Source organism: Triturus cristatus, chromosome 1_2 (assembly GCF_964204655.1).
Source record: "Triturus cristatus chromosome 1_2, aTriCri1.1, whole genome shotgun sequence".
NCBI classification, from domain to species: domain Eukaryota; kingdom Metazoa; phylum Chordata; class Amphibia; order Caudata; family Salamandridae; genus Triturus; species Triturus cristatus.
Window position 1 is genome coordinate 806,098,945 of NC_140580.1, and position 72,089 is coordinate 806,171,033.

Here is a 72,089-nt window from a genome sequence, read left to right on the forward strand (position 1 = left end):
CATGATACAATTCCCATCTGTAATATATGCATGGTTTCAGTGCATGTGTACTGCACACTGTGGGACATATGTACAAGCCCTTACCGCAATAGGAACGTCACATGTATTGGTGCTCCTGTGGCAATAGGGTCTTTACCTTATTTCCAAGGCAGCGTTAGGCCACTTAGCATGGCTTAACGCTGCTTTGTAAATAAGGCCCCCTTTGATGCTATAATTAGCTTGAAAGGAGTTGGCAATGGGTGTTGCGGAGGGCGTTCCCCCGCAACACCTGTTGATTTTGACGCTGCCCCCTATTTACAAGGGTGGTGTTAATAGGAGGCAGTGCCAAAATTAAGACCAGGGAAAACCTGGCCTCAACAAGGCAAAACAAGGAGAACTGCTTTATTTCTCCTCATTGTGTATGTGCAGGAAAGTGTCCCTTCCTGCATATAAACGATCATTACAAAGATGATGATTTGCAACTTCTATGTGTGCTGCACAATGCAGCACAAATAGAAATTACAAATTGCCATTCTGGAGTGCACATAAACAATCATTCATGGCATTTTGCTGATTCTATATGTGCTGCACAATGCAGCACACATAGAAACAGCAAGCACTGGGTGAAATAAGCAAATCATTTCGCCATGCTGAGGCCAGGTTGAGACCAAACTTGAGCTATGATGCAAGGGTGCCGCATTGACACTAGGATGCTACGTTTTTTTCTGCTTTCACTAATTCATCAGCAATTCATATGTAAGAGTTGGTACCATTCTGTAAGTTGAGTTTAGTACATAATGTAGCAATTGACCTGCACACAATGATGGCATATGAAGCTTTGTCATGAGGCCTATGGACAACTGTTACTCTACATCACATTTGAGTAATGTATTGACCATTTTCCATACTTTAGACAGTGTAAATGGGGCTCAGTTGGTGATTTTACACACAACACAGGTTGTTTCCTACTGTTGCACTCTGTGTGAAAGTGATAGGGCAGATAGAGTTAGGATAGTTGTGTCACTATAGATTGCTGCTCCCCGGCTGCGCTGGAACACACACTGGTGCCTTGCATTACCGCAAACACCCTTGCATCATTGTGCAAGGGGGTCATTGTTGTTGGCAGGTTAATAATTGTGAATGCAGTCACACCTGCCTGGAAAATGTCCATCATCATTGCCATTGACTACATGCTAAGTCTGGCACATCATGCAGCTCACTTTGATCACCTACTTTCAAAGTTTTATCCCATATATCTCCCATTTCCACTTACCCAGGGAGATGTAGCATTGTTTCTGGTTCCATGTTCTAGCACACTCAACACATATTAAGCCTCTCAGGCGATGAACACATTTTCATAACCTATCCCAGTGTAGAATTTTTGACCATTTATCAGATGAGACAGGTCATCAACATGGAGCTCTTCCACTTCTTGGTTTCTGACATTCAAGGTATTGGATTTGCCTTGTGCATCCTTGTGCTGCATAGGTATGATACTAATTCATAAGCAATATGGGACTATTATTGTTACAACCATGCAGATTCATGTACTGTAGAATCCCTTCAATGTGAGCAATGAGGTTATCATTTTAGGATGATAAAGTTGTCATGTTCAATGAGCAACATATATATGGATGAGCAAAACAGTGTTATGACATCATATACCTCAAACATCCAATTTTTAGGTGATAAGTATTTGTGTGATTCAAAGCAGATTTGAACTGTGTATCAGTCAAGTGACAGCAGCTTGTTGTTACACTCTGACATTCAATTTGGACAAAACACATTACTCATCATACCCTTGTAGTGGTTGTACTTGGTGTAGGTGCTTATCCAAAAACAGCATGTGCAATAGACTTTAGCTCACTCTTCCTGAAATGCAAGCAAGTGGGTTAGGATTTTACACTTACAGAGTGGTATATGTAGTCCTTTCAGCCCAAAAAATACATTCTCATTATGGATTTCCAAAAACTGGCATTTCTGAGTAAATTATATTTCAGTTTGAAGTCTAATTGTAGATTTTTGGGCAACAACAACAGCTTTTGGAAGCCAATGATAAACAGAAAGTCTATTTAGAAGAAGTCATATGACATGTGGAGGTGAGTAGTATTTCAGTGAGGAGGTACAAATTGCCATTAGGGAAGGAAGGCTTGTTGGAAAGTCCACAAATGGATTAGATTAACAGGTGCACAAACAAAAAGTACATTACTGGATGACAAAGGAGGTGGCCTGATATTAAACACAGGACCACTAGGAAACTGGGCAGCAGGCACTGACAAATGTATCTGGCAGTTCATTGATGGAAACAGTTGAAGTCCATATCTTCCTACTCTAATGGGTGTTGTGCCTTTCCTGCGGTTTGTGGTTTTCTTATGGAAGGCATCTGACACACACACACACACAGACACATACACATACCAGAGGCAGAAGATGTTGCTCCCCTATCCCCACCACCTTTTGTCTGTGCCAGTAAGGCAGCCTGGAAATCTCTGGCAAGGGTCTAGTCGCTTGCCAACAAAGCAACAGCGCTGCTATTGAAGGCTCCCATTGTTGTCATGTAACAGTCCAACTTGCAGTCCAGAGATTCCATGATGTTACGGATGGCCCCCAGTGGCATGGTATCTCCACTGGTGTCAGATGTAGAGGCCTGTTGCTGGGCCCTTTGCATAATGACACCAGCGATGTCAGCTAGGGAGTCATCAATACCTTGGAGCCAAGAGTAGTTGTCTGTAACATCCTTTGTCACACCCTGATTAGGGTTCAGACACCTAAGGACTTCTTCTTCTAGGGTGCCCACTATGTTCTCCATCCCAACTTGGATGTCCTTGAAGCTGGGATTGTACAGATAGAGCATGTCCATTGGGTGATGTTTCCTTTGGAGACCCTGCAATGTTGACATCCCTTGGCAAGGCTGGAGGAGAAGATTCAAAAGAGTCTGCAGTGATTGGAAGGTGTCTTCATCCATGGGAAACAGGATGGCATAACCAACAGGTTGGTCATCAAGGACAGGCTGCTCTACAGGAGGTATTGTTTGTCAATCTGGAAAGAGATAGAAATATGTCACTAATGATCCACAACAGATAAAGACATAAGTGGTTTTGGTGATATTCAGACTGATTTTATATTCACATTCAAGTACACATGGATATGTGGAACGTATGTTACTACAAGTAAATGAGGCTATGTTATAATATTGTTGCCTTTCTCATGGCAATACATTTACATTGTTCACACAACCGCTGTAAAAACAAAGTGGCCTATTTGTGTAATGGCACACAGCATAACCCAGCTAGGCAGCTTGCTGACCTGCCCTTCCTAAAAGAGTGAGTGCAGGTAAGGGTCCCATTTGGCATATTATGTAGCTTTTCTGTTTTGTGCCTACACTGATGTTACATTAGCTTCTTGACACTACTGCTGAGACCATTGCACCATGTCACCAAGGTGACTGCATTCCTTCTAGCCATTAGTTTCACACAGTAGAACACACCAATATGTGTTGATATTGTGTGTTGCATGCAATGTCTCCAATAATGTGGCCAATGAAGAACCAGAACCTTTTGGACCTGGCGGCGCACGGTACGCCTTAATCTCCTGGGTTCTCCTGCTACAGCTAACAGAGACACGGGGACACTCTGTCGGCGTAAAAGATCAGATTTTATTAGCTGCAGCTAGTACAGTTGTCCTAAAAGTACACACAGTATGTTCTCAGGAGACTGCCACTTCACTCCGTGGCGCACAATCTTTTATAGTACATAGGTGACATATACATTAACCAAGAACACACCTAAGACATGCATGAAAAACCAATAAGAATAGTCTGGAAGTAAGTCAGAGCCAATAGAAAGGATTGGAAAACATAGGTATTGAGTAACCCGAAAAAGCCTCTCCTCCAATTGTGTTTGCCATCCCTCCCACAGGTTAATGTATTAACGTCCGCAACTGACTTGCAGGTGGCGAGATACGTTTGTATATTTTGGAGGACAGTTGTGAAACGAGAGAATACGAGCTGAGGACAGTGAAGGCCAGAAGATGAGATAAGGTCAGAAGAGAATAGTGTGAACCAACAGATAGTTAAGACAGGGATTAGAAAAACCAGACAGGGATTAGTGTACTCGGCCAGTCTCTAACACCAACTTTGTAAACAGAGGCACAAGGCTATTTTGACACAATATTGCAGGAAAAGCAGAAAAGACTTCGTTCGTCGTGCTGCCTGAGTGAGGGCAACACAAAATGGCGGCGGAGCACAAAATGGCGGCTCAATGTGATCGTGCTCGAAAATCGAATTTCCTCACCAAGGGATCATATTTGACACACATCCACACAACTCTCCACAGCAAATAAACGTGCTGCACTGCAGGAATAGGTAAGGGCATGTATTTATCATACTGTACTTATTTGTGTGGAATCCAGTACTTTTCTAGCACACACACAGTTATCTTTGGAGTCCACAACAGTAGACACTGAGAAGCATCTCTGGAGTGGATAGCCACTGTCACACTTGGAAAAAAGCAACAGCTCAAGTCACTGCATTTCCTCAGAACCAAAATGCTATTCTGCTGAGTCTCACTAATGTCTGAGATCAGCCCCACTTACTTGTACGTGTACATGACTACTCTGACAGTCATCATTCAGACTCAGGGACTCTACTTCATCTCACACACTGATGACATCCAGATAAAACATTAGCATTCAGGAGCCACCAACACCACCAATTTTTGTTACGTTATCAGGCACATGCATCATTGTTGGCTTTTGCGATTTCTTAATTGCGATTTTTAAGGAATCGTAATTAAGGAATCGCAAAAGCCTATGCATGTAGAAATAGCTTTGAAAATAGCAATTTCTAATCATTCCTTAATTGCAGCTCGCAAATTGAGAGTCGCAATTAAGGAATACCTCCCCATTTATTCCTAAAATTTAGATTTTTGCATTTGTGATGATGCATCCGAAATACAAAAATATCGGTCGCAAAGGGGCAGATTCTGAGAATCTGCCCCTTTGCGACCGGTTTTTCTTATGATGCATGTGCCTATATGTCAATTACCAACATACCTACCTGTATGTGAGAGTAATGGTTCATACTGAACCTCAAAAGAACATAGAGACTATTCAGCAACATGTACCTACCCTAGATGCCTACATGACTAGACCCAAAAACCTCACCCTCTAACCATTCCACCCTGAGACTTCACAATTCCCTGTTTCACCTGCACCTGCTTTCAGATATTTTGCATAGTACCACTTTTCTTCTTATGGCTCCCTTTTGACACCTGTGAGACCATCACCCAGTCCCTCATCACTTGTAGACTGTAGTACATTAGTGCCCTCTACCATGGCATCTCTGCACAGCTGCTACAGTAGTGGCAAACTATCAAATACAGCAGAGTCAGACCTTGTGGCACACACATCACACCTCACACCTCACCTCCATAACATATAATGGCTCTCATTCATACACACTGTCAGTTCAATATGCTCAGTCACACCAACAAGACACTACACTACCATGTGCCTACCTAGACTGCACACCTTCTATGCTTCTAACAAACAATCATGGACCTCGCTGTGCATCACTTGCATTCACCCTCACTCCCAAAATCCATTTGAGCAAGACAGAAGGTAGGGTGGCTACTAAACCTGTAAAAAACACCCGGCACATCAGGACAGCTGGGTGCAATAAGATTTAGTGCTTCTGACTGTACACCTGGATCTTCATGTGATCCAGCTTGTACAGCCTGCACAAACGCCTGGATACCCTCTCAGGTGAGAAGTTAATCCCACTGCAAACCACATTACTTTTGCCTGTCTAGCCCAAAGACAAGCACACTTGCTTCATGTTGCAAGAGGACCTGCATTAGCACTGACATAAATGCATAGTTTTTAAGGTCTATGCATAATGTGCTCCTCCAGACTAGGTTTTTTCTATGTAATGTGGGACTTGTAGACCTGGTCAATGATGTTGTAGATTATACTACGAGTTTCAGTGTTCAGAGTACATCCTGGAGTAGGGCAACACATCACACTTAGACCAGAGAAACTTGGCAGGGTTGAACAGAAATACATGTGACTGGGCAATAAAATTATCACTATGTGATGAAGGAGAATAAGTGAGACATTCGTTACCTTTCACTTGCACACAGAGCAGCACATTGCATCAAAGTGTCTTCCTGCGCTGCACTGCACTGCATGACAGTTTGAATCACAAGGTCCCTTGTTTTCACTTACCCTGTAGTTCTTCCTAGTCCTCACCCGCAGCACTGTCCTGTCCAGCAACTCATGGCATCAACTCTGTTGGCATGAGTGACACCACCTCCTCCTCCAAAAGGTCCACTCTCCTTCTGGAAACCAGGTCCTCCTCCAGTTTCCATGTCTACCCTAAGGTTTTCTGGACAGTTTCTCTTTGCCCCTGTGCCTCTAATCATGCCATCTCTTCTTGCACTCTAGCACTGTCATTTTTGTTTGGTCTACGCTGTTGATTTTATCCACTATGAGTTACCAAATGGCTTCCTTCTTCCCTAATGGGAATCTGGAGTTGACAAGTAGAAGGTGTTTATTCTTTGTCACCTAACCTATTAATATTTGTTTTCCCTCCTCATTGAAATTTGTCTTCTTCTTCCCCATGGCTGCTGTCTGGTCCACTTGGTTAAGGTTGGTGTTGTTGCCCTCCATTTGTTTTCCTGTCATTGGTGTTCAGAAGCGTTTTAGATTCATATGTGCCATTTTTTAAGCTGCCTGCTACGCATCTCACTCCTGCATGACACAAAGCTGATTTGCAACACGTAAAGGTGCTTTACGCCACGCAAATCAGCTTTGCGTCACATTGGTAGCGGTTGTGTTACATACTTTCCTAAACTTCTCACCGTTGCTTCAGTACTTGCGTCATAGTGCACCATACCATAAATATGGCGCATCCATGTCACAAGGAAGTGTTGCAACGCTGCCGCAATGCAGAGTTTCATCAGACTTCATAAATATGCCCCTTGGTCTTCTGTTCAAGCGCTTATCATGCTGTATACTGCTTTCTGACCCGTCTAGCAGTGTTGCCTGGGTGGGCATTTTTCCTCAAACAGAGAAACAGCAGAGCAGGAGTAACAGCTCACAAATCCGATTCTATGAAAGATAATCTATTAAAGATGAGTAGGTGGTGGTCATGAACTAGAATCCAAAGCCATTTCAGAAGAAGAGTAAAACTATCATCACCACTACTTTTATTGGTGGGAAAAGCCTCACATGCAAAAACAACAATTGAATTTGTGGACCAACTTAAATGAGCGGGGCTCTTTTAGGAATATCACCCGTTGAGCTCACAGGAAAATGTACAAATGCAACATGGGTAGAGCAGACACCATGCATGATTTCTGCTGCTAATTCACCCTGGTGGCCCTCTCCTCCCAATTGTTCTCCAAATTAAGCACAGCCTGAGGAGGACATATGTGCACAAATGTGCACTCTGTTGAGAGTGAATTGTAGCCATGGCACTGGCAGTTTATTACCATGTGATGTGGCTTTAGTCCCTGCACAATTCTTAGTGACACAGGATCAGAATTGCTGCTTTCCCTGACATACTTGCCATTCATCCTTAATGTTACCAGAATACTCTGTATCACCAATTACATTTTAGTTCATCTTAGCCATTTCATGTGAATATCATTGTTTTGTTGCATGTTAATTCAAACTAATAAACTAAAGTGAACCAGTGCCACAACTGTCCCAGCCTTTTGGAGGGGCTCACTGCTGCAACCTACCCCAGGAACTATCGGATGATTGTTTTGCTGGATATTGAGGGGAAGGCATACGCAAGCACCATTCTGCAGGAACTAGCGAACTAAGTGGACTCTGAAGGCCTTCTGCCAGTTTACCAGACCCGGTTCAGACCAGGGGCTTCCACTGTTGACAACATCACAGTCCTGTCATATCTAGCCCAACAAGGAGTTGCTCGTCATACTCCCCCATTATTTGCATGCTTCATTGATTACTCATCAGCTTTCCATGGGATTGACAGAAACATCCTTTGTTCGGAAATTGACAAGCTGGAACATCCACCCGAGTCTACTGCATGCTATTACATCCTTGTACTGGAAATCTTGAGTTTTGCAACAATACTATTCAACCTGTACACAGTGACCGGGGCCTCCTTCGCTACCCCAAAAATCTGGGACAAACAAATCCATCTAATGCAGCACACCGATGAGCTAGTCCTTTTGGACCACACAAGAACAGGCCTCCAAAATGCTCTCACCACCCTAGCTGAATACAAGACCAAAAATATGCTAACAGCTAATGCGAGTAAATCCAAAACCGTGATCTTTGGAAGCTACCCAAAGAAAATCCTGGACTGCGTGCAAAGTTACAACTACCTAGGCGCCTGGCTAAGTGAGACAGGCCGCTCTTCGATCCCTCCACATAAATTGTGGCTGAAAGGAAAGATGATCATGCACTCCCTCTGTAAGCTGCATGCCACGCTAGACAGCCCAACAACCATGGTCATCCGAAGGGTAATGCAGGACAAATTGCTACCATCACTTAACTATGCACGACAGGCATTTCCGGGAATGCTCGGGGAAGACCTGGAGAAACTTCAATGCACTGCGTACAAGAAAATATACTGTCTGCCCGCATCCACAAGAAACCCCTTGATCCATCTCGAGTGTGACCTCATCCAACAAAATTTAGAAGAACTGGCTACTTTAGCAAAACACCATCATCTGGCAACCATGGCCTCAGCTAATTCCATGATGGTTGCCATAAAAAACATTTTCTCAAAACTAAACAATCCATGGATGGATAAACTTTCAGCATCAAATGAGCTATTGCAGCTAGCCATTGAGAATTAGGACCTGAGTATAATTGACTATGCTGCCATCAAATTACCGATAAAAAAACCAGCTGGTTCCCTGCTCCCGCAAACAGGACATAGAATCCCTTGCTGCCAGGGACTTCCATGAAACTCTGTGCCTTCCACAAATTCAACAAACAACTAAGCACCATCTTATGCAGGCCATGAGGAGCCAGGCATTATATCATATCTTAGCTTCAAGACTACACCTGCTTCCCATAAAAGAACTATACCCAACCAGGAAAACGCTTACAGATATCACTGTGTGCCGATTGTGCAACTATAGAAGGGAGTCCCTAGCACATATACTCCTATGCTGTCCGGCACTGTGCAAAACCCGCTGAATCCATTTCAGGTCTATACTTCTCTCACTGGGCACACATCCCACAAAGGATGCCATTTGCCAGCTTTACACCTGGGACACAGTGAAGAACATGGCCAATGTCGGCCAATTCATCTGCCAAGCATGTTCACTCTTGAAAGAAAAAATGGCACATGGAGGGAATGACTAACAATTTGATGTAATTTGCCACAGCAAAACCACACTCCGCAAAGGATTACTTTTCTCATGGACTCAACGAATGAACTATGGTGATATTTTATCTTTACCTGTTAAACAAACAGTCAACACCAGGTGGGCATACACCCTCTCACTGCTATGATTTTAAAGTTTGATTACGTTTTATTTCATGACAAATGCTTTTAACTTTATATTTTAATGATTTTAAGTAATCACACAATACACTTATTAATTCATTCATTCATTACAACTGCAATGATTATCTTCTTAAACTAGATTCCAAAAGTGGAGCAATATAGCCTTGGAGAGATAGAGTAATTTGATAACCTTACCGCCTTAGTCTGTAAGTCCTCATAACATGCTGTATGAGGTCACTATACTTAATGCAATGGAAGAGGTAGAATTCTCCCGTCAAGGCCTCGTAGTTTTATGTGCTCACATCTGCTTCTGTGGGGACAGTCAACTTTGTGCATTGATTGTCATTACACATTCATTCTGAGTGGAAGAATCCCCCCAGTGCCAATACTGAGCCTTACATACACCTCTGTCAGTGTAATCCAAATGTAAGATTCTGCATCTTGGCCTATTTCAATGTAAATTCCCACACAAGATGCCTCTGACATAGCTTAAGTCACAGTTCAATTTCACCTCACTGACGTACAGTTTCTTCTAATTTACTAAGACTGTGTGTTTGGGTAACATCAGTGTCAGAACTAAGGGGAACTGAGTCCACTCATTCCATCAGGATATGTTGATCTAGTTCCTGAGAAGCTCACAGTGCGCCATCTGGACCTCTAAGCCTTACAAGTTACAAGACAGTGTCTGCAACCTCAGAACATGATGACCCTGATTCCACCAAGGAAGTTGTGGAAACAATTCTACCCTTTTGTTGTTAACTCAGGTATGCCCAAAGGGAGACACAAGAAATACACAAAGTGGCATTTTAAAGATTTATTAAAGAAATTGGATTCTTGTGAAAGTTATATGTTCTGCAATTATGAGTACAATAAAGCAGAGCATAGTAACCAGCATTTTGAGAATGGTGAAAAAGATAATCAATTCAACCATTGTGCATTTACATTGATGATATGAATACATATAATTTTACTCCCACTTAACACTACCTAGCCTAGAGAGCATAGAGTGGATGCTGTTTTGCCAGATACCTTAAACTGGTCTAACTCCCTATTTACCCTCATGCGTGGGTTATCAGGTAGCCAGTCTTGGTGTTGAGCAGGCCACCATCCCTCTCATGATAGTGATTGAATTTAGCTGGGCTACAACTGAGGCATGGGGCGACCCCAACAATCCATCGAAAAACTCCTCTGTCTAAGCAAAGGCTTGGTGCAGTTTATATCATAAAACTGAATCCAATCATACTGTCTGGGGAAGCTGGAAAGAACATTGTTTCTATTTGCTCCCAGAGCAATTAAACATTCAGGCAGTTTCGAAAACCATCACTACTCAGGTGGGCAATCTTTTTCAGCCAAGACAATGTCATAGCCAAATGCTAAGTTCTCCCAGAAGAGAACCTTAACAGTGTGGGGTACATCACCCTCAATTTTGAGCTGCAAATTGTAAATCTGCCTGTAGAACTAACTCCCTGATCTGGTGTTTCGACCCGAACAAACACATTAGTTGCTTTCACTACCAGTAACTCTTGATGATTCTGGAAAACTATTGTGACTTCTGCCACGCTGTCAATTAGAGTCAGAGCCCACTCATTGTACGGAAGCAGAGTCCTCAAAATGTGCGGCATATTTATGTGCGATACTAGCCACCTTTTTCTTCTTAAATTGAGGCTTTTGTTGGGGAAGTTTCTCTTCCCTTTTTATGGTGATTTCAGAAAGCGTTGTGAATCATTCTACAGTTTCATGTACTCCTCTGACCTGCACGCACTGTGATCGTTTCCTTCCTCATTTTTCGGATGACTCCTGAAATGAACGAAAAGGGGCATACCAGTATACTGGTGATTTATGTTTGTGCAGATTGTAGTGCTTTTCAGAGGACACCTGTGGAGGAGCTCCACCCTGTGTTTTAGCTTTTTCCTTAATTTTCTTACCATGCCATCTTTCTTCTGAATAGTTTGGGGCTTTTTTGAGTTATCCTTTTCAGAGTTACTCGTAAGTTGTGTTTTTTTGTCTGGCCATCATATTTTCATGACCTATTGATGTATATGTATTGGTAATGATTTGAAGTAGTTTGCATTCTTAATCTGCCAAAGGGACCAGCATGAGGAATTTGCATTTTTCAAACCCCTATAATGTAACTGATAATAATTGAGGATATCGCAGCATAATTGCCAATACGCTTCATCCCCAAATCCAGGACATGTACTGCCCCATATTCATTCTGAATTTGCTTGAGTACTTCTGGCAAAGTGGCTTTGGATGGTGTACCTTGAAGCAAATATTGTGCCCCATGTGGCACACTCATCTACCAGGGGAACCATCCATAAAGGTAGGTAACTTGTCCGAACTCCTTGTTTATCTTGAGGGCCAGTATGGAGAAACACTGCTTCAAGCTGATTTGTTTTTTGTGCAATCCAAAATGGATTCTCCTCCCGTCTGGTGGAAATCTTTCCCATAATTGAATTAATGGTTACTAGAATAATGGCTGGAATTGTCAAATGTGGTTGCACAGTTTGACCAGTCCTTGTAGGGTTTGGTATTGTTTGCATAATGAACTGTGTTCTGTGTCTTTAAATTCTAACTAGACCAGTGCAAAGTGAACACAGCTCAGCTTCTGTGAGTGCTTCTATTTGTGGATATAGTGTGTAGGCAGCTAAGACTGGCTATGTTGCCCCGTCATTGCTGTTAGTGGAATTTCTAAATCATCAAAAGCTTTGTGATTGTTTGATATGGCTGCTTCAGTGTATGTGTGAAAATGTGTTCTATTGGCATCTGCTGCCAGAAATATTACACATAAAGAGAATACCTCGGAAAGAAAACACCCTTATTGTTGCAACATTTGTGTTCCTGCATGCCTGCACTTTAGTTGTATAACCACTGTTATTGGGTTAGCCATTTTAATTAATCAAGATCAGAGAAGGTAAACTATAGTGGGGTGATCCTTTTAAAGGTTCAAGCTTAAACAACCTACAGACAGAAATAGGGGCTCTCTATTTTGCTAAGGATGTGTTTTCCCTGACACCAAACGCATCTCCATTAGGATGGTGACTAGGGGCTTTGGACACACATGAGAAAACTACTCAGGAGACCTATTAAATAAGTGCCTGACCTAGTACGTTGGTAGTGCCATGTCGCACGGTTCCTACAAATTCAGTAAGACAGTGCACTTGGGCAACATATGAATTAAAACTATGGGAAATTAGTCTACTTATACCATCAGAATATATTGATCTAGTTCTAGGCTAGCTCAGTGTGCCATCTGGACCTCTAAAACTTACAAGGTACCAGGTGGTGTCTGCAACCCCAGAACATGACAACCCTGATTCCCCCAAGGAAATTGTGTAAACGTATCTACCCTTTCTTTGTTAACTCAGGCATGCCCAAAGGGAGACACAAGAAATACACAAATTGGCATTTCATTCTCTAGCCTAGAGAGCATTGGTTGGATGCTATTGCTGCCAGATACGTTAGAGTGCTGTAACTCTCCATTTAACTGTGTGAGTAGGTCATCTGGTAGCCAGTCTTGGTGCAGATCAGGGTGCTGTCCCTCTCGGGGTAGTGATGGAATTTAGCTGGGTTATAATTCAGGCACCGGGTGACCACCCCAATCCATCAAAATGCTCCTTTGTCTAAATAAAGGCTTGGTGCAGTTTATATACTAAAACTGAACGCATTTGTTCTGTGCCTGTGTTCTGGTCCAGCTGTCATGTTGATTCAACACACCCAGAGCTGTCGCTGAACAGACAACAGCAAGCAAGGCAAGTGTGTGTAATATACCAGGTCCTTGATCAGAAAGTTATGATAATGTGCCTATGAGGAAATGCATTTGTAAGCAAATCTTTTCTGAGACCTGTAACTCATAAGGGCGCACGAGCAAATGTGTGCTAAAAGTCACCATTTAAAATGTTGTCAACTCTAAAGTCGTACATGTAAAATGTGCACAGGCCCTAATACCCTCATGACACTTTGTTTTGTCTAATGTGTGCTCAGAGCTTCATAGAAAGAAGCTTCACCCAGCCTATGAACCCCACAGTAAATTCCAGTTGTTGCAGCAGGTGGAAATGTTACGGCCATTCAAGAGTCAAATGCTTTTGCCACATCTAGAAAGACCTCTGCCGCTGCAAATAAATAGGGGTATAATTGATGTAATAGTGTGAATAATGTGTGATTTGATTACACAATGTCGACCTATTTGATATAAAGCCAGACTGGTCTTGCCGCACTAGATTAGGCAGCAGCAGTAGAATTCTATTAGCCAGGATTTGTACTAATATCTTGTTATCTGTATTGATTATGGATCATGGTAGTGGAGAAGTGTGGCTCAATGATTCGAGCGGCAGACCCTGATGCAGAGGTCTAGCCCGGGACCAGGGTTCAATTCCCCGCCTCTGTGGGTCTTGGGCTCAAAAATTCCACGGACCTCATAATTCTCGACTTGGTGCCATTCCAATCATGGAGTCCCACTCTGCAACTCTGGGCAATAGCTTGCTTAATCTCCACAACGGCCCCCACAACGCTAAGGATGCCTGGCCTCCACCTTGGGGGTGCCCAGGAGTGGACGCCTCACAGGGAAAGCCAGGATGGGTTCCACAGCGGTATTCGTACAAGCGCCTTGAGACCCTTGCGGGTGAGTAGTGTGCTATACAAGTATCAATTTACATTTACATTTACATGGTACGTAGGAATCACTTTTTTCAGGATGCTTATCAGGGTAATGTAGGATGATTACCATTGGTTTTCTAAGAGTTGGGTGATATTTTTTCTTTTGCTGGTTGGATTCTTCAAACTTATCAAGATGTTTTGTTGTCAGAATGTTTGTGTATTCTTTATAAAATCAGGCTGTCAGCCCACCTGCCTGCGGGCTCTGTCATCATCCAGGTTGTTGATTGTTTGTGCAAATTGCTTTAAGGTTATTGGTATCTCTAGGTATTGCCTATGTGGCGCCTGCAACCAAGGTAATTCGAATGTTGCTGCGTCTGTCCCCTCGACATATGTTATAAGTTCCGGCTTACCATCTAGATAATCAAATTCACTTTGTGCTTCTAAAGGTATTCATGAAACTCAAGCCATATTGTAACTAATGTTTCAGGGTCACCCCTCTCATAGCACTGCATATTAGGGTTTTCAGCTCACTTTCCAATTTCATTAGTCTAGACCTGCTATTCCATAGAACCCCTGCTTGTTAGCAACACATTACCTCCATATTACTACCTGGTATGCCTCCCAAAGAGTTGTCGGACTTGTTACAGAAGCCTCATTGATGGAGAAGAACTATTCAGTCTCATGCCTGATTTAATCTTCAAATATCGCATCAGGTATAGGTCCACCAAGAAGCCTCCAGGAGAATGCACTATGGGGCATTGCAATTGTAAGTATCACTAGGGAGTGATAAGAGAGGGTTATGGGAAGTTGTGCCATGCTGTTGGAAAAAGTGCATTAATCTTTCGTAAGTAGCTGGTAATCCAATCTAGACCAAGTATTGTGGGAGCTTGTAATGCATGGTCCTGCTCATATCTTGGGACGTTTTCCGCAACAGACATCTATCCTGCAGTTAACTGCTATGATCTGCTCTAGCTCTTTTGCAGTGAGTGGGTGAGAATGCCTTCTCTTCCTGGTTCTGTCTAAACATGGGTCTAGTATGATATTAAAGTCACCCCCCAAATAATTGATCTGGAATTGTACTGTGCTGCCTTGAACCATAAGGTCTGACAAAAGCACTGGTTGCCCACATTCAGATCTTATCCAGCTTTCGCTAGGAGGCACCATGTTTAATTACGATAGATATGCCAAGGGCTTATGCTGAATAGAATGTGGTATATTTGCAGCCACCCATTTAGCTCAGAGTCTGGATTCTGTTTATCCTGCCAGGTGAGTCTCTTGCAGAGTGTCTATATCTATATCATGTAGGCAAGATAGCTCTTGTTGCATTTTCCTAGGATTAATTAGCTCTCCTATGTTACAGTTATAAGCCTAATCTAATGAATTGCATGTAAGCAGTTGCTGCATTGTTGTACGTATGTATTGTACTTGTGAGTTTTTTGCTATGATATGGCATCTCAGACTGTTTGCATTACAGCTGAGAGCTACATTTAGAAGCAGCATCTTTCTTTGTAAATGCGTGCAAGAACCACTCCCCACATTTAACTCACCCCACACCCACTGTAGCTACCTAAAAAGTCCAGAGAAAGCAACTTTACCCTCCCTCCGCCCTTTTAAACCCAATGTTAACTAGTCCTCATGAAGTAACAGATATAACAGGTCCAGTATCCTTTTGCAGTTTGTACTGTCTCATTCTAGGTTGGGCTTAAGTGTACATCTGATACGTAGCGGAAACACCTTCTTAGGGGAGATAAAAGCAGGATGAACACCCAACTCAGGGAGAGAGTTGGTGGACAGGAGAAGTGAATGTCAGACTGACTATTTTGACCTCATGACTCTTTACTTAATACTGGCACAGCTGTCCCCTGACAGGATCTATCATGAAGGGCTTCATTGACCATGTAGCAGGCACAAGGAAATTGTAGTGTGCTAGCATTTGTTACCCATTGTACACACATGGCACTCACAGATTTATTCAGTTTGTTGAGATGTTCATTGATCTGAAATAGTAGCAGCGTGTGAATGTCGTGTTTGAAACACCTTAGAGGTGCATCTCAGCATGATAGAGTGTTGTTATGGATGCACCAGATGGCCCCACAGGACAGTGCCATCAGATGCTTCGATCCATGTGTGAGATTCTAGCCCATGTCACTTGCCTGATCATTGTTGGTCCTCTGAGCTGTTGTGTTTTGTGCCAGCGGCTGCTGTAGATTCTGCTTCAGGAGCTTACTGGTTTGTGCAGGCTTCGGGAATACATGTAGGTTGCAGTTCATCGTTCTGAAAAACTTTGCCAGAAAGAAAAGAGACTATTGGATCCCTGCTTTCGATAAAGTGTATTTTACTGCCCTGTACTCTATGTGTGCTGATTGTACTGTCATTGTGAAGTCTGAGTAAACAGTGATTGAGTTGCCATCATATCGTGAGTCTTGGTATAGTGTTTCAATCTTTAAAATGTGTTTGATTTCAAATGATTAGGCAAGTGGCACTCCTCGAGGCGACCTATGTGCTTTCTCTACTGATAACTGTGGAGTGAGGGCAGCATCAGCAAAGATTTATTTGTTCATTTTTTCAATGTATTATTCCATCTTCCCCATAGATGTTGTTTCAAGTACACCTTGTATGCGTATGTTGTTGAGGTATAATCTCGCTTCTAGATCATTATTCTTGGCTCACATTTGAAGTAGCTTCTTGTTTTGTACCTTTGCAGTATCTTCATTGTCCAACGCGCATTGTTGCAACTGAGCAAGTTGGCCATCATGGCCTTGTACCTGCTCCTTTATTTGATCTAGGCTGTCTTTGAGTGTATCAATTTCAGAGTTTATAGTGCATCAATTTCTCTGATTTTATTTTTGGAGGCTGAATGTTAATTAGTGCAGTGGGACAGTGCCGGACGTCTCCTGGTGCAGCAGGCCTATGCCAACCCTCCTTGCTTGGGTGCAGCCCCATGGAGCCAAACAGAGGCCACTGCTTGAGGGCCCAAGTCACCAGCAGCAGCAGTACCCCGCTAGACTATGCCACATCTGGCAGCTTCACTTCTCCCCCATGCTGAAGCCACAGCCATGGTCTGGACCACTCATTTGCTGGCCATTAGTCCTGGGCCTCTCGTACACCTCTCCAAGACGCCTTCTCCCAGGCCAAAGGATCTGTCTTTTTGAGGAAATAAAAGAACCTCAGAGAGCTGCAGACCGGGTCATCCCTTGTTGCAGTGCCTTTCCCCACCACTCTTGTGCCTTCGTTGGCACTGGATGGCTGCCCAGCCTCAGATTATTAGCAGATCATTGTCCTGGCCGTCAGAGCCCCATTAAAGTGCAGGCATCTTTCTGCCAACCATATGTGCTGAAATGGACATACAGGAATCATATGGGTCACTCGTAATGAGGGCCTTGACGAACTGGCAAAATGGAAAACTGGACTAAAAGTTTATTTACCAAGAATAGTAAGGTCCCAGAATACAGACCTATGTGAGGTCACTAATAAGGAATCATCTACCCTTAGAAATTAGCTCCTATGGGTAATTGAAGCGAGTCCAAATGCAGATTGAAGCCCAGTTTGATTTACACTTCATTTCACCCCGGCCAAGGCTTTGATGTTTTGTGCCCCTGATAGGATACAAATGTTTTGTTGCATGGTACAAACTTTTTTCACCTTCATTTTTAGAAATAACATTCAGGTAGTTGGATGGGCAGCTTTAGGCAGTATCAAATGGGTCACCTTGTTGCATCAGTTTTCTTTAGGGGCCAAAGGTTGCCTAGATGGGGTTCGAGACATGGCAAATCTTTTGAAGTTTGTGAATTATATACAGAGGTGTTGGGGTGGATTGCCAAGTGCCTGCTAGAATCCAACCTTACAAAGCTGAGGGTTTTGGAGACTGCTAGCTGGCTTGTCCAGCGGCAAAGCATTGATTTCTTGCCATCAAGGCAGTTTTCTCGCTAGGAATTTTTTCAAGTCATTCACTCCCCAGTTAGTCGGACTAATGTTGTAGGTGTTACGTGTGGACTATACAATTATTAAAATTGTAGTTTAAAATATTTAAAAATTATGTAATTCATGGCAGCCGGTGGCTGGAGAGTGCGCCATGCCCCCATAATGTCACTACATTTGCACCTGCTCAGTTCTTAGGGGCATATTTATTAATTTTGTGGCACAGGGCTGCGCAGCAGGTCACCTTACTTTGCTGCCCTGTGTCAGAGGGAAAGGGCAGAAATGTGCCGTATTTATCCAATATAGCGCATTCCTGTACCTGTTCCTTGCCCCATGGGGCTAGGGTGACTATGTTATAGGCAGGATTGTTTTTGTGCAGGAAATGGCACTCCCTGCACAAAAGCAAACTTGAGAGATGTTTTCCTCTTTCTATGCAGCACACATAGACGGATTAAGTAACAAAGATAAATAAACATATTTCTCCTAATTTCGCCTCACCTGGGGAGGCATATCTTTTTGGTGCATTCCCAGGTTTGCGAGGCCTTGTAAATCTAGGAATGCATCCAAAACCATGGGAGTTGCATGAGAACACCCACGGAACACCAATGGAGTGTCTACCCAGGGCAGTGTCCTGCAATGCAGCGGTTTGCCCTGTGTTGCGTTACTCCAGATTTTTGGACTCACTCAGGACACGCAAAGTGGCTTTAAAAATCTTACTTAAGGTGTGTATTGTTCTTGCTCCAGGTTGCGTGATGCAAGAGCGCTGCAAACTGGGTCATAAACATGGCCCTTAATTTGTAAATAAGAAACATACCAAGCCCGACATTTTACTTGGGTGTCCATTGCGCCACTGCCAATTGTCAGGCTTGCTAAACATCAAAGCTGGCTAGTATTGATTTCACCGCATGCTTCTTTCTTCCGTCTCTCTGCATTTGCTATCGCTTCATCCATATCGTACAGGACTTTTATTCTCCCATTTCTCCCTTTTTCATTGTTTATCTCTATGTTATTTCTCCTTTTCTGCCCTTCTCTCTCTCTGAGTCAAAGTCTAATTGTGTAAAATAAACCCAGATTCTCAAAAATGAGAGCAGGTGCCCACTTCCTGCAACTAAAAGCACAAATTACCCTATACACCTACCAATCTATCACAGTTAGTGGTCCTATCAACATTTCCCTATTAGAGCCACACTTTTTCAAGCACTGAATACTATGGGGCAGATTTATGAGCCCCTTGCGCCACTTTTGCGTCACTTTTCCCATGTTAAAAGTGACGCAAAAGTGGCGCAAGGGGCTCATAAATCTGCCCCTATGTCTAAAGTGTTCTAGTCAAAGAGGGCTCGCTTCTGTTTTCAATTTTCAAGGGTTTCCTATGTTAAGGAGAATGCACAATAGAGCGAGAAAATAGAATTAGTAAATAAACGCATCTTTCAAACTCATTTATTTTACTCACATACACTTTGTATTCATTAATAACGTCAGTCATACATTCATCAGGGCAGGTATCTTTCTATAAAACCTTTAGGGGCAGATTTATGAGCCCCTTGCGCCACTTTTGCGTCACTTTTCCCATGTTAAAAGTGACGCAAAAGTGGCGCAAGGGGCTTGTAAATCTGCCCCTTGGAACATTGGTTTCCACCTGGGGGATAACGTTTTTCAGGGAGGTGTCTGTAGAATAAAGAAGGCTTTGATCTGTTGTCTTTTAATTTTATCTACCAGGCTCCGGCAGCACAGAAAACAACTCATTTGTTATCCACTTTTCAATAATTTTGTATTCTGTTTCAAGCAGAGGGATTCCGCCTTCCTTCTTTCTGCCAACACAATTTCTCCTTTCAGAAACGACTTCAGAAGTTAGAGATCCCCTTTGACCGTTATTACCTGAATTGCTCTTCCCAGAGTGCTCCTTTGTAGAACATTGAGCTATGAGATAAAAGCAATCATGTTTTAAGTTATTTTGGCAAGTACAACAGAACGGCAACCTGATTGCTCTCGCACACACCCGTTAATTAGAATTTTCCCTGGCACTGTCTACATTGCATTAAATTATCATTAAAGTTATTAGAACTGAACTGAAAAGTTTAAGATCATCTTTTTTATATTATGTTTTGGCCTCATCAAAATATAATGAAGGAAGTCATCACAGATAATTGGGCTGTATTTAATGTCTTTGGGGTCTAAACATTATTGCAGGAACTGGTCAGATCTCGTTATACACATAAATTTGGAGCTACCCATAGTTTGCAAACAACAGTGGCCCAATGACAAACCCAGGGGCATATGAGTGGGGATTTGTTGCCGGGCAGCACAGAAGTCCCCTTGCTGCGCTGAAACTGCGTCAAAGTGAAAGGGGAGGAATGCAACGTTTATATGACATATGGCGCATTCCTGTTCTTCGCCCTGCGCTAGCGCAGTTTTGCCAGCATATCGCCAATGCAGGCACCCCCTGTCTTGCATGATGGATTGTCTTTGTGCAGGATGAGGCGCCTTCCGGCACAAAAACTATCCTGGGAGGCTCTTTCCTCTTTCTATGAGTGCTGCAGAAATGCAGTACACATAGAGGAAAAAGCGATGAAAAATAAAGTTATTTCTCCTCGTTGCGCCTACCCTGGGAAGGGATATGGTTTTGCGCATCCCCAGCTTTGCATGGTTTTGTAGATATGAGGATGTGTTGCATGGGAACATCCACCACAATGCCTGTGGAACGTCTCCCTAGTGCAGAGTAAGAAAATGCAGCAGATTGCGCTGATTTGCCTTATGCCATATCTATGAGATTTTGATGGTTTGTGCCACCGTTACATCACAAAAGGTGATGCTACGGTGGCGCAAGGGGCTCATAAATATACCCTCCAATATTTAAAGAGCCTAATGCTTTGGTTCCAACCGCAGTGGGTAGTGTACAAGGCCCCCTTCAATTCAGACCATGTTTATATGATTGCCATTCATTCTTAGAAGCCACATATTTAAGTTATTTACCACGAGCTAAAATCTCTCCCAAAAATAAGTTCAAGTGAACAAAGGGGCATATTTACAATAACTGGCGCATCCCTGCATATCAGCAGGGATGCACCAGTTATTGTGCACCACAGCTCCGCCGCCATGGATGCGCCGCATTTACAATGCGGCGCACCATGTGGCAAAAACGGCACAGATGGGTGACGCATCTGTGCCGTAAAAGTGGCTCATTGCTGGAGTTGCGTCGCAAGCGCGACGCAGCTCCAGCAATGCCCTGGGGGGTCCTATCTTGTTAATGCTGCGTCAATCCTTACGCCTGCTTCAGGCAGGCGCAGGGTTTTGACGCAGCATGGGCCTACAAGTGACTGAGTGAAATCTTGTAGATTTCACTCAGCCACTTTTAGGAGGCGTTCCTGCGCTGGAACACCCCCCCTGCGCAGGAATGCCTACATGTGGCGCAGGGCTTTACAACGTGACGCATCTCCCAGATGCGTCACATTGTTGTAGTATCTTCATGTAAGGTTAATACTGTTCTCCTGTATCTTCTAACTAGCTGCTCAGCCAGTGTGAGAGTTCCATGTGGAATGCTGACGTGACTGGAAGGTTGGAGGTTGGTGTGGTGTGAGACAGTTGAGAGGATGGGCTGAGCAGCTAGCAGGCGGCTCCTGGTGGGGCTATTCTATGGACTTTACTAACTTAATAAATACGCTTAAGATCTATCCTGGCTACGTCTGCTGTGTCACATCAACTTATGGAACCAGGTCACTTCATTTGGCGACGAGGATGGGATTTTGGTGTTAGTGAGTGAGTTTAATGTTTTCTTTTCTGTCTTATAATAAGAGGAGGATGGTGATAGTTTATTCTCATCTTCTCATCCTTTTTCTTATCCTTTTTCTGCCGTTTTATAGTCTGGGTCCCTTTCGTGGTATAGTTTATTCATCTTACCCTTGGGTTTTGGACTATTTATCTCTTGTTTATATATTGTGGGGCAGATTTATGACGACTGGCGCATCCCTGCATATCAGCAGGGATGCGCCAGTTATTATGCGCCACAGCTGCGCCACCATGGATGCGCCGCATTTATAATGCGGCGCACCATGGGGCAAAAACGGCACAGATGCGTGACGCATCTGTGCCGAAAAGTGGCGCATTGCTGGAGTTGCGTCGCAAGCGCGACGCAGCTCCAGCAATGATCTGGGGGGCCCTATCTTTACAATGCTGCGTCAATCCTTACGCCTGCTTCAAGCAGGCGCAGGGTTTTGACAAAGCATGGGCCTAAAAGTGACTGAGTGAAATCTTGTAGATTTCACTCAGCCACTTTTAGGAGGCGTTCCTGCGTCGGAACGCCCCCACCTGCCCTGGAACGCCTACATGTGGCGCAGGGCTTTACAACATGACGCATCTCCCAGATGCGTCACGTTGTAAATACCCCGCACCATGGCGCAGGATTTGCGTCGCTGCTGCGTCACAAAAGTAACGCAACGGCGGCGCAAAAGTGGCGCAAGTGCAACATAAATCTGCCCCACTGTATAGTTGCTTTCAACTTTTAGTATTGTTTGTTGTATTTTCAATTGTAAAGAAGGGAGATATTGTAGTATCTTCATGTAAGGTTAATACTGTTCTCCTGTATCTTCTAACTAGCTGCTCAGCCAGTGTGAGAGTTCCATGTGGAATGTTGACGTGACTGGAAGGTTGGAGGTTGGTGTGGTGTGAGACAGTTGAGAGGATGGGCTGAGCAGCTAGCAGGCTGCTCCTGGTGGGGCTATTCTATGGACTTTCTAACTTAATAAATACGCTTAAGATCTATCCTGGCTACGTCTGCTGTGTCACATCAACTTATGGAACCAGGTCACTTCAGTTGTAAGTACCCCACACCATGGCGCAGGATTTGCGCCACCGCTGCGTCACAAAAGTGATGCAACGGCGGCGTAAATGAGGCGCAAGGGGCTTGTAAACCTGCCCCAAAGTTCTTCGCTCACCGTGAATATTGAATGCAACGTTCGCTGCAATAAGGGAGTCTTGTCTTGTTTTCAACTCATACCTTTTTCTTATCCAGCCCCACTCTTTCCATCTCGATATCTTACTCCCGTTGGTTTCCTTTTATATGTGCTTTCTTCTTTGTTACTGTTTTCCTATAGTTGTCTTTCTCCTTATTTCTCTCCTTTCTCCCTTTATTAGTCTTGCTCTGTTTCTAGATCTGACACTGAAAAACAAGTCCCACATTCCGAAACTGAGTGCTGGTATGCACCATCAGTACAGCTAAGCACTGGCATCATGTATTCGTCTTTTCTTATCTTGTACCTTGAATTTGAGTTTGACAGTTGACTATCCTGCATCTTGCGTCCCAATATTTTGTAACATTTTACACAGGTGGGTCTTTAGCACTGTGTCTTAGTGGTGGGTGTGACACTGCATCTAAAAAACACGGACAAGTGAGGAAACAATGAAAAGGCAGTGATGCAAACTGCTTGAGCTTACAGATTCCCCTGCTGACTGACACCCACACACCTGGCGCTAAACATAGGCCAACGGTACACCCAGACCAAGAAGGCCCTGTTATATTCAGGTAGTCTGTGCAAATTTTTGATTCCCTTCAAATAGTTGTGTGAAGTTCCTGATTTGAACCATTTCATTATATTTTGAAGGTTTTCTGGCTTGTGCTCACTTGCACCAAAAGCAAATGGGTTATTTTATATGACAGCAAGTGCTTGCCTCCACCTAAAAATGGTGGATGCTCTGCCCTTCAGGCTTGTGGATCCCATAAATGGTGGTAAAACTTCTGGGCTTCCATAGACCCTCAATTGTCTTTATCTATGGAAACCCTTATTTTGGCAGTCTTTCATCCACTGGACACCAATAGCGGCTCGTGGAGGGAGTTCGGTGGGGCAGTGAGGCGGGGCGGGGGAGGGGCAGGATGGGGAAATGTAAACACCGGAATATGGATGAACGGAAGTAAGTACACATTTAAATTAATAAAACAAATTTTGTTGCGCTCGCTGCATCGCAAAATACATCCATATTCCGGTGTTTACATTTCCCCACCCTGCCCCTCCCCCGCCTCACTGCCCTACCGAACTCCCTCCACGAGCTGCTACTGCTGGACACGTAGAGCCAGATGTACAACAGGGGCATTTAGCGACTCGCAAATTGCGCTTAATTGCATGTAGCAAATTGCGAGTCGCTAAATGCTACGTACAACAGTGTCAGAGACGCTGTTTGCGAATCCCAATGGGGTCGCAATTGCATGCCTCTTGAATATTCATGAGGCACTCGCAATTTGTGACCCCATTAGGAATGGCTGGGCCTCCCAGAGATAGTGGCCTGCTGGGCTCAGCAGACCACCATGTATGGGACTGCTTTTAAATAAAGCAGTTTTTTTTAATACAGCCCGGTTTCCTTTGTCAGGTGGTCAATGAAGGACCCCCAAGGGCGAAAAAAACATTAATTTTTGTGTCGAAAAAGCGCGGGGTGCGCGCACCGTGCACGCACGGTACGCACAACGCACGGAGCGCGCACGGAGCGCGCACGGTGCGCGCACGGTGAAAAACCTGAAAAAAATAAATATTAATAAATACATAACTTAGCATTTAAAAAAACGTACAAATTCACTTAAAAAACCATAGGTTTCACACACGTTATAGTTAGGAATTAGCATTTAAAAAACCTTGCAAATTCACCTATAAAACCATAGGTTTCACACATGTTATAGTTAGCTGGACATTTCCCTCGTAAAAAACCAATGAAATTCCCCCGTGATAGTTAGTGCAGGCAACTATAACTCACGCGACCGCAATCCTCTGCTGATGACGTCAGATATTACATCACTGATTACATATGTGTCTTTCTGAAAAATAAATATTTGTAATATATGTATAGCTAAAGATTAATGGAAGAAGACATGGGTAAATAGGTGTCTAAATACAGTGATGTAATATCTGACGTCATCAGCAGAGGATTGCGGTCGCGTGAGTTATAGTTGCCTGCACTAACTATAACGGGGGAATTTCATTGTTTTTTTACAAGGGAAATGTCCAGCTAACTATAACATTTGCGAAACCTATGGTTTTTTAAGTGACTACATATATATATATATATATATATATATATATATATATACTTTTTTCTCAGCCCCCGCTACACGAATCATCCCGAGACTTTCAGGATAGGAGCAGACCGGAGCTGGCCAAAAGTTGTGAAAATTTCGCGAAGATTTGTCAACGGGCGCCAAAGTTATTCCAAATAGAATGTTGCGGATTTCCTATGGAAAATAGGTCCTAGCTATAACTACCTACTGGCGACCGCCAGTAGGTAATGTATATATATATTCACTAAAAAAACCATAGGTTTCACACATGTTATAGTTAGCTGGACATTTCACTCGTACAAAACCATTGAAATTCCCCCGTTATAGTTAGTTCAGCTAACTATAACTCGCGCGCCCGCAATCCACTGCTGATGAGGTCACATATTACATCACTCATGACATGGTCAGTGGCATCACTCATGACATCACTGATGACATCTCAAATGACATCACTGATGACATCACTGATGACATCATCCATTGAGTATGTGTTTCTGAATTTTTTTTATATGTTTAATATATAGGGAAAGGCCTGTTGAAGAATGAGTGGGTGTACAAGTGTGTAAATGGATGATTTTCTGTGGTGCGTAACATCATTCTATAAGTGAGCCATTAAATGTATCTTACTGCAGACTAGTGACTAAACTGTGTAAATGTTTGTATTTATCTGTATGTTGGTGTATAAGTGGCTGCATGGTTTTGTGAATAGCTATATGAGTATCTATATGAGTTATTGATTGCTTGTCTCAGTATCTGTATAGGTTCCTGAGTGTTTGTGTGGGTAGGGTGTGTGTGACTCTGTGCATTGATGTGTGAGTGGGTGATTCTATGGGTGCATGGTTTTAAGAGTGCATCTGTGATGGACAATATGGTTGAGTGAGTGTATGTATGGGTGTGTTAGGGGTTGAATCTATATCTCAGTGGTACATTTGTGAGAAACTACATATGTGAAAGGCAGTATATATGCGTGTAAGAGTATATAATTGGGTAGATGTGAGAGTGTGTGATTGTGAGAGTGACTGTATGGATGAGTGTGTGCTTGTATCAATGATTCTATAAGAGTGTAAGAATGCAATACTATTTTTATGAGTAAGTGAACTTGAGTGTGTATAACTGCATAGGTGAGTAAATGGGAGTGTGATTATTTGCATGACTGAGTAGGTGTAAGAGTAGCTCTATGGATACTTGTTAGTGTGTGAGTGTCTATATAAGTGTATAAATGTATATGATAGTTTTGTACGGAGTGACTGTAAGTATGAGTGACTGTACAGGTGAGTGAGTGGAGGTATATGAAGACCTAAGAGTTAATAAGTGGGTATGTAATGATTGGTAATGCAGTATATATGGTTTTGAGAATGGAACTCTTACATTTTTAGTCAGTGTATCAAAGGTTATATTAGGGTGTGAGAAGATGTGGTGATTTTTCACATGGATGATGTCATGAGTGATGTCATCAGTGATGTCATTTGAGATGTCATCAGTGATGTCATGAGTGATGTCACTGACCATGTCATGAGTGATGTAATATGTGACGTCATCAGCAGTGGATTGCGGGCGCGTGAGTTATAGTTAGCTGAACTAACTATAACAGGGGAATTTCAATGGTTTTGTACGAGTGAAATGTCCAGCTAACTGTAACATGTGTGAAACCTATGGTTTTTTCAGTGAATTTGCAAGGTTTTTTAAATGCTAATTCCTAACTATAACGCGTGTGAAACCTATGGTTTTCTAAGTGAATTTGTAAGGTTTTTTAAATCCTTTTTTTTTCTTTTTCTTTTTTCTTTTTCTTTTTTTTTTAAACAATATGCTACCTATGTATATAATCATTGATTTACTGTATCCTGCAATATAGAAAGGTTCACCTTTTTTAAAAAAATGGTTAGATATAGTTGAATAACATAGTTAATATCTTCTACAAACCTTTTTTTTAGAATTTTTTACCGTGCGCTTACGGTAAGCTTACGGTAAGCTTACCGTACGCGCACAGTACGTTTTATGTACGGTGCGCGTACGTAATGTTTATGCGCCATGTGCGCATGCGTACGCGATTTACGTACGCGTCCGTAATTTGCGTGCGACGCGTAAGCGCTTGCTCCCTACGCGCACGCCCGCGCGCATGTTACGCGGAACCGCCGTACGTGCGTGCGCGCGTGCTTCTAATGCGCATGCACGCGTGCGCGCGTCTTACGTACGCGCATGCGTACTTTTACCGTGCGCGTACGGTAAGCTTACAGAGTGTGCACGGTAGGTCATGTGATCCAGAAACAACACTTTTCATTGGTTTAAACTTGTTTCATTTCCAGAAACTTCCAACACCACACACATTCCCCTCATTACTGCTTGTGATTCCTTAGGAGAAGGAGCTGAATTGTCTTTGGGATACAATGGCAGAGCAGCAGTCCTCTTCTGAGAGTGAGCAGGGCAGCAGCATCATTAGACAGAGAAGGAGGAAACAGAAGAATTCTTTTGTTTGGGAGTATTTCACTTTTCCTGAGGGGCAGAAAAAGGTAAATGCTCCATTAGTCACCTGCTCACTTTGTGAGTGTGTCTTATCTAGAGGTAATCCAAGGAAGAAGTATTCCTTTGGTAATCACACTATGTTGAGACACATTAGGGATGTACAACCCAGGACTTTTGCTCGACATACTGAAGCAAACCCTTCAGTAAGTCACCCGAGCACATCCGCAAAAGCTCAGCCGAGTACATCTTCGGCAGCTCAGCCGAGCACTTCCTCTGCGGTGGGAGCATCACCCTCTTCTGCTCCTCTGGACATCTACCCTCGGTTTCAGAGGGTACAAATAAGGTGCATCACTTGTTACTCTCTTATTGCTGTGGGGGAATCTAGTATTCCTCTAATAGATAATAAGATTGAGCAGCACAAGTGCGTTTCCTTCTAATATTCCCATTCTTTCTTTCCTCTGTCCCTGTATTAACACAAAGGCTCTTTTAAGAGCCACCCTACCTCACAATTTTTTTTATTTATTTATTTAATCTGTTTTCTTTAAAAAAAAAATTACCGTACGCATACGGTACGCGCACCTTTTTAAAAAAAAAATATATATATTTATTACATCCTTCAATGTACTTCAGGGACCACAAGAGAAATGACAACAGCAGAGTGAGGAGAACTGAAAACAAGGAACTACGAAAGTAAATGTGGGATAAATACAGATATTTCAAACTTACCTGACCAACTTAATTTTCATTCAATGGTTTTTTTAAATTGCTAGAAAAAAAGGATTATTTTTCATAAAATTTCTTTCTCAATCTGTAACAAAAGAATATAAGTATTAATATTTAACAATACATTTTACAATACATTACACATATTTTCATATTTAACAAAGACATGTTTTGCCCTTTTTTAGCTGTTTTCCGAATATATTGAATCTCACTGCAAATTGTGAAACCAATTGCATTCATTACTTAACAGTGGGCAAAAAAATTAACAATCTGAAAGATTGTTTAAAAAAAGCCCTGAATCTCTTCTCAGTAAAACATACCTTGATAGAAATATAATATATATAATAAAAATATCATCTAGCAACAATAACTATTTGTAATAAATAACGTCTGTAAATCTTGTTGCTTAAGCTCATACACCCAAATAATATCTGTCAAAGAAGTCCACAAGAGATATTTTTACCTTTCCATGAGGCCAAATGGTAATTTTTAAATTCTTTTTTGACGAAATATCCAATGGTAATCCAATAAAATCGCAAAAAATGATTTGTTCAGATGTTGCAATTTGTATCTAAAATTTTGGTTTTAGAAAAAATAAATAGGAATTTGGTAATTCTGCAGGCAAACGTTGCTTGAAAATCAATTGAGAATCATTACACAGTGTCCAGCCTTTTTCACATTTAAGATAAACTGTGTAATGACCAGAAGTTATCGTAGGTCCATCATGGAAAATTATTGCAACTGCAACAAAAGTTTTTCCTGATATTGATAATTGTTTTCCTACAAACTTCTTTATAGAAGTGTCCAATTTTGTTCCATCAGCTCTACAACGTTGCATCATTAAAATTACATACTGTCCATATTTCTTTAAAAATAACGTTGAAAACATGTCTGATTTACATTTAGAACATTCCATGCTGTGATTGGCATCTTTAACTAATTTACTAAAAGTGACTGATCGACTCTCTGGTAATGTTAAATATATGAACCTTTCAGAATCAACATTATTATTATTATTATTATTAACGAATTTTGTACCGCGCACGGTTACCCAGAGGCATCCCAGCGCTTATAGAGAATCAGAGCAAGCTGCCTGAGTGAAGCAGAACAGATTTAGAATTATTCTGGAAATAGATAAGTTTTCAAATGTTTCCTGAACCTGAGCAGGTTTGGTTCAGAGCGTAGTGAGAGTGGGAGGGAGTTCCAGGCGTGTGCAGTATGGATGGAAAAGCTCCTGCCACCTGAACGGGCTCTCCTAATTCTCTTTATCTGAAGGAGGTGTTTATTATCGGAGCGTAAGGCTCTGGTGGGCTTATAGGGCCGAATCATGTCCTTCAGAATAGCAGGTCCTTTCCCCTGAATGCTCTTGTGAGCAATACAGAGGGCTTTGAAGGTCACTCTCTCTTTGACCGGGAGCCAATGGAGTGCCTTTAGAGCGGGCCTGGCTGATTGCCTGGCCGGAACGTTCCGCAGCAGCCTGGCTGCCGCGTTCTGCACTTGTTGCAGGATTTTGAACGTTGATTCCGGTGCTCCGAGAAAGAGTGCATTACTGTAGTCCAGGCGTGAGATGATTAGACCTTGGACTAACAGCTTCCGGGAGAGTTCCGGTAAGAGGGGGAGAACCTTACGGGCCGAGCGGAGCAGTCCATAACACACGCCAGCGATCTTCTTGGCGTGTGTCCTAAAGGACAGATCAGGCTCCAGCCAGACCCCCAGGCTCTTAATTTCCTTCTTTGGGTCAGGCGGAGTGCCCATACAGTTGGGCCAGCTGCTCGGCGAGAGGGCGAAGTTTGAGTGGCCCAAGATCATCAGCTCAGTTTTTGAGCCGTTCAATTTGAGCGATGACCTGGTCATCCAGTCAAACACCTCTCTTAAGCATGAATGGAGCGTTTCAGGCTGCTTCTCCAGCTGTGTCAGACCCACCACTAGCTGAGTGTCATCCGCATAGCTTATGGTCTTAAAGCCAAACGGAGACACCACACCCTCAAGGGGTGCCATATACACGTTAAATAACGTGGGGCTTAGGGATGAGCCCTGAGGCACCCCACAGTGAAGTGGAAAGGGAGGAGATTTTGCGTTGCCTTCCCAAACCTCGAAGGTACGCCCCTCCAGAAAAGAGGCCAGCCATTCCAGGGCCGCTCCTGTGACTCCTGTCTCTGCTAGGCGTTGTGTCAACACTCCATGGTTGACAGTATCGAAGGCCGCACTTAGGTCCAGGAGGATCACTGCCACTGACCCCCCTGTATCCAAAGTGCTTCTGGCCTCCTCTACAACTGCTAGCAGGGCCGTGTCGGTTCCATGACCCGGTCGGAATCCCGTCTGGGAGTCTCTCAACCGACCATTCTCCTCGAGAAAGTTGGACAGTTGGCGGTTAACCAGTTTCTCGGCAACCTTACTAATCCCTGGTAGCAAGGAGATGGGCCTGAAATTGGCTAAGTTCTGTGGATCTAAGCCAGGCTTCTTCAGAAGCGCTTTAACGACTGCGCTCTTCCAGTCTGGCGGTACCGTGCCATGAGCGAAGGAGAGATTGACCAAATCGGTCAAAGGCTCTCCTATCGATGGGGCAGCCTGCTTTAAATACCGCATTGGGACTGGGTCTTGAGGCGAGCCACTCTTCAAGCTCCCGAGGACCTTCAGTACTTCGCCTGAGGTTACGGGGCCAAAAGACGTCAATAAATTTTCCGACATGCTTAAGTCTTCAGACGAAGTCGGGGTTCCCATCACCGGAGGGAGAGAACTAATAATGGTGTCAATTTTATTTTTGAAGTAAGTGGCCAATTCCAGACATTTTTCCTGTGGTCTGTCGTGGACAAGAATGGGATCCTGTGGTTTAAGAAGCTCCTTCATCACTAGAAAGGCTTCCCTGGATGAGGACGCAGCATGACTCACTCTCTCCCCAAAAAAGGAGGCCTTTGCTGCGCGTATAGCAAGTTTATACGTCCTTAATTCCCTACGGTATTTTTCCCTGCTCTCTGTCTCTGGGTTCTTCCTCCATAGTCTCTCCACCCGTTTACAGTTCTTTCTCAGGGTTCTAAGCTCTGGGGAGTACCATGGGGCAGACCCCACTCTCTTATCCCTAATAAGCATCTTCTTGAGTGGAAGCACATGGTCCACTGCGTTGGTCAGCCAGTTCCTCATCATAGCGTCTGCAGTCACTGGATCCTGACCTTTCTCAGGCTGGGAGCCCTCCAACCGGGCATTCCAGGCCTCTACCGGGAGCCTTGACCATGCCCTGTCTATTCTAAATTTCCTGGACGGGAGGGTATCATCTTCCTTTACCTCCCAGTTTGCCATGATCAGTGAATGGTCAGACCAGGGAAGAACGAGAGGGGGCATAGCTAATAAACCCCTCATGTTCGTAAAAAAGGGGTCCAAAAGGTGCCCTTTAACATGTGTGGGCCCGGTGTTTATCAAATTCATCTCCAGGGCGGTCAGCTCGCTCATTAAATTAGTTGCCATTGGGTCAGTTGCCTCATCAAAATGGCAGTTGAGATCTCCCAACAGAATAAAGTTGGACGAAGCTGAGGCCAGGAGAGTGGTAGTTTCCATAAGCGAAGATGTAAACTCCCCCACACTCCCAGGTGGACGATAAACTAGGAGGCCTGTCAACGTGCAGGTAGGGGAGAATTTAAGGGAAAATTGGCAGCTCTCACAATCTTTCACCCCTGCCTCCCATGCTTTGCAGCCCAGTGATTCCCTATAGATAATGGCCAAGCCTCCCCCCCTCCCTGCGCCTCTGTCAAGATGGTAGATCAAATATCCCGGCGCTAGCGCTGTAACCACATCCGGACCCGAGGCGTCAGATAGCCAAGTCTCAGTGAGAAACAAGGCTTCAACCTTGTGGTCCAGGAGAAGGGAATTAATCTCCGTAGCGTGGCAGGGAAGGGATCTGCAATTCAGCAGGGCAAGACGACGCAGGGTAGTGGGGATAGTTACTCCTAAATCCGGTTGGCAGACTCTGCATCCCCTGAAACGTTTTCCCCCTTTAGCGGTATAGCAGCATGTGACATGCTTTGGTGTTCTATAAGATAAAAGCTCTTCCTTCGTGTATCTGACCGAAGAGGCTAGATGGGGGCTCGAGTCGGGCATAACCAATGGCCCTGGTCCCGTCTGGGCCCGGACGGGCACAGACGGGCTTGACTCTGGCGAAACTCCGGCGCAAGTCCGGCGCGCCCCCTGCGCGCGTCCGCTGCGCGGAGCCATAACGGGCTATTTTTATAGGGCAACTAGACCGGTCGTCCAATGTGACCCCACCTAAGATGGCCGCCAAAATGGGATCGAGCCCTGGACCTGGTCTAAACAAGCACCCAGGGATCAGGGACCAAGAGAAATGAATTCACAGCCCAAACGAGGGTAGGAGCGTTCAGTAGGATAATTCTAAAGATGATTTTAAAATAATTCCGTTTTTTTGAAGATTCCTAAAATGATTCTAAAAATGTGGTTCAGGTGCAGGGGGGGATCGGACACAAGGGAAAAATCAAATGCAGCTAAAATAAGCACTGAGCGCTCGACTAGCAGCCTCTCAAGAATGCTCTATCTCCGGTCTGGTAGCTAAGCCCTCCTTTTATAGGGCAACTAGACCGGTCGTCCAATGTGACCCCACCTAAGATGGCCGCCAAAATGGGATCGAGCCCTGGACCTGGTCTAAACAAGCACCCAGGGATCAGGGACCAAGAGAAATGAATTCACAGCCCAAACGAGGGTAGGAGCGTTCAGTAGGATAATTCTAAAGATGATTTTAAAATAATTCCGTTTTTTTGAAGATTCCTAAAATGATTCTAAAAATGTGGTTCAGGTGCAGGGGGGGATCGGACACAAGGGAAAAATCAAATGCAGCTAAAATAAGCACTGAGCGCTCGACTAGCAGCCTCTCAAGAATGCTCTATCTCCGGTCTGGTAGCTAAGCCCTCCTTTTATAGGGCAACTAGACCGGTCGTCCAATGTGACCCCACCTAAGATGGCCGCCAAAATGGGATCGAGCCCTGGACCTGGTCTAAACAAGCACCCAGGGATCAGGGACCAAGAGAAATGAATTCACAGCCCAAACGAGGGTAGGAGCGTTCAGTAGGATAATTCTAAAGATGATTTTAAAATAATTCCGTTTTTTTGAAGATTCCTAAAATGATTCTAAAAATGTGGTTCAGGTGCAGGGGGGGATCGGACACAAGGGAAAAATCAAATGCAGCTAAAATAAGCACTGAGCGCTCGACTAGCAGCCTCTCAAGAATGCTCTATCTCCGGTCTGGTAGCTAAGCCCTCCTTTTATAGGGCAACTAGACCGGTCGTCCAATGTGACCCCACCTAAGATGGCCGCCAAAATGGGATCGAGCCCTGGACCTGGTCTAAACAAGCACCCAGGGATCAGGGACCAAGAGAAATGAATTCACAGCCCAAACGAGGGTAGGAGCGTTCAGTAGGATAATTCTAAAGATGATTTTAAAATAATTCCGTTTTTTTGAAGATTCCTAAAATGATTCTAAAAATGTGGTTCAGGTGCAGGGGGGGGTCGGACACAAGGGAAAAGCTGCATGTGTTGAAACAGTTTTCACAACTATGTTCCCATTTATAAGACAGACCAAACATATTTTCAATTTCTACCCCTTCTTCTTCTAGTACCATAAGAATATATATCAAGAATTCCTGTGCATCTTGCTGGACATTTTGAGTAAACTGTGTACTTCCTGAACATACATCTAAAAGTTTTCTAACATCAGAAGCACTTTCTATTTTAGTTTTATCGTTACTCAGCTTCTCAAAAAGAAAACTCAGCAGAGAACAGAATCTTTTTTCATGATTTAGTATTATCTGCTCTTGCAAACTTTCAAGATAAAATACAACATTCAGCACTACATTAGCGTAGCAGTTGACACCAGAGCTATTTTCAAAATGACAACCAACAACCTCTTCAACACTGTCCTTTTTCTTTTTGCTTGCAGTCACATCACTCTCCTTTTGTTTTCTCTTCTGTACATCCTCATTACAGATATTCTCAATTCACCTTTTCCGACAAACAACATGTTTTTCAAACACAGGATACTGACCTAAATGAGGAGCATAGCTTCTTCTTAATCTATTCTATTCCTTTACACAGTTTGCATCAGCACTAACTTTTGAGTCATCAAAGTCTATCATGAATAGACCAGATAATGTTTTCACTCGTGACAAAGCAACATATGCCATACCTTCTTTGAACACAGTTGAACCAATGTTTACAAAAGCACTATCTACAGTTAATCCTTGAGATTTGTGAATAGTTACAGCATATGCTAGAGAAAATGGAAACTGCTTCCTACGTACATATAAGTCTTTCACAAGCAAGAAACGAACTGAACAACGACAAATGTCTTTAACCTCTTCAATCTGATCAAATTTTATTTTAAAAAATTCAATTCCATCTTTTTTCTGGTATTTCACAAAACCCACAACTTTACCCATAGCTCCATTCACTAAACCTTTTTCTACATCCAAATTTCTTCTTAAAAATACTCGACAGTTCATACAAACATAAAGATTTTTTTCTAATCCAGCTGTTTTCGAAATATTCTTCTCTAGAGAATCCAATTTATTTTTCAGTTTGCCTGTTAATGTAATAGTAATTCCTTCATGCTGAATTTTGTCCACTGCTTCCATTTTCTTAATCTCTTACTTTTCTAATTTCAAAAGTTCTTTATTGAATATCGAGCATTCACGTAGTGTTGGCATTAAGCAGATTACAGTATTTTTTTCAGCAATGTTCTGGTAAATTTTCTCTGCAACTATTTCTTCATTTGGAAATAAATTATGTAGCAACCGACTCTGTAATGCTTCTCTGCCAACTTTTGTGAGTAGTCCAATTCTGATATCTTTCAGAATACTTGCATAATCTTCATCGTTTGCTTGCCTCATATTGGTAGTGAGTTCTTTGTACTCAAAGAATGACCAAATATTCGCATTACCAATACTTCCTAATGACTTCTTTGTGTCTTCATGTGTCACAGTATTAAACACTGGTTGACCTTTAACTGGAGTGAGCTGCAGAAGATCCCCAAAAACTATAACATGTTTTCCTCCAAATAACACGTCATAGTCTCTCTTTAGAATTTGCTGCATTCTTAAATGCACAAAGGCAAGCATTGAGTTTGATACCATGCTTACCTCATCAATAATGAGAACTTGCATCTTCTTCAACACTCTTGAAACTTCGAAGCATGCTTCTCCTGTTAACTTGTGATATTCTATTTTGTTCTCATGCTCCACTGGTAACATTAGCAAGTGATGTAAGGTAATTCCTTTTATGTTATATGCTGCTAACCCAGTTGGAGCAGTAACAACACAAGACAAAGTTGAATCTGTTTTTTGCTGTAGGTAGCTTCGGATGACTTTAATTAAGAAACTTTTTCCAGTTCCAGCTTGTCCACTCACATACATCCTGATTGGTTCAAATGATGCGCATGAGCACTCTTTCTTTTCATGTAGTAATCCATGGTCAATTTTTTTTGTGACTTCTTCATAAATTTGTTTTTGTTCTTCATTCAGTTGCTGTTCCAAATTTGGTAAGTCTACTAAATCTTCCTGAGCTTGATTCATAGCTGTTTCCACTTCAGTCATGGCTATTGCAGCTTCATTTTCTACAATTGGTTGTCCTAGGGGATCTTGACTGAGTGTTCCAGAACTTTGGCTGTCTTGAGAACTGTCTCTAGCTACTTCAGCTGCAATTGTAGCTTCCTGTTCAATTTCTTCATTTAACATTTGCACATAATTTGTGAAAGTACTGCATTCAATCGTATCTTTACATGCATTAAAGGAATCTTCATAGCTGTGAAAATCTCCAAGTAATTCATCCTCTGAACGCCATGGTTTAAACAGCTGTAAAAGTGCTAAGTAGTAAAATTCCTTTTTGTCAGGAGTGTCGCAACTCAGCTTCCTGTGATTAATCAAGCTTCCTTTTGTTTGCTTCACCAAACATCCTTCCTCACCAATGACTTTATATTTTCCATTGTTGATGTCTTCTGTGGCTTTCCGTGTAAAAATGTAGTTCTGCAGCACTTCATAGAGACACATGTTCTCAAGATGACGACTTCTTTTTGGGTAATATGTGTCCAACATGTTTGATTTCAAAATATCTGTACTTTCCGGGTCGTTCTCTGCCAAATATTCAATTTCTCCAACAGATTTCAGTACCCGATTTCGCATTCCTGCAAGGCCTAAACTTACCCAAATTATTCTTCTGGATTTGGAGTACAGACTTGCAGATGATAACCTATCTGAGCATTCGTAGGATCCAATTTCTCGATGCGATAACATCTTTAAACTGAAACTGTATAGCTTCTTACTGACAGTCTTCTCGTGAGAAATCTCTTCCCACATTTCCTTCAATTCCGTTTTCTCAGATTTAGTGATGTAAGATGTGACATACCGAGCAACAGCAATAGAATTGTCAGCAACATACTGTATCTCCATGTTAGCATTCCATATGGATAAAATGACTGGGTTGTAGTCATGTATATTTTGACTCTTCTTTTCTTCTTAGGTTGTACGTATTTTTGGGAGATTTTCTTGTAATAGTATGTCGCACAGCTGACATAAAACTGTTGACTCTTCCTTTTGAAAGAACAGGTCGTGGAAATACAAATCGACATTTTGTGTAGAATTTTTCATTACTCTTGTACTTTCGTCAACAGTATTTTCCACACCGGTGACTTTGGAAACGTAAAACTTGCTCTTTTAAGTGTTTCTCTTCTGTGCTTTTAGGTATAGCACATGTTGCATATCCTTCGATGAAACTTAAAATTGCATCATCAGAATCTGTTCCAAATTTTGGGGCATCCTTGATCTACAACAGCATATGAATATGAGGAGCACCTCTTGCTTGGTACTCTTTTCTCCAAAAGAAATCCACAACTTCTCCAAGAGGTGGATTTTATTTTATTGCAGATGAAGGACATCATAGCCTCAAATCTATGATTGAAATATCTGCAAACATTAACCGGATCTAATGAGCACAATTCTCCTGCTGTCTTGTATTGGATGTTTTCAATATTTGAATTTGCCTCTCGAAGAAAATCCAGAAGATCATCCCAAGCGTACTCAGCACAGCTTAGGGTGAGAAACCATGTAGGAGTACCTAAATTCCGTAACATACACTTCAATTCTCCATGGCGTCGGTACCAATATTCATTCGTCCCACGCTGACAAGCCATTAGATTAATCAATTGAGATTCCAAATGATCATCTCGCTGTTGCACTTTGTTCATAAAATCCTTTGCAGACACATTACATAGATGTACTCCAGTTTTCAAAATGTGATTTACTGCATAAGATAGTGCTGACAAGTCACTTTCAAATAAAAGATGGAACAAATAAGGAATACTTTGACGAAATCTGGGATCTTCTGTATATAATCTTGTAGTCCGATACTCAGAAGCAGGAATCTGTACTGGACGTTCATCATATCGTCCACCTTTTCCTGTAGGAAACAGCTGGGGAAAACAACGAGCATCCAAGCTCTCCTCCCATACACTCACTAGAGTTCCTTGTGCTTTCTTCATCTGAAACAGATCAATAGTGTTTGCCATAACTTCTTTTGAATGAAGAGGATGTATGCTGAAATGTTCATAAATTTCTTCTTCTTTTGACTTATCCACTTTTTCAATTTGCCCAGCTGGTATTCCTGAGTCTGGTAGTAAAACTTCTTCATCTTCATCCATATAAATTGTTTCATACCATTTGTTATTTCTTTTCAAATATAAATTTGCTCTTTGTACTTTTCGTACATCCACCAGCTCCTGCCAAATTTTCTTGTTCTTTGTTGGTACTCCATTAACCAAAATAACTAATGGTTCAGTTTCCAATGTATCTGTATCAATAGTTTCCATATTTTTTTTCAAATCCAATGGCAAATAGACAACTCTTCCTTTTAAACCTCTTTGTAAATCCGAAGGAGGTAATTTGCCTGTTTTGGGCTCCATACGAACTATAGTCTGAAACGGATGGACACATTAAATGAGTATAGACTCATATGTATTTAAATCACTAAGTTCTGCAGGAATTTCAACCAATTCTAAATTATTAAGTACAGCTCTTGCTGGCATTTTATTTTCTTCTAACTTGTTATAACAGTATGTACAAATACGGTGATATTCACCCAAATCAAAACAATTTTCCAGAAATAAATATGTAGCAAAATCCAACCACTTAGTATTATCTTCTTTTTCACTTTTTTTTATAGAGATCAACATACCTTGTTTGTTTTTTATAATGGCTTCTCCGGCAACATATACAAGTAATATTTGGTCTTTCATTAGAGATGATAGTAAATTTTGTCATTTGATCTTCAAAATTTTTACTAATAGTAGGTTCTACATTGTCTTCCACATTTTCTTCAATTACTGTGTCATTATCTACACTTTCTTGTTCCGGACCAAAGTAACAAAACTGAATTTCATCAGTAACCTTCTCTACATCTGATACAGATCCACGGAACAGAGCCCTATTCAACTCATTTAACTTTAGTGCTGGACTTTTAGCAAAATACAATCTTCTCACAAACTTTCTCATTTCAGTATGATGAACCGCCAGCATCCTAAAATGGTGAAAAACACTTTGGCAAACTTTCCTAGAAAGACAAGCCAGAGAATGTCCTTGCAAACCAGTATTCTCTCTCACTCTACATGGATCTAGTCTTTGAAGCACCTTAATCTTCTGTTTAACACTTTTTTTTACTATATTCTCTTAGAAAGTCACGTAATTTATCAATAGATTCCTGACGCACAGTGCAAATACTACTACAATTCCAAGTGTACACTGGGGCTTTAGGACGTCTCCCCATAACCTCATCAGCTATCACTTCTTCCTCATTTCTTGGAACCATTTTCTCCTTTTCCATTTTACAACCATCTTTCACTTCATAAGCTCGGCCACTGGTGTCAACTGCATGCAGCAAACTATTACTTTGAAGATAACTCTATTCATTAAAAAATGGTTCAGTACTTGAACTATGCATCCATTCTCCTAAAAACACTTTACAAAAGTTATTTCTTTTCACTACTCTTTTCGTTTTGCTTTGTGACTTCATTACATTGACCATTTTATCTAATGTACGGATCCTGTTCAAAACTAAAATGAATAGTTTTCTTTTTAAATCTAAAGCCTTAGCTACAATTGATTCGATTTCTTTTTTTCGCTTATAACATTTCGCTTTCTTCTTATATTTTTTCACATCCTTTAGCAAATTGGACATCACTCTTCTCTGAAACATTTTTCTACGAATGTCTTTAAATGCTTTTTTTCTTTTTAAGTCAATCTTTATTGCTTCTAATTGTACATTAGCATTATCTAATTTCTCACTTTTGTCCTGTTCTTTTCTACTTGAAACTCTATTTGCAGTGCGGACATTTTTCAAATTTGTTCTTTTTTTGAAGATATTTTTAAAAAAATTCTTGGTTTGCTTACCAGAAGACTTTTTCTTTTTTCCAACATGAGGATCTTCAACTAATTTGGGTCCTCCAGTTGTCTTCAAATATAAATGTTTTTTCTGTTCTTTTCTCTTCCTTGATTTTATAGGCATCTTTAACTTATTTCACTGTTGTTCAGCAATACCTGAAAGAAACTAAAAAAAAATACCTTTATGTAATTTAAATTTATTAGTATATTTTTTTGTGCTTTCCAAATCTTATAATACCATCTCCCCCTTTCCTACAAGTGAAAAACACAATAAAACCAAAACACGAATTAAAGCTTCCCCTTTCCTACGAATGCAATTCTGAAAGAACCAGAGTAACATGAATTTGATCTCTGACAACAATTCCTGTGTGCGCACAGACTCATGGTGTGATTCTAGGCAGAAAACGAAATTTGATTTGCAATTTGAAAGCACACTTACGACTATGATAGAGCAAGTGATAATTACTGTAACAGTCTGACAAATTTTCATTATATTTTTCAGAAACAGAAAACAGCACATGCCCAAACTGCTTTTTGAGACCACGAACATGTGCAACCTGAATGACGTACTACACTCTAGCAAAGGAAATGAGCCTTGGTGTGGTTCAATGTATTAGCGTTACTCACTGCTATCTGAAACACCACACAGCGCTGAATAGTAAGCTTCACTGCACATGAGAAACAGCTTGCTCTCTGCTAAGAGTGTGCTTCTGGAGACTGTCTACTGTCAAGTGCAAAAGAGATCTGCATTGATCCTTGCGCAACTGCATAAACATTGGAGACATATATGTAACACTACATGTGTGGTAAGGGTTAATTTGACTTCTGAACATGTGAAAACTACATGACCCATTGCAGGAGTGTAAGGAAAATCTACCATGTTGATGTCAAATGTGTTTGCATTGCCCTCTCATTTGTGACATATTAATTTGGGCTCAATGCTAGCCATCACAATTCAATAAAACAAGCTGCCCCTTTCCTACGAATGCAATTCTGAAAGAACCAGAGTAACACGAATTGAATCTCTGACAACAATTCCTGTGTGTGCACAGACTCATGGTGTGATTCTAGGCAGAAAACGAAATTTGATTTGCAATTTGAAAGCACACTTACGACTATGATAGAGCAAGTGATAATTACTGTAACAGTCTGACACATTTTCATTATATTTTTCAGAAACAGAAAACAGCACATGCCCAAACTGCTTTTTGACACCATGAACATGTGCAACCTGAATGACGTACTACACTCTAGTAAAGGAAATGAGCCTTGGTGAGGTTCAATGTATTAGCGTTACTCGTTGCTATCTGAAACACCACACAGCGCTGAATAGTAAGCTTCACTGTACATGAGAAACAGCTTGCTCTCTGCTAAGAGTGTGCTTCTGGAGACTGTCTACTGTCAAGCGCAAAAGAGATCTGCATTGATCCTTGCACAACTGCATAAACATTGGAGACATGTATGTAACATCTACATGTGTGGTAAGGGTTAATTTGACTTCTGAACATGTACAAACTACATGACCCATTGCAGGAGTGTAAGGAAAATCTACCATGTTGATGTCAAATGTGTTTGCATTGCCCTCTCATTTGTGACATATTAATTTGGGCTCAATGCTAGCCATCACAATTCAATAAAACAAGCTGCCCCTTTCCCACGAGTGCAAGTCTGAAAGAACCAGAGTAACACAAATTGAATCTCTGACAACAATTCCTGTGTGCGCACAGACTCATGGTGTGATTCTAGGCAGAAAACGAAATTTGATTTGCAATTTGAAAGCACACTTACGACTATGGTAGAGCAAGTGATAATTACTGTAACAGTCTGACACATTTTCATTATATTTTTCAGAAACAGAAAACAGCACATGCCCAAACTGCTTTTTGAGACCATGAACATGTGCAACCTGAATGACGTACTACACTCTAGCAAAGGAAATGAGCCTTGGTGAGGTTCAATGTATTAGCGTTACTCACTGCTATCTGAAATACCACACAGCGCTGAATAGTAAGCTTCACTGTACATGAGGAACAGCTTGATCTCTGCTAAGAGTGTGCTTCTGGAGACTGTCTACTGTCAAGTGCAAAAGAGATGTGCATTGATCCTTGCGCAACTGCATAAACATTGGAGACATGTATGTAACACTACATGTGTGGTAAGGGTTAATTTGACTTCTGAACATGTACAAACTACATGACCCATTGCAGGAGTGTAAGGAAAATCTACCATGTTGATGTCAAATGTGTTTGCATTGCCCTCTCATTTGTGACATATTAATTTGGGCTCAATGCTAGCCATCACAGTTCAATAAAACAAGCTGCCCCTTTCCCACGAGTGCAAGTCTGAAAGAACCAGAGTAACACGAATTGAATCTCTGACAACAATTCATGTGTGCGCACAGACTCATGGTGGGATTCTAGGCAGAAAACGAAATTTGATTTGCAATTTGAAAGCACACTTACGACTATGGTAGAGCAAGTGATAATTACTGTAACAGTCTGACACATTTTCATTATATTTTTCAGAAACAGAAAACAGCACATGCCCAAACTGCTTTTTGAGACCATGAACATGTGCAACCTGAATGACGTACTACACTCTAGCAAAGGAAATGAGCCTTGGTGAGGTTCAATGTATTAGCGTTACTCACTGCTATCTGAAACACCACACAGCGCTGAATAGTAAGCTTCACTGTACATGAGAAACAGCTTGCTCTCTGCTAAGAGTGTGCTTCTGGAGACTGTCTACTGTCAAGTGCAAAAGAGATCTGCATTGATCCTTGCGCAACTGCATAAACATTGGAGACATGTATGTAACACTACATGTGTGGTAAGGGTTAATTTGACTTCTGAACATGTACAAACTACATGACCCATTGCAGGAGTGTAAGGAAAATCCACCATGTTGATGTCAAATGTGTTTGCATTGCCCTCTCTTTTTTTTTTTTTTTTGCAAATCTGTTTTTATTAGGTTTGAATTTAAACTTTCATACAGGAGGACATTGTACGGCATCATGCTTCATATATAGTAAGACATAAACCTATACAGACTTGTAGAACATGTCGACTACCAAAACGGGGGGGGGGGAACAACCTGATGCCTGTTTGCGCACCCACCACCACCCCCCCGGGAGCCAGGCACTTCACCCTTAACAATCCCGATGTCCTCTATGCAGGGGGGCCAACACCACCACCCACCAGTCATCGAGCCTTACAAGGGCAACCAATCTCGCCTACACAACTGAGGCATCAAGAAAGTCGGGAAGGTTACTTGTAACACAAAAGGAAGAACCCATAACAACTGGCAGCGTTGACAGCGATTCGCTTGGTGCGCTCCTACCCCCCTCCCACCTCGACCCCCCCCCCGAACTCCAGGACTACCCCTCAAAGCCCCAATGGGCGCAGATGTCCCCGAGCGTCCCCATACGCCCCATCCATGAGCCAGCAATATTGGGGGCTATGCTATCTCGTCAGCATGTCTGCCTACACTGTGCCGCCGCCTGCGCCAGTGCCATATTGTCTGGCCTCTCCTGTGCAGCCTGTGGCACCCTCCCCCTCCGAGCGCCGAAACTCAACAAGCAACTGTTCCCAGCGGTCCGCCATGGGCTCCCTCCGCAGCCCCAGGGTGTCCTCCCTACGGATAGCCGTCCCCTCCGCCCTGGCCCATGCCTGAAACGATAAACTCCAGGCCCGCGCGTGTGGCGGGTCGTGTGCCTTCCATCTCCGGGTGATGAGGCGCTTCGCCACCACTAGCCCCAGATCCAGGAATCGGGACGTTAACTTGTCCTTGGGCGGCCTGGGAAATTGGTGCAAGATGTGCTCGGGCCAGTCTAAGGGAATTCTGTGCCCTGTGCTCCCCTGCAACTGCTCACTAACCGCCCTCCAATAGGTGTGCAACACTGGGCAGCCCCACAGCAAGTGCAGCAGCCCCGCCCCTAGCTCACGGCACCGAGGGCAGTGCGCGTCAGCACGGTGGAAGTACCTATTAATCAGCTCGGGTGTGAGGTAGGCCCTGTGAACTATGAACAGCTGGATTTGACGGAACCGCATATTGCGGGGGGTACGATCTGGGCTCTTGAGGACTCTCTCCCACTCCCTGTCCGTCAGCGGCCTCCCCAGGTCCAGCTCCCACTTACCGCGGAGTGGGCCCAGATCAACCGCAGTGTGCTCTCCCAATGAGGCGGCGAACCAGCGGATCAGGTGTCCGCCCCTCCTCATGACATGTAGATATTGCATAGTCAGGTGTTGGGCAGGCTCTGTGGCCATACTTCCCCATTTGGCGGTAAGGCTCGCCAGCAGTGAGCGGTGTGTGAGGAACCCGCCGGGTGGGAGCCCGTCCTCCGCCACCAAGGTTTCGTACGGTATCAGCTCACCATCCCTGTACAGGTCGCCCAGCGTGTGTATGTCCGCCGCCCACCAGCCCGTCAGCGCGGGGGCCGCGAGCACCCCCCCACCTCCAGGAGAACCCTCTAGGGGTATCGCCGGCGCATATGGCACCACCGCGCGTGTGAGGTATAAGGCCCTCCGGAAGCACCTTTGCGCCACTGCCAGGAGGAGCGGTAGCGGTCCCGCGACCGCAGCCAAGGGGTGGAAAAGCCCGGTCACACACTCCAGCGAGTAGGGGGCCACCACCGTGGCTGTGTCATCTCTGCCCCTGTCTGCCAACCAGCGGGCGATCCATTGCAGCTGGGCCGCCAGGTAATAATGCTCGAAGCAGGGCGCCGCCAGTCCTCCCCTGTCCGTCGGAAGGAAAAGCTTTGCAAGCGCTAACCTATGCCTGGCGTTGCCCCAGACAAAATCCCGCAGCATCCGGTTAAGCCTGCCAAAAAAGGCGAGGGGGACGTACAGTGGTAGGTTGACAAAGTAGTACAGTAGACGAGGGAGCATGACCATTTTGGCGAGCGCCACCCTGCCCGTGGTTATCAGCGGGAGCGTGTTCCAAAAGGCCACCTGTGACCCGAGCGCCGCGACCGCCCTCCCCAAGTTGCCATCAAATAGGTCGGCTGGGCAGCGGTAAATGTGTATCCCCAGGTATCGAAAGGTGCCGCCCCTCCACTGCACCGGCGTGCCATTCAGGCTGTAGCCCGGGTCCTCGGTCTCCTCGCCGAAAGCGTACAGACAAGATTTACCCGCGTTCACGCGGAGCCCCGAGATAGTGGCGAAGGACCGCAGTAACGGGGCCAGCCGCTCCGGCATACTACCTACATCTCTAACGTACACCAGTAGGTCATCCGCGTAAAGCAACACCTGGTGAACCGCGTCCCCCAGCGGTATGCCATCTCCCAGGGTCGTCCGCAGAGCCTCCGCCAGCGGTTCCATCGCCAGGGCGAACAGCAACGGGGACAAGGGACTGCCCTGTCGGGTGCCCCGGCCCACCGGCACCGCCTCCGAGACATGGGGGCCCAACTGAACACGGACCGTGGGGTTCCTGTAGAGTAGGTCAACCATCCGGAGGAAGTCCCCATCCAGCCCGTACTGCAGCAACACCGTGGACAGGTAGCCCCACTCCAGGCAGTCAAACGCCTTCTCCAGGTCCAGGAGGAGGCACCCCGCTCTGGGCCAGCTGTGCACTGCACCACCGGCCACCCTAAAGTGTCGCCTGAGATTGAGCGACGTGGACCTCGCAGGGACAAACCCGTTCTGGTCAGACTGCACCAGGTGCGGGACCACCGGTGCTAAGCGGTCCGCTAGGACCTTCGCCAGTATCTTGTAGTCGACGTTGAGCATCGCCAAGGGGCGGTAGGAGCCCATAGCCGTGGGGTCGCGATCCGGCTTAGGCAGGGAGACCAGGAACGCCTCACGCATGGAGGGTGGGGGCGACCCCTCCTCCAGCGCTTTGCTGTAAAGCTCGCGCAGCAACGGTACCAGGGTCTCGCGATAAGCCTTGTAGTACTCCGTGGGCAATCCGTCCGGCCCCGGGGTTTTGCCCGTCGCCAATGATCGGATCGCCTCCCCAATTTCCTCGAGGGAGAGGGGGCCACTGAGCGCCGCGTTATGCTCCCTGGTGGCCACAGGGAGGTGAATGGAGGCGAGGAACTCCCTAAGAAGGTGGCGAGAGCCCGTCCCCCGAGCCGCGTACAAGCGTTTGTAGTGGCCTACGAAGGCCCTATGGATTTCACGCTGCGTGTGCACCATCACTCCGTCCTCCCCACGGAGTGCTCCAATCGGGGTCCTGCGATCCCCCTGCCGGATGAGCCAGGCCAGCAGGCGGCCCGCCCGATCCGCGCTGGCATGTGTTCTGGCGGTATGCGCCGCATAATTGTGGCAGCGGAGCCGCTCCAGGAGCTCCGCGTGTTGCCCGCGGAGATCCTCCAGGCTGCGTGAGTGCCTGCCCCCTCCTTCTCCTTCCCTCTCATATTGCAGGAGGTCGTTTTCGAGGCGCGCCAGGGAGTCCAAGAGGGCCCTCCGTATGTTCCACTGGGCCCCCAGGCAGTGCCCCCGGTTTGCATTGCCCTCTCATTTGTGACATATTAATTTGGGCTCAATGCTAGCCATCACAGTTCAATAAAACAAGCTGCCCCTTTCCTACGAATGCAATTCTGAAAGAACCAGAGTAACATGAATTGAATCTCTGACAACAATTCCTGTGTGCACACAGACTCATGGTGTGATTCTAGGCAGAAAACGAAATTTGATTTGCAATTTGAAAGCAAACTTACTACTGTGGTAGAGCAAGTGATAATTACTGTAACAGTCTCACACATTTTCATTTTATTTTTCAGAAACAGAAAACAGCACATGCCCAAACAGCTTTTTTATGCTGAACACAAACCATCACAGTTCCAAAAAACAAGCTGCCCCTTTCCTGCGAGTGCAAGGCTAACAGAGCAAGAGCAACACGAATTAAATCTCTGATAACAATTCCTGTGTGCACACTGTCTCATGGTGTGATTCTAGGCAGAAAACAGTATTCCTGGGTGATACCAGTACACCTTAACTTATGGTGAAGACATACTCCATAATATCTAACATGTTCAAGGCACTTAAATATCTTCCTTAACATAAAATGTAAAACACAACTTTTAAAGTGGTTGGAAAATGTACCATGCTATTTTCAAATGTGTTTGCATTTGCCTCTCATTTGTGAGAAAGTGATTTCTGCTGAATGCTAACCATCACACGTTAAGAAAACAAACTGCCCCTTTCCTGCGAGTGCAAGGCTAACAGAGCAAGAGCAACACAAATGAAATCTCTGATAACAATTCCTGTGTGCACACAGACTCATGGTGTGATTCTAGGCAGAAAACATTATTCCTGGGTGATACCAGTACACCTTAACTTATGGTGAAGACATACTCAATAATATCTCACAACTTCAAGACATTTAAATATCTCCCAAAACACAAAATGTGAAAAACAACTTTAAAAGGAGAATCACATTTCTACTATTTATATAAAAATGCCCCACATACATTCCCTCTCAAATTCATAACTCACCTTTAAAAGTAGTTAGTTCAGAAATAAATGTGGCACTCAAACAGCAGATTATCAGAGCCAGAATCTCTGAGCTGTACACCTCTCTCCTCTCACCAGAACCAGTTAATGGCAATGTTTCACTCTCTTTTTCCACACATATACATGTTAACTCCAAATCACAGTCCTTCCCACAATTTTTTCAAATGGAAGCACACATTTCTATTGGTTGCAAATTTCATCCCTTTCCAAATGATCCCTTCCCCCAAAATGACTTCTGACTGCTACCATAGCAACAGATCATGGAACACTGGTGTGAGCAGAGAGGTCAGAAGTTCAGCACACAATGTTTCTAATCCAAAGAGCAAGAGTGCTTGACTTTTGAAACCTAACAGCAAATCCAAAGTGATGTTCTGTGTGAACACATTTTTCTGAACCAATACAAAACATGCTTGTAAAAATCTAAACATACAGCCTAGTTTTAACTGTAAAATGGTTTGAATCAGCCAATCAGTTCTTTTAAAAAAAAAAAGTATGTTAGCCTCCATTTTACATCTATCTTTCTTTTCATATTGCCATTCTACTGAAAAACACCTTCTGAGTGCATCCAGATCTCCTTGAAAGATGTTCACAGTGTGGATTGTAGGTCACAGCTATGTCTTCTGGAGTGAAAAGTTTGCAGAAAAAAGAGGTATTGTGAAAGACCTTGCTTTGCCAAATGTAGACATTAAATGGATTGGTCAGAGAGGGTTAAAGTGGCACCAATTAATGCTTTGGTGAAAACCTTTCTACATCTCCCACAGCCTAACCTTATTATTGTGCACTGTGGTGGAAATGACCTAGGCACTTTAACTGGGGTAGGTCTGGAAATGCTTATTAAGGACACCTTTGTGAAATTGATGTCACTCTTTCCACAAACTGCCTTTGTATATTCTAATATATGCCAAAGGCAAAAGCGGAACTGGTCCAACCAATTTTGTCCGCAGATTGACAAAGCAAGAAAGCACGTCAATAAGTCTGTTTCTGCTTTCCTCAGAGACTATGGTATGGGTTCTATATACCACAACAACTTGCGTTACAACATGCAAGACATTTATAGAGGAGACGGTGTACATTTCAATGATGAAGGGAACAGAGTCTTCCTCTTGAACTTTAGACTCTGCATCGGTACTTACTTATAGGTACAAAAAACACACCATGAACACAACGGCTCTTTTTAGAGCCAACCAACATCCAAACATTTCATTTTGATTTTTAATTCTATTTTTTTTATTTATTTTTTCCGCCGTACGCTTACCGTACGTGCACGGTACGCGTACCCCGCGATTTAAAAAACAAAAAAAACAAAAAAAAATTTCACACTTCTGGGTCCTTTTTGGACCCCCTGACAAAGGCTACGGGGTCTGCAACTCTCTACCTTTCCCCCTTTTCACGTTCTCCACCTTTGTTTTTAGTGTGAGACACACAAAATGGCGGCCGACACTTCCTGATTTCGACCGACTGGAATGTTTACTGTCATGTAACAACCAATCAGAATTACGCTCGCGCACGGCAGCGTGCGCGTACGGTAAGCTTACCGTACGCGCACGGTGCGCGCTTATAGATATATATGTACTTTTAACTGAAATATTCTCAGGAACTAAAGAACAGATTTACTTCATATATTCAAAAGGCACATCCCTGACCCGAGGACTACCTCTCTGCCAAATTTCAAATAATTCTGTTCAGCCGTTCGGGCTGTACCTTGGACTAAAGGTCCCTATGGAAAAATGCATGGGGAAAACGCGTTTTGGGACCCCCCTTTTTTCTCGGCCCCCGCTTGACTAATCACCCCGAGACTTTCAGGGTAGGAGCGTAGCAGAGCGCCCCACCTATTTTGAAAAATTAGCGAGGATTTGTCAACCGGCGCCAAAGTTATTCAAAATAGAATTTTCAGATTTCCTCTGGAAACACGGTCCTAACTATATAACTATCTACTGGCGACCGCCAGTAGATAATATATATATATATATATATATATATATATATATATATATATATATATATATATATATATATATATATACACTACACATACACTCACCCCCAAGGGCACCGAACACAAATTCCAAAGACTCACTACCTATAGGAATTGCTAGGTCTGAGGTCTTCAAACTGTTGGGCGGACACACCTTGGGGTCAGTGGCTGTAGTCCAAGGAGGGTGCAAATGCCTGAGCAAAGAAATGTAAACGAAGATTAGTCGGAACTGTGCCCTTCTTTCTTTCACATTTTTTCAGGCTGTCTTCATTATCAAACGCAATTTGAAGTGCATACAAAAAGGCATGGGAACTGTAATCTGGAGTGCCCCGGGTTTCATTAACTGTCAGAGAGGTGGCTAACAAGAACAAAAATATTCTGCAAGCATTTTGTCTTTTATTGCCTTAATGTAACTGCATATAAAATAATGTTCACACACTGAAATGAAAATTAAATGCAAGTTAAAATCCTACGAGTCTTTGCAAAGCAGTTAGGGCCTGATTTAGATCTTGGCAGACTGGTTACTCTGTCACAACGGTGATGAATATCCCATCCGCCGAAATATAAATCCTATAGCATATAATGTCACCCATCCGTTATGATATAAATCAGGGCTTTAATCTCCCAATGCCCAAAAAACATTGTGACCTTGTGTAATGTAACTTGTGGCCCATGTAAAGTGCTCCAGTACCTTCAGGTCAAGTTCACCCTATATAAAACCATACAAAAAAAAATACCTAATTGGTGAGAAATTTGTCCGAGTATGGGGGACCAGAAAAGCATGAATTGAATCCAAGTTGGCTCAGTGTGGAATAGCGGCTTATATGTTTTTAGTGCTATGAAGTAACAGCTTATGACCAATAGCTCTATGAAGTCATTATTTTAAAATATTATTACACACAATATGTTATACTGACACACTCTTTGCTCTTTTGTTGCAGATATATATAAACTGACTCAACTCATTGGTATTAGAGCGCTTTACTTGAGCACCAGCTACATTACACAAGGACACAATAATATTTTTAGGCACAGAGAGATTTAGTGATTTGCCCAGACGCACTGGATGTTGAGCAGATGCCAGGATTTAAACCTGTTTCTCAACTTCAAAGCTGGCAGCTCTAGTTATAACACCACATTCTGAAGTGTTTGAAATAAAACAAATGCTTTCAAAATATGATTTAGCAATAAAATATTATTACACACAATATTTCATACTGACACTTTTATTTTTTACAATTGTCTATAAACGGACTCAACCCATTGGTATTGGAGTGCTTGACGTGAGCACCAGCTACATTACGCAAGGTCACAATATTTTTTTTAGGCACAGAGAGATTAAGTGATTGGCCCAGAATCAGCAGATGCAAGGACTTTAACCTGTTACTCAACTTCAAAGTTGGCAGGTCTAGCTGTAACACCACAACCTGAAGAATTGTTTGAGATAAAATAAAAGCGTTCAACATATATGTTTTAGCGACAAATATTCAGACTGTATCTAGTGCTAAGATTTTAGTAAGTGTCTCAATTACTCAAAAATTCAGCTGATAAAACCCGCACATTAACTCTTAAAAAGAATAAATCTTTGTAACCATGAAGCTTTAAGGGACTCCATCAATTAAAGGCTGGTGAGAAGTCCCTTTTCTTCTTTAGCCCTGATTACCCCACCACTCCCCTTGCAATCAGGCAAAGGCACCTCAAGGTCAATGTTAAGGGCCTAATTACGATGAGAGTCGGAAAGTCTCTCACCGCAGGTCAGAGGCTTTCTGAACTCAGCCCCTAGCAGAGCCCCCTTGACCCTGCATGCTCCGGTTGGGGGCCGAGGGGCCACCTATGGTGCCCCCCTGTTCATCCAGCCACCATGTGGCAGGCACCCTGAGGTGCCTGCCACGCGGTGCAGGAATGAACAGATTCTCTCATTTCTTTATGGGAACTTGTGCTACGGTTGGTTTACGGCTGCAGCACAAGCTCCCATAGGGAAATGGAAGTTTGCGACCACACCATGTACAGTCGCATTGTAATGGCGGTGTCTGGACCGCCAAACGGAGCTCGGTCGGTCCAGAGACCGCAAGTATGCCCAACATCGTAATTTAGGCCCTAATTGTTCAGTGAAAGCTGTTTTTGTAAAACATGAGTCCAGGGGGTGCAAGGAAGAGGCAAACAGGATTGAATTCAGATACAGAGACCTAATCCTCAGGACCCCTGAGCCTCAGAGCAATAACAAAAGAGAAACAGAAACTGAACAGAGACAACGACCTCAGAGAAATACCCCCTATGAAGGGGGTGATATATAGTTATTTTTTAAAGGGTCGTCATTATAATTAGTGCAACAGGTACTGAGTCCAAGAGTGTAAGTGGCCACACTACCCCAATTATATCTGTCATAATATGAAAAAGCGGAGTGGGGGCCCATTGTCCTGGCCAGCATGAGAGCCCAGGTCAACCCTGCTGCTTTTTTAACACAAAGGGGCAGAAAGTATCACTGGTGTTGCAGGTACATTGACACCGGGACTAGGCAAGAGTGGAAAATTTGATTCTACTCATGGACATGGTAGAATTTGGTCGCTCCTCATTACTCTTGTAACACAGACGTTTGACCAAATTCCGGCAATCACCATTTGAGCAACGCAATGACAATGGGAAGAATGGGAGGCTCCAGTAAGCAAGCTGTCAAATGTGATCAAATTTGGCATACCCTAGTGCAATTTCCAGTTGCTAGGAAAGTTTCGAGAGCCATTTTCTAACAGGGACAGTCGTATTCAGAGAGCTGCTTCTCAAGCAGATTTTCTATCTGAAATGCAGAAAAATCTTCTCGAAATTGGACTATTCTACCTGGAAAGACAGCTGAGGTAGTTATCTAGCATGAAACATATTTTTTTTATTTTTCCTTTTATTTCAACAGGAAAGAAGTGCCAAAATTCCAGGGCAGGAATGCGATGGCGCACAACACAGACACCTTTGCACCATGGTGCAAGGGGGCCTGCATTGCAGGGATGATTATTTTTGTGCAGGAAAGAAAAACATCCGGTACAAGAACAATCACAAGAGGTTTTTTCCTCTTTTCTATGTGTGCTGCAGAATGCAGCACACATAGAAAAAGGAAAAAGGAACAACAAGGAGAAATAAATATATTTCTCCTTGTTGTGCTTCCCTTACATCTCCCCTGGGGAGGCGTACGTTTTTGGTGTTGCCTCTGAGTTATGATTTCTTGTAAATCTGGGGCAGTATCATTAAGCCGTAGATGTTGCTGGGAACACCCCCTGCAACACTCATTGCATGCCCCTTTAACACAGACAACTGTGTTAAAGGGAACCATATTTACAAGGCAGCATTAATCCCAAAAAAGTGGCTTAGTGCTGCCTCGTAAATGTGAAGCTGTTGCGACACAGAACGTCACAAAAAGTGACATTCCGGCGGCGCAAGGGGCCTCATAAATGAGGCCCAAGGTGGGCAACAGTAAGGCCCAGAAAATGTGAGGAGTAAGTAATCTAAAAGCTGTAAGCATAAAATGGTGATTTGCGATGAATCTCAGAGAGCGTGGAGGTGGAGATCAGCGGCTCCTCTGATTTTGATTCAGAGGACCTGGGGGCATATGTATCAAAAACCGTATTTGCAATTGTCAAATAGCGATTTTTTGAGAATCGCTATTTGAGAATTGCAAAACGGGATGTATTTAAAAATTCGCACATATTTTGCGAATTCTTAAAATTCCTTAATTGCGATTAGCAAATTGCGAAATCGCAATTAAGGAATACCTTCCCGGAGGAGGAGCCTAGCGCGCATCCAAGATGGTCGCGTGAGCACAGGGCTCCCCGGACCCTCGCTGCTCCTCGGAATTTATCCTGACTTTATCCTGACTTGGTTGATGGATTCTGGAAGACGAATGCTGGCTGAACACTAAACTCCTTTCGGAAATCAAATCGGACCTGGCAATCCTGAGTTATGGTGGTTTGAACTTTTGAGGCCCAACCGATGGCTGTGCCCGATGCGAGGGTGATCTCTGGAGCCGGGGCGTAGTTGAACAACAACGGCAGCGGGGCTGTGCCAGTGGCCGTCACGTCACTTTCGGTTTCACTTTTGGATCTCTGAGGGGCTGGACAGTGGACTTGCTTGGTGTGACTGGGCTTTCACTTTGCCTTCGCTTGATGCCTGTGTCTTCGCCTACTACCAGTGAGCCCATTGACGTTGGTCCCTTCGCTCCACCACACTGCGGCCTCTGGTGCGGCCCGCGTCTGCTTGGCCTGTGCCCCCTCGCCGCTTCCTCGGTGGTCCCCTTCGGCGAACGTGGTTCTCATGGGAGGCAGGGGAGACCCCGAGAGGCGTAAGACCAAGACATCCCTACGTGGGGGACCGGTCCAGACGAACAACATGGACCGCTACACTCAGGGTAAAGGATCCCCTGGGATGGCCAGTGTCCCCCCGGATGATGCCAGTGGTGGCCCGTCCGTTTCTCCGGATCTGTCCTTGCAGGACATCATGGGCGCCATTAATGGCATCAGGGAGACCATTGCTACGCAGTACGAGGCCTTGGCCTGTAAAATCGACACGGTGGCCATTGATGTTACGCTAATCCGGGCGGATCTCTCTAAGACTAACGAGAGGGTTCAATCGCTGGATGTGCGGACGTCCTCCCTTGGTGCGGACGTGTCGGACCTGCAGACTACTCTCGGCGATCTCAAGTCGGCCAACGATCTGATGGCCCGGCGGCTGGAGGACTTCGAGGGACGGGCCTGACGCAATAAGATCCGCGTCATAGGCGTTCCGGAGACCTCCGATAACCGCCCGGTTGATCTCATGGTGGAGGAGCTCATCCTCGAACATCTTGCTCCCGCTGGCCTGAGTAAGTTCTTCGCTGTGGAGCGGGCCCATCGAGTTCCAGGTGGCCGGCCGTGACCGGGGGCCCCCCCGAGGCCTATTGTTGCGAGACTTTTCCATTACAGAGACCGAGATGCGATTCTGCAGGCCTCACGGGTCCATGGCCCGGTCCGATATGAGAACTCGTCCATTAACTTTTTCCCGGACTTCACCCAACTTGTCCAGAAACAGCGGATGGGCTTCCAGGGGGTGAAGCGGCGTCTCCGGGACCTCGGTCTCAAGTACTCTATGCTTTTTCCTGCAAGGCTCCGAGTGGAACATGAAGATCGGACTACCTTTTTTGACTCTCCTGCGACTGTGAGTGACTGGCTGGATTCGCTGCCGGACCGGGGTGACCGGACTGGGCCCTCTGCCGGTACCGAGGGTGGCGGGTCTCCTTCGGAGTGACTTATGGTCCCTGACTTTGCCATGTTGTACTGTTCGGCTGGGTTCTACTTCTTTTGTGCATTTTGTTTCATTATGTTCTGTGTGGGGGGCGGGTGGGGACGGGTCCCTTTCCTCCTCCGGGGTCTTTTCGTAGAATGGGGTTTGTAGGGCGACAGGCACACTGCAAGTTGGGGTGGTTTTTTGGACCGCAGGGGTGCAGGGTGGGGGGTGTTGGATTTGGGGGGGGGTTGGTGGGTGGGTGGGTTGTTTGGATTTGTGTTTTTTGTTTTCAAGGCGAAGTATCGGCTATGGTTCAGTCTCGGGTGTTGCGCTATTTGCTAGGGGACCCTTGATCTACTGGAGGGGATGGGGGGGGACGGGTTGAGATTGATGTCTTGGAACGTCAATGGATTGGGGGACCGTATCAAACGGGGTGTTGTGCTGCAATATTTGCGTCGTCTGACTCCTGATGTGGTGTTCTTACAGGAGACGCATCTGGTTGGTAATGTTTGTCATGCCATGAACAGGGGGGGATACCGACTCGTGGCCCACTCTGGTTTCACCACTGGTTCGAGAGGGGTAGGCATTCTCCTGCGAGCTTAACTTCCGTTGGAGATCACCAGGGTAGTCCTAGACGATAGAGGGCGCTATGTGGCTCTGACTGGGAGGTGGGAGGGGCAGTCCCTTTCCTTGATCTCGGTCTATGTTCCCCCGGGCCTCCAGAACTCCACCTTCTCAGACTTGGGTCGTATGTTGCTTGGGCTTCCTGACAGTCTTTTGCTTATGGGTGGGGACTTTAATTCGGTTGTCTCGGGTGACCTGGATCGTCATCCGCCCAGGGCCCTCCCTGCTGCCCAGGCGTGGCTCGGCGGACTCCTGGAGACCTTTGGTCTGGTGGACTGTTGGAGGTTAATGCATCTGACACAGTGTCAGTACACCTTTCACTCTGGGGCCCATGGGAGTCTCTCCAGATTGGATTATTTCCTTATGCCCGCGGCCCAGGCTACTCGGATTCGAGAGGTCAAACACCTGGCCCGGGGTATCTCTGATCACTCCCCACTGTGGTTGCTTTTTGACACTGGGTCGCGGTCCGCTGGGCGGATCGCTCCTATTAACCCTTGGTACCTGCGAGACCCCAAGATCCGTGATAGCCTGATTAGGTTGATTGATCAATATTTTCTTGAGAATGAGGGGTCGGTGTTGTCCTCGGTGTCCCTGTGGGAAGCTTTTAAAGCAGTGCTCCGCGGGCATGCCCTGTCCCAGATAGTGGAGGCTAAGAGGGTTAAGAGAGAGGCGGTGGTGACGCTGGAGACTGTAATATCGGGGCTGGAGGCAGCCTTGGAGGCGGGTGTCACTCCGGATGGGCTGCACGCCCTCAGCCTGAAGCAGTTTGAATATAAGTCTCTCGTTACTGACTCTGCCAAGACCATGTATAGGGAGCAGCAGGGTAGGTTGTATGATGCCGGAGACAAGGCGGGTAAGCTGATTGCCTGGTTGGACAAGAAGGAGAGAGTGAATTGTGTGGTCCCGGAGCTTCGGGTTTCGGATGGAGTGTGTGTGACTGAGCCTGGTGAGATTGTGGAGTGTTTTGCTGACCACCTCCGGGCAGTGTACTCCCGGTGTCTGATAGAGATGAGGACGACTCTCGTCTTCTGCTGCGGGATATTGCCCTGCCCGGCTTATCCGTCGAGGACCGCGAGCTGATGGATGCCCCTTTGTCTGTCGAAGAGATTGCTACTGCGATTCGCTCCCTCCGCTCGGGCAAGGCTATGGGCCCCAACGGCCTGCCGATTGAACTATATAAGTTACGCCCGGATAAAATCGCGCCTTTCCTCCGTCATATGTTTCAGGAATCGCTCGAGAGGGGTTCCCTTCCCGACGACCAGCGTCTGGCTACTATAGTGGTGATTCCCAAGGAGGGTAAGCCACGTGACCGCTGTGCCTCATATAGGCCTATTTCCCTACTAAATGCCGAACCCAAAATCCTTGCTAAGGTCCTGGCTAATCGCCTGCTGAGCGTTATATGTGACTTGATACATCCGGATCAATGCGGCTTCATCCCACATCGTAATACCGCTCTCAACTTACGGCGTCTGCACGGCGTCCTCGCTAGGGCGGAATACTTTGCTGAACCGGCCATATTGGTTTCCTTAGACGCCACGATGGCCTTTGATACCATTGAGTGGCCATTCCTTTGGGCCGTCTTGGCGAAGTTTGGTTTTGGGGAGGGGTTCCTTAGCTGGGTGAAGCTCCTTTATGCTGGACCAATGGCTCAGGTTGTTGTCAATGGGCGGGTTTCTCGGCCTTTCGCTCTCGGGAGGGGAACTAGGCAGGGGTGCCCGTTGTCCCCGCTGCTCTTTGCTCTCACCCTGGAACCGCTCGCTGCCTGGCTCCATTGGAAGCCCTCGATTAGGGGGCTCCGGTGGGCCCCGGGCTTCGAGGATGGGATCTCATTGTACGCGGATGATATTCTCTTGTATCTCACCTCACCGCGGAAGTCGCTCAATGTTCTATTTGATGTCCTTACTTCCTTCGGGAAAAACTCGGGTCTGATAATTAATTGGTCCAAATCTTGTGTGTATCCTATCTCTGGTGGCCTTCCTCTCTTGCCGCCTCGGCTTCCGCTCCAAATATCTCAGTCCGGCTTTAAATACCTGGGGGTGTACGTTTCGTTGGATCCGGCGGTCCGCTATGAGCAGAATCTCCTGTCTCCACTCCGGCGTTTGAGGGCAGATACGGCTCGGTGGGGTAAGTTGCCCTTGTCTCCACTTGGTCGCGCGGCGCTGTTTAAAATGATGTCCCTTCCCAGATTTCTTTATGCACTCCAGAACTCCTTCGATGTCATTCCGGCGGCCTACTTTAGGGAAGTGGAGAGTTTGCAGAGGAGACTGGTTTGGGACGGGCGATCGTGTATCGCTTTGGCCAAGCTGACTCTTCCCTGGTATGACGGGGGCATCGCGCTTCCTGATATTAGACGGTACTATTGGGCCTCCCAGCTGTATGCCATTAACCATGCTACGTACGCTCCTGGTTTGAACCCGGCATATGAGATGGATAAATTCCTGCTTCCCGGCGGTAACTATAACAGAGCGCTTTACTCTCGATCCGCTGGTGGGACCCTTACGGGCCCTACTAGGATTGCGGTACGTGTGTGGAAGGCGGCTAACGTAGCGATGGGCTGGAGTGAGCGTTTAACGTGCGCCACTCCTTTATTCGCCTCAGAACGCTTGGGAAGCCTCTGGACAATGAAAGGCTTCGAGCGCTGGGATACGATCGGCATCAGCAGAGTGGGGGACCTGTGGGTTAAAGGTGCGGTTAAATCCTTCGCGGCTCTCCAGCGCGAGCACGAGCTTAGTGAAAGAGAGTTCTTCCGTTATGCACAGGTTCGGCACGCCCTGCTCTCGGTCTTTGGGGAGGGGACCACGGTCCCTTCTTCTTCGCCTCTCGAGGACCGCATACTCGATGGTCACGTCCCCGACAGTACTATCTCCTTGATCTACAAAAAACTGATAAACAGTCGGGCTGACCTCTTGGTGCGTCTTCGGGAGGCATGGACGGGAGATGGGGTGGAGCTGGACGACGAGGACTGGCAGACTGCACTGTCATCCCCTAAGGAGGTGGCCATCCCGGCCCGTCTCCGCCTGGTCCAGCTTAAGATTCTCCATCGTGTATATGTGACGGGCCCCCGCTTGGTCTCGATGGGGTTTTCTGACGACGGACTCTGTAAGCGTGGCTGCGGGCTCAGTGCCACTTTTCTCCACATCCTATGGGAATGCCGCGAGGTGGCGGAATATTGGCGCCAGGTGCATGATATTATGAGACGAGTCACTGGGGTCGCACTGCTGCCGGAGGTGCGTCGCTGTGTTCTGAATGTATGGGAGCCCAATGACTATAATGCGGCTCAGGCTCGGTGGGCGGCCTTGGGGAACATGATCGCAAAGAGAGATATAGCGCAGCTTTGGGGTTCCCAACGGCCTCCCACCGTGTCCGTATGGAAGGAGAACATGGACTGGTGCATGTTCAGGGAGAAAACTGTGTATGTGGCTCGTGGTAAACCGGGGGCTTGGGGTAGAATTTGGGGGCAGTGGAACGTGTATCGCGGGTCTATCTGTGCTCCCCCCCTGGTGGAAACGTCTGGGGTTGCCTCGTCCCCCTGATCCTTGAGGGTTCCTTGTGTATCTCATACTTCGGAGTACAGATTTGGTTCTCCCGTGGCCCCCCCCTCCCTCTCAGGCCTTCTTTTATTGACCGCCCTCGGGTGGTTGGGTGTGGACTCCCCCGGCTGTGGTTCGCCACCCGTTTCAAGTCGTTTCGCCTTGCTTTTTGTATTTCTTTATTTTTGTTGTTATTTATATTAAAAGTGTGTATCCTGATTTCCCTTATGTGCAGTCTGATCTACTGTGATATAGCGGAGCCCCTGTGGGCCAGTCATTGTTTTCTGATCTGCTTGACCACTTTAACTACTAGCGGCCGGCCCTGGCGGTTGTAGGCCCGTGCTTGTAACCCTTTCTATGCACAATAAAAAAAAATCAAAAAAAAAAAAAAGGAATACCTTCCCATTCATTCCTATGAGCCAGGAGGCCCATTGGAATGAATGGGAAGTAATTCTCAAATTGCGAATTGCAATTTGCAAATCGCAAATTGAGAATAATTTCAAAGGTGCAAGGGTGTCATGATGACACCCTGATGCACCCCTGAAATGAACATGTGTGCGCATATGGCGCATGTATGTGCGCCACATGGCACTTTGAAAAATGCCAAAAATTGCATTTTTCAAAGAAATCGCAAATTACCACCAACTTGAAGTTGGTGGTAATTTGCGATTTCTTAGGGAGAATTCGCACAACTTGGGTGCGTGTCACATAGCATTTAAAGAATCGCAATTTGTGATTCCTTAAATGCTTATGCAAAATTAAGGAATCGCAAAATTAGTGATTCCTTAATTATTCGATGCGAAAATGTCACATACATCGCATTTTGCGATTTTGTATTCGCAAACGCAGTTTTATTGTGATTCGCAGCGTTTGCGAATACAAAATCGTTTGATACATATGCCCCCTGGAGAAGTGCTTATGTGACCCTGGTAAGAGTTAAAATGATGAGCCTCTTACAGATCCTTTTGGTCAGCACGTTTGACTCCATGCTCATTAAGTAACCACTATCTCCAGAGTGGGTGCCCTCGGAGCATGTTGCTGAGTATGTTCAGTTCTGGATGAGAAGAGAGAGCCCAAAAGATTATGAGTAAAGATGAGGTCTGAGTGCCCTAGGCCTACAGTGGATACGAAGGTGCTGGTAACACCGAAATTAGATGCAAAAATAATTGAGCTTATTGGAAAAGGTGGTTGAGACACTAGGAAGGGTTAGGACAGAGGTTTACGATCTTTTCAAGATAGATATTGTGGGACCTCTCACAATTTTTTTAACATGGCTGAGGAGGCCTATGTTTATCTTTAAAAAATTGATGTAGATGAGGTGCATCAGTGGATGCAAATGGAAGTTTGGCTAATATTATCCCTCCCAGTTCAGACCCATCCCTAATCATTTGATTGCTTTTCTTTGTAAGGTCAAGGTTTCGATAATGTATGGTGTTTCGACAAAAGAAGAAGATTTTTGTAATATGTTCGATGACTGTTTTATGGACACAATATTTAAGTTTGAGTTTGCAGGTTTCATAAAAGAAGGTAGAGGACTGGTTGGTCACAGTGGGGTTTAATTACCATTGGAATGTTCTTGAATTCTGAATTCCATTGACTCATGACTTTATAGGTGCAGCTGAGTGGTGAAATTAAAAAATTCACTGCATAATTTTACCCTCTGTGTTTTTAATCAAATCCAGATTTACAGCCCATTATGGCTAAGGAAAATCTACATTTTGAGCTTTACCATAGATCTGCTATTTACAGAAAAAAGGGTAGCAGCCATATGCAGATGTTGCAGCGGACTTACCCCATCTGTAGATAAAGGAGGAACATAAAGTGAAATATCCCAATATTTACAACATATGTTATTCATACTAGTGTCCAGGTAGCCTGGCACAGTGCCAGAGGAGCGGCTCGCCAGGTGAGAATTTCTTACTCAGTATAGCAGATAGGGTCTGGTTTTAAAAATGCCTCTAGTCTTTGCCGCTGTTTTCATTTGTGCATAGATGGACTTGCCTTTGGTGTGCCTTTCGGCATGGATGTGCACTCTGCAGCCTATAATAGCTCTCCTAATGAAAGGGGCATGGCTATGGATGTGGCATGTGTTTAAAAGGGGGGAGGGACAACTAAAAACAAACTGGAGCCCAGTAACTCCCCAGCCTCTTCTAAGGCTTCCTTTCCAGAAGAGAATACTGGCAAGTAAAACTGTAAGGCAAAGAAAATCAGAGAAAATAGTAACACATAAAATGATTAAAACCATTAGGCAGCCTCTTCCAAGATGCCTCCCAAGAATCATTAGAGCCAGGCAATGCTACTTGGCAATTGTGGAATGCAAGGAAATAAACTGTTATATTAACTAACTTCTTCTCTCTCATCACCTGCAGCAATGTGTTTGTTCTCTGCCCACACAATTGCTTGCACATTTTTCAAATGGTCCTGTTGGCCCTTGGTACCATAATGCCAACCTGTCTTACCAAAAAGAACATTTTGTTTTTTTTAGCAAACTGAGCATTATGTGATGTGCCTGAGTGTAAAGAAGTCCTAAACTGGGGAGGAGAACCTAAAGAACTGGGTGAGGTGGGTCTAGGCATTTGTGTAGGCTTTTCATTATGGGAGGCTGGCTGTAGCTTCAAAAGGAATGGTGGTTGCTGCAGGTTTTTGGAGTCTTCTAGTAAAGATAGAATCAAGTGATGTAATGGAACTGCATAACTAAGAGCAGGTTCAATAGAGGTCAGCTGTACTTCCTCTGTGATACTCTAACACTAGCAATCAATCGCTCAATATCACATTTCTCACTTGTGAGGTTTTTGTTAACTTTCCTTTTCTCTCATGTGTCATGGTGGGGCTCAGTTGTATTCCAATCCATAGCCAGATCATCAGAAGTTGGTTTTGGAGAAGATGGGAGAGTGATCCTTCCTTTCCTTGCCAGAGATTGTGAAGCTGATTTGTCTAGTGGAGAGCAGACACAACAACATCCTCCTATGAAGCATGCTCAACTTCTTGCTCTACTCATACTTTTGGAAGATCAGGTGTTGCAGACTGTGATTCCTGTTGTTGACTTCCTTCTGCTGGACAATTCAATTCCAGACTTACTGTTCTCTATGGCTACAGTCACTGCAGCAATGAGAGACATGGACTTTGGTTTTGGTGGCGGTGCGGTTGATGCAGTGGTGATCCTCCTCCCAGCTTCTTACTGGCCAGAAGAGAGTGTAGCAGGTACACTGCACTTCAAGAAAAATGAGGAGGACTTGTTGCCAGTTGTGGCAATTGCAACAGACTTTGTATTTCTCTCACTGGTGACTTTCTTTGCAGGAACATCTTTCTTTGCTGGCAACTTCTTTACTTTTTATATGGGCAAGGACTTAGAATAAGTAGAAGCTCTTAGCAGCAGACTCTGGTGTTGCTGTCAGCTTGTATACAGACTTCTCTCTGTTTCAGTATTGTGCATGATGTGACATCTCATGCACTTGCAGTTAATAAAAGGAAGGGACCTTTTGGGAGAAGGGGCAGGAAAAATTGAATACAAAATGTTCCTCCAACACTCATGGGGATCCCATGCAAAGTAAGAGGGGGAGCTAAAAAATAAAAAAAAAAAATAATTGCTGGTGCATCTCCAGGCACCATGCAGGGACCCCTTGGGAGGCAGGCACAAATGCAAAAAAAATAATTAAATAATTGCTGGTGCCTCTCCAGGGCTCAGGGAGTTCCCATGGGAGGTGAGGAGCAGGCACACATCGAATACACAAAATAAATAATTGATGCTGTCCCTCCTTGACCCATGAATGCTACAGGAGGCAGGGGACAGACACCAATTAAATACATTAACTGAATAATTGCTGCTGCCCATGGGGACCATATGGGAGGCAGGGGACAAATGGATTCATTGAATAAAAAACACCAACACTGTACCTCAATTGGAAACAATCAACAATAAATGTATTAGAAAAAGATTAAAACATGTATAATATATCACAAGATTCTTCATTTAGTGTTTCTAGGAAATGTCTTGTAAAATGCAATAACATTATTCAAACACACACTGGCTGTACAAAATGGCTGCAGCTAGGTTATCCACCACATGGTAAGTGAAGGAGGAGTCATGGAAAACAAAGACAAAAAGGCCCCCCACACACATGCACTGGCTTCACAAAATACTGGTCACCGCATAGCCATCAAATAAAGATGGCATAAAGAACAAAGACAACATTGCCACCCCACAATCACATACAAACACACTCACATTGGCTGCACAAAATGCCTACTGTTGAATGGCCAGCAAGGAACAGAGGAGGCAGGATGACAGAGAAGAAATGGTGGCCTATGACAAACAAAAACACTAGCTACATGAAATGGTCACTTCTGCCTGACCAGCAAAGAAGAAGACATGGACAGCAAACAACATGGTGGTCTACCCTGTCTGGAACTCCACCTCCCCCCAAAAAAACATATCTTGTAGTATTGCACGGAAAGGATTGCACAGATATTTATAATTTACTCGAAATGTGTCTAGGCCCTGAAACAGAACAGCCCCGTGCTCACCACCATTAAATCAGCAATGTCAGTAAAGAAAAATAAATAAACTTTGAAAAGTTCCACAACTACAAACAGTCCAAGACAACATCAATTGCCTCTCCAAAATACTTTTAAAAGTTGCAGACAAAAGTAAACCATCATATCAACCAAATCACACTTAGATAAAGTCACAATAAATGTTGAGCAATACATGGGGAAGACCCTAACTGAGAACAGAGGAAGATGTATGGCTACATGAACCTGGCCTCCAGGGGCCAACCCAACCCTAGAAATCAACAGGCATTAGCAGACAAAATATAATCTACATTTTGCATTTAATACAAGACCACCGCAAGACCTTAAAATGATTACAAAAAACATAGCACAGCAACAGTGAAAATGCAGAAAAAGTTGAAAATACACCCAGAGTCCAATGTGCTAAGAAATAAAACAAAATACAATATAATGATTCAGAAAACTGTAGAAAATTCAACAAAATACAAAAGGAAATAGAGAGGATGTATCTATAATACCAGGCCTCCATTATCCAAAAATGCACAATCATTATCCTTTAAGATAACCGTATTCCACAAGGGCCACAAGGGCCCCAACCACTAACTCCTGTGTTATATTCCCGAGCTAGGACCATGTAGTGAAGCAGCTTATTTAATACATTGCCCTTACAAATAACATTTCAAGCTGTGACCTTTTGCACATATTTTCATGCATGACAATGTTGGATTTGTTTCTCTGAAACTAAACTTGTTTTTACATCTAGCTTCGCACAACATTATCACAACGCCCTAAACATCATGTACAAGGTCTCGTTTCACACTACGTACAAATGTCATTGCTATCTTCATCCACCAGGCGACAGGGCTATTATAAAAGATGAGCATCCTGGTAGATTAGTAGAGGAGGCACTTCTGCTGAAACCAAGGTCCTTGCATGCTGAGGAATCCCCATGCAGCATTCTGACATCTCGTGAGTCCAGTTTATGACCAAGACGGGGTCCTTACCTCTATCCCATCAAGTAATGGGGTCCCTTGGGGGGATTCTTGGCTCTACATCTACACACACTCTAGGTACACTTAGGGGCCGATTACATACTGTCAGACCCTATACAGGCGCATTGTATTGGGCCATTCGGTTTCCTTTCCGACCGCCTCATTACGATTGAGGCGGTCAGAAAGGAAACCGGCCGGTTATTCCAACTGGCTTCCGAGAGCCCATCCGCCAGTTGGACTGCAGTCTGTAATCTCAAGGGCAGCTCTTTTTGCCCTTGAGTTTATGATGCATGCTTTCTGACATGGTTTCCATGTTGGTCTGTCTGACATGGAAACCATGTCGGAAAGTGTGTTTGGTGGCCTCCAGCAGGGCCCCCTTGTGTGCATGGACTTTGGTTGGAGGCCGAGGGGGCGCCTATGGTGCCCCCCTGTTGATCACTGCAACATGTAGCGGGCACCTTGAGCTGCCTGCCACGGGGTGCAGGGATGAACTGCACCTCTCATTTTACTATGGGAGCATGCATTACGGCTGATTTACGGCCGGAATGCCTGCTACCATAGTAAAATACAAGAATGTGACTGAACAGTGTTCGGTCGCACCCTAATGGGGCGGTCGGAACCGCCGACTGGGTGTCAGTCGGTCCCATGACCGATGTGGTGTCGGGCAGAAGTGATTCTGTCCGACATCGTACTGACCCCCTTAGAGTAGGGTTCGCTATTAGGAGTACGCTCGATTACTGACTTGTTTTATAAGCCTGCATATATACATTGTTTCAGCACCATGGTAGTATATATACTATTTACGCTGTAATCACATTTATCTGCTGCTGTCTACTTATCATTGTAGCACATGTATATTATGCAAAAATAACATTGGTTCAATAAATATTGTTGAAAACGTCCCACTGTGTATTCTCTGTATATTTCTCTGAGAATAAGTAAGCATGAGTGACTGAGCGAAAGGTTCTGTACTGTTTACACAAACCCCAGAGGGGTCAGGGTTGTCATGTTCGGTGGTTGCCAGAAAACCATTCGCTCCCTGGTAGGTTAGGGGGGCTTACGGTGGCACTGTGAACTAGCTAGTCTATAGGCCAACATATCCTGGGGGGGTGTCTGGAATCAATTTTGGCACCATGCCCCTAGTTTATGTTGTCCAAACAATGAGCAGATCCTGCAGATTAGTAGGAAACACACGACACCGGGACATCCAACAACACACGAAGAGAAAAAACAAACAAAATGAGTGGTACATGCTGTCCCTCAAACAACAAAAAGTTTGCAAAGTAATGCGTTGAACTGACTAATTCCAAGACTGTAGAGGCAGCAGAGATTACAGACAAAAAGAGACTGAGGCTTTTCCTCCAAAATCTAAATGCAAATCAGAAAGCATGATTTTCTGGTCTTCTGGAAATATCACTCACATTAGGACTCGTAATTCGTAATAAAAAATCACCCAAATGTTCTGCTCAGGAAAAAAAAAATCCCTCTGCTGCTCTTCTTGGGAAGATGCCTCTTGTTTGCATTGCTTCCATGCATCTCGAGTTACGATTTCTAATTGAATAAGAGTTTTTTACACAACATAGTGTGATGGCATAATCTTGGTAATTATGCATAAATGTAATTATGTGACATATTCCCCCATGCCTATATCTATGTTTGTATTGTGTGCCTGATACAAATTTTGTAGAGTTGTGCCAAGAAAAGAAAGAGACAGTATCAGGGAAACTATGAAGCTCATAAGAATTAGAAGTCTTTCCTTTAAGTACCTCCTTATCTTTGACCCTAGACACATTAATAAGAAATTAAGTATATTTGGGAGCAGCTCACCATACATTAGATATAACACTAAGAGATCATCAGAAGATGTACACTCAGGTATGTCCTACATTTGATTTAGGAGCCACGGTAAACTAATTGACTGGAAGTATACTAAGATATTACAGGAAAGCTGTACATCAGAAAAGAAAACCTGTAGAAGCTAGTGCAGTTGATACCAGTACAAAGCCCATGTCAAGGCCCATCCCACATTTGACTGCAGAATTGATGTTGATTCCTTTTGAAACACCTAAAGATTTATTGTATTTGATATAATAAATGCCCCAGATTTTCAACTCAGTTTGGCGCTTCCTGGGTCAACCATGAAAAAATCATTCTTTGTACTACAGACCTCGCGGAAATGTCAACCTGAAAGTTTCCTAATGTCAGGAAAAAATCTTGAAGATAGGCTTGGATGGAATTTCAATTACGCTGGAGTACTTGGAGTAATTTGGTAATTTCTTCAATAACCCTTTGGTAAAAAATTATAGATCATAACGCAATTATGCCTGCTTGCTTAATTAAAAGTAATTTGGGGGGAAAGACCTACTGTGAGAACACACTTAGTGAGCAACTGCTCATGCTGCTGTTTATGTTCTGTTGCATTGATGCTATTTCTTTAGCACAAAATCCGTCCTCTTGTCTATTTTGGATGAAAGAATACGTTTTGCCACAAGTAACTAGCACTAAATGCTGGGAGTGACTTGGGGAAAATCCTACCTCAAGTGCATATTTAGTGAGTGTGAGCAGCTGCTTATGCTCACTCTTCATATTCTTTTGCATTTAGCGCTATTTCTAAGTGGAAAATGCCTTCTCAAATCCATTTTGGACATATAGCGCTAAATGCAGAATTACTCTTGTAGAATTTTAGGGGAATTTCATGTTATTACTCTACACTCAATTACGCAAGTAATGCCCACCCCAAATGTATGCTAGGCTGTATCTGGGGCTTGTTCATTTGTAGCACAACTTTTAAAGATAATATTTATCTATCAACAATGTCTGCACTCACCATGGTGCCTCGTGTCTATCATGAATATTTAGATGTGTTCAGTAAAAATAAGGCAGATACACTACTACCCCATCAACCGTTTGAATGTAGCATCGATTTGAAACCAAGAGCAGATATACCATGCAGCAAAATTGTACATTCAAAAAGTCAGAGACTTAGGGCCTGAATCAAAAACTGCACTTTGTAGTAAGTTGTGTATTACTGCAGTAGTACTAAACAATGTACTACACAGTGCTATTCACAAACTGCACTTTTTTAGTTACTTACACTTTTGAGTAAGTTCCTTATTTGTTGGTCTATTCAAACTGCACTTTTGAAGCATCTTCAGCATGTTCTAGTAACTTACACTTTTGTAGTAAGTCCCTATATCAATTAATGTTTATGGGACGGCATTGCAGTATTAGTGGCTGGCAATATGAGGTGATGGGCTCACTAGTGTGAGTTACTACAAAAGTAGAAGTTACTACAAAGGTGCACTTTGTAAATACTGAAAACTAGTAAACCTACCTAATTGTGTAGACTTACTTTAAAGGGTAAATTACCTTGTGTAAATTACTCCTAGTGTATGTGCCTAAATATGCAGATACATATCTGGAAATGGATTTATTCAACCATCACAATCACCTGCAGCTTCTCCTCTTTTCTTCCTGCCCAAGCAAAGTGGTAAATTCCTCACTTTCATAGATTAAAGAGCCTTGACTCAAACTACAGTCTGGAATTGTTTCCCCTCACCTTTAATACAGGTATTACTTTATCACATTAAGAATTCAGAGGCTTTACTAAGCTAGATCTAAGACAAGCACACTACCTGATTTGTGTAGGAAAAGAGATACATAGAAGACAGCCTTCCATACTAAGTTTGTATTCTTTGAATATCAGGTTATGCCATTCAGATTTTGTAATGCACCCACTGCATTCCAATATTTCATCAACGAGATCCTTCCTGAGTATACTGACATTTTTGTAATTGTTTAGATCGTTGATATTCTTATCTTTCCTGAGAATGGCCAAGGTCACCTCCATCATGTTAAAATGCTACTATAGAGAAATAACCATTCATTTGCGAAAGCAGAGAAGTGTTCCCTCATTGTACCACTGTGGAATTTATAGACTTCATCAGCTCAGCAAAAGGGTTTCAAATGGATACAATGAAAGTGAGGGAGTGAGGTTTTCTATAGCTTAGTCTTCAGGTGTAATCAACAAATAGACCTTGCCATTTGTCATACGGACCTTTGATAGTTGACAAGGAAAAGTCAAATGGAGCAATCATCTACAGCAAACTAATTGAATGATGAACATAATTAAATACTTTTTGTACAGTCAATAAAGAGCATTAGTGTGATTTAAAGGGTTTTAATAATAAATTCTTTAAGACCATTATTTATTAGCATTAGTTTTTTAAAGAATCAGCATTAGAAATTAATATAATAAAATAATTGATATTTTGATACAAGGACAAATACAATGTTAGTCACAGTTAAAGTTAAAATTGAAATAATACCGCACACATTTTCCATAAAGGAAATTCCCAAATCTAAATGTACTTTAATTGGAATAGAATGAGGTTCAGAAATCCAATGAAGAGCTCTGAAAAGAGAATAAGTGCATACGCATAAATCCTTTGCACTTCAATTAGAAGGAAAAGATCGAGCTGGAAACGTATTCTCAGCAAAAATCAGCAGGCACCTCTATAAATAAAAATTAAAGGCAAACCTCTCATGAAGAGAGCTGCCCTAGGGACCTCTGTAAAGTCCAAAGTGCTCTTTCTATAACAAGCCAGAGGATCAGGAGAAAAATGTCTCTCTCTAACAACTCTAAGAACACACATTATTATAAACACACAATATTCTAGCTGTTTCCCTCTCTTTGCTCGCAATGTCTAATAGGATTTTAGTAAACCCCTTGGAATAAGTAATCTCCCCATCTGCTCTACTCACATCGGCACAATGTGCTACAGACACAAGACCATGAAAATATACTTCGTCCACATTTTGTGGTACAAACAGTTCTTCCCATTAATCATCCTTCCTGTTGTCTCCTCTCCTCACAATGTGAACCTTGCTATAAGCTGTCTAATACAAAACAAATGCCTATTTGCTAGCTAACAGAAGGATTCTGGAAAGTTACAGCATCTGCAGCACAGAGATAAATATTTCATACAAAACAACAGTTCACTGTAAAAGCAGGCATGTTATCAATTTGGTTTCTGGTTGGCAGAGGTATGCACCCTGTCCAAGCAGGAAACACAAACCTACTCAGGGTAAGTCACAAACAAACCATAAAGTAACTTGTGCTCACCCCCTGGTAGCTTGGCACAGAACAGTCAAGCTTAACTTAAGAAGCAATGTGAAAAGTATTTGTGCAACACTTCAAACAGTAAAACAGTGAAAGTACCACTATAAAAGATCCCACACCTGGTTAGAAATAAAGAGCTTAATCTAATGAACAAAACATGATCAAAACAACAAAATTCCAATTATTAGAACCAAAGTTATGATTTTTTAAAGATTAAACTAAAATGTAGTGCTTAAAGTCAAAAGGCACCACCTGGGGCTATCAGGTTGTACTAGACCGGGCCACATTCAAAAGTTCAGGCTAACCACGATGGATTGCACAACGTATACAGGGACCAGCTTTGGCCTGCTACAAATTACCTTAGTTGCGTCGTCGTCGAAGACAAGATGCAGGATGCTGAGGAGGCAATGTGTCATCGTCGATCCAAACAAGTAGGCGATGCGTCGGTATCGAGCCATGCAAAGTCAATGATGTATCAAGAATGAAGTCAATATGTCATGCAATCGAGGATGTATTGGAGGCGCACCTCGCAAAGGAAGTAATGCATCCACAGTGGAGGAGATGCCAGGTTCCAAATCCTTTGCATCAACAGCTATGCATGGATTCTGCTAGAGCACCACATTAAACACACTTCCAAGGGCACAGGACTCGATTGTCACCAGTTGGCAGGGCAGATTCACAGATGGCAGAGTCCAGGTGCTGAGGCAGGTGATTTGGAAGTCTTTTATGTCCTTCAGACTTCAATCAGAAGGCAAGGTCTTGGAGTCACTCTGTATCTAGGTTTCCGTCCTTCTCACCCAGACCAGGAGGGCAGCAGGTCAGCACAGCAAGAAAACAGTTCTTCCGGAGCAGCAGTCCAGCAGAGTGGCAGTCTTTCAGCAGCACTGCAGTCCTTCTTCCTGTCAAATTATCCACAGGTCCAGAAGTGTACTGAAGTGGCAGGGTCAGAAGTCCAGTTTTGATACTGAGTGGTGCCTTTGAAGTGGAGGAGACTTCAAAGAGGGACTTTGAAGTACACAGAGGTTGATCCTTCCTGCCCTGGCTTCAGACTCACTACAGGGGGTTAAGCAGTCCTTTGTGTGAGGGCAGGATACAGTCTATTCAGGTGTAAGTATGAGGCTGTTTCCAGCTCCTCCCTCCCATCCTGCTCAGGTTGGCCCATAAGGATGTGAATGGCCCATCAAGTCACTTCTAAGCTCCTCTTGTGTGTGGCTGTCTAGAGGGAATGCACAAAGCCCAGCTGTCACCCACCCCAGAAGTGTATTTAAGACAGACTGCAGGCACACAGGGCTAAGAGCAGAAAAATGCCATCTTTCTAAAAATGTCATTTTTAAAATTGTGATGATAAATTCGACTTTATTAGTAAAGCGTATTTCTCAATACAATTGCATTGGTACTAAACATGACAAATCTACTTCCTTCCAATTGGGAATTACAGCTTATTAGATGTAACAAGGAATCCCCAATGTTAACCTAAGAGAGGTGTAGGCCTCGGAATTTGGGAGTTTTTCACTATCAGGACATGTAAAAATTAAAAGTACATGGTCTACCTTTTAATTACAAGCACCCTGCCCTATGGACTACCTAAGGCCTAACTTAGGGGTGAAGCATATGTGACAAAAGGTGAGTTTAAGGCTTGGCAAGGCATTTTAAATGCGAAGCAACATGGCAGCGTAAACTACAAACACAAGCTCTGCAGTGGCAGGCCGGAGAAATGTTTAAAAGGCTACATAAGTGGATGGCACAATCAGTGCTAAAGGCCCACCAGTAGTATTTAACTTATAGGCCTCAGACATATGTACTGCACTGTACAAGAGACTTATATTTCAATGAAATATGCCAATTGTGGATAGTCTAAACAAACCATGTTTAGGGGCGAGATAGCACAAGCACTTTAGCAATGGCTCAGCAGTGGTAACGTTCTAAGGCCAACAAAAACGAGATCAGCAGAAATTGGATTCAAGCCGGCAAAAAGTCTGGGTGAAGACCACCCTAAAGGCTGACAGGTCTAAAAAGGCCTTTCAATGCTAATGTGAAGCTTTAGTAAATATGGCATCAGAAGATAGGCTAACTTAAAATAGCACTTATTTATTTCACTTGCAGGCTTCTACAATATAGATATGATTACCTACCACAAAATGTGCATTCCATTCTGCGTGCTATTTAAACAAAGGTTTTTGCACATTTGATTATAATTGTGTTTTTGTTTAATTTGCTGTTGCATAAGATAAGGTTATCCTGGATTGTCTAACTCCTCCAAATGTATGAGATATCAAGTGCTTCTTAGGATTTGGGAATTTTTACAGTCACTTTATTCTGCATTTTCCAAGCTAATCAATCCTATCATCAGACTCTTAAAGACAATTATTCTATTCCTAATGTCAGAGGAAGCAAATTTAACCTTTCAAACAGCCATTCTTTAAAGAGGTAGATGTTGTGGCCTTGTGGCTGGCAATGGGAATAGAGACAGTTGAGGAACTGACTTCATCACAGATTTAGGGCCTGATTTAGATCTTGACGGGACTCCTGTCATCCCTCCGCTGTAGAGTTTACAAGTACTCCGCCAAGCTGACGGAATCCCACCCGCTATATTTAGGTGTGTGCTGGCTTAATCGCTATCCACATCAACAGTGTTTTCTTCAGCATAAACAGTTCACCGCTGTCGATGCAGCAGACTTCTCATCTAGCTAACATTACTCCATTGCCATCAATATGGCGGGATTGTGCTGGCAGTGTTATAGTGGCGGATTGTCGACGGAGTGATTTTGTCGTGGGACACGTTCAACATTGGACTATTCCTGTGACTTTTGAATGGATGCTAGCATCACACACCTCATGTGTTTTGGTTAATTTTGTTTACCTGCATACCACACTATAAAACACACTCCATTTTGGACCATGATCATTTGTAGAAAGCTAACATCTCTTTAGAAAGCGATGATAATAGAGAGAGAACAGGCGAGTTAGGTAATGTTATTGTCAATGATTACCAGCAGATAGACCTTGGGCCAGTGTT